This window comes from Strongylocentrotus purpuratus, unplaced genomic scaffold (genome assembly GCF_000002235.5).
Source record: "Strongylocentrotus purpuratus isolate Spur 01 unplaced genomic scaffold, Spur_5.0 spur5_scaffold_21, whole genome shotgun sequence".
NCBI classification, from domain to species: Eukaryota; Metazoa; Echinodermata; class Echinoidea; order Camarodonta; family Strongylocentrotidae; genus Strongylocentrotus; species Strongylocentrotus purpuratus.
In genome coordinates this window covers 17,330,252-17,402,340 of record NW_022145607.1, presented here as the reverse complement: position 1 = coordinate 17,402,340, position 72,089 = coordinate 17,330,252, and the positions used below count along the sequence as shown (strand labels likewise).

At 37.1% G+C, this 72,089-nt stretch overlaps 5 protein-coding genes and 1 long non-coding RNA gene across 7 annotated transcripts; 4 read left to right on the top strand and 2 right to left on the bottom strand.

Annotated features, from left to right (window-relative positions):
- Positions 1-13,161: 13,161 nt before the first annotated feature.
- LOC100888875 (rhamnose-binding lectin) lies at positions 13,162-15,953 on the bottom strand. The gene is made up of 2 exons (XM_003728242.3): positions 15,703-15,953; positions 13,162-15,050 (listed from the first exon to the last, which is right to left on the bottom strand). Exons 1-2 carry the CDS (start codon positions 15,770-15,772, stop codon positions 13,855-13,857), a joined length of 1,266 nt encoding a protein of 421 aa, XP_003728290.2. The 5' UTR covers positions 15,773-15,953; the 3' UTR covers positions 13,162-13,854.
- Positions 15,954-18,718: 2,765 nt separating this feature from the next.
- On the bottom strand, positions 18,719-24,414 carry LOC592596 (c-Myc-binding protein). Of its 2 annotated transcripts, none has more exons than XM_030995193.1 (4): positions 24,255-24,414; positions 21,434-21,585; positions 20,333-20,462; positions 18,719-19,429 (listed from the first exon to the last, which is right to left on the bottom strand). In XM_030995193.1, the coding sequence occupies exons 1-4, from the start codon at positions 24,270-24,272 to the stop codon at positions 19,385-19,387; spliced, it is 345 nt and encodes a 114-aa protein (XP_030851053.1). In that variant the 5' UTR covers positions 24,273-24,414; the 3' UTR covers positions 18,719-19,384. The 2 variants fall into 2 exon arrangements, with proteins under 2 accessions (XP_030851053.1, XP_030851054.1); XM_030995194.1 differs by having other exon boundaries at positions 21,434-21,555; positions 24,258-24,408.
- Positions 24,415-25,606: 1,192 nt separating this feature from the next.
- Positions 25,607-31,634, top strand: LOC115927891 (protein OSCP1-like). The gene is made up of 4 exons (XM_030994200.1): positions 25,607-25,645; positions 28,853-28,974; positions 29,689-29,734; positions 31,521-31,634. Exons 1-4 carry the CDS (start codon positions 25,607-25,609, stop codon positions 31,632-31,634), a joined length of 321 nt encoding a protein of 106 aa, XP_030850060.1.
- A 7,061-nt stretch (positions 31,635-38,695) lies between these two features.
- On the top strand, positions 38,696-41,305 carry LOC115928246. Its single transcript, XR_004065972.1, has 3 exons — positions 38,696-38,745; positions 40,167-40,291; positions 40,806-41,305. It is a non-coding gene; the product is annotated as an uncharacterized LOC115928246 (long non-coding RNA).
- A 1,988-nt stretch (positions 41,306-43,293) lies between these two features.
- Positions 43,294-50,579, top strand: LOC115927890 (RAC family serine/threonine-protein kinase homolog). The gene is made up of 6 exons (XM_030994199.1): positions 43,294-43,364; positions 44,922-45,066; positions 46,823-46,942; positions 47,738-47,913; positions 48,306-48,440; positions 49,902-50,579. Exons 2-6 carry the CDS (start codon positions 44,958-44,960, stop codon positions 50,091-50,093), a joined length of 732 nt encoding a protein of 243 aa, XP_030850059.1. The 5' UTR covers positions 43,294-43,364; positions 44,922-44,957; the 3' UTR covers positions 50,094-50,579.
- Positions 50,580-60,786: 10,207 nt separating this feature from the next.
- Positions 60,787-69,402, top strand: LOC115927889 (extracellular serine proteinase-like). The gene is made up of 9 exons (XM_030994198.1): positions 60,787-60,850; positions 61,803-61,956; positions 62,813-62,950; positions 64,192-64,327; positions 65,259-65,368; positions 65,824-65,974; positions 66,381-66,598; positions 68,526-68,718; positions 69,160-69,402. The coding sequence occupies exons 1-9, from the start codon at positions 60,804-60,806 to the stop codon at positions 69,351-69,353; spliced, it is 1,341 nt and encodes a 446-aa protein (XP_030850058.1). The 5' UTR covers positions 60,787-60,803; the 3' UTR covers positions 69,354-69,402.
- The last annotated feature ends 2,687 nt before the right edge of the window (positions 69,403-72,089 follow it).

Below are 72,089 nucleotides of genomic sequence, written 5' to 3'. Positions count from 1 at the left end.
TAATTACCGTGAGATGAGCAACCAGGGGCCCGCCTTCGAGCCCTTGGTGGGGTCCAGGGGGCAGAGCACCGGAAGCTTAGGGAAAAATCATGCCATTTCAGCAACATTTGTAAATCACTGGTCTCGAATTTGAATTTCATTTTGGGGGAAACTGCCCCAAAGGCCCACCCCCCCCCCCATCAGTACGCAAGTGCGAGGGAGCAATAGTAAATGAGAGGGGTGAAGGGGTGAAGGTGACGGAAGTGACTACCCCCTCACAGTTTTTTGAAGTTTTGTTATATTACAAAATTACAGTCTTTAGCAAAACAACAGTATACTTTTTTTACACTTCACTTTTTTGGTATTTACTTGTACATTTTGAAGGATATTGTGCGAGGTAGCGTACATACCGAGTGAAAAGATTTTTGAATTTTATTTGTCTTAACGCTGCACTCTTGGGCCCTCCAGAGCCCAAAAGTGTGTTACAGTGTTTAATCAATATTTTGGTAAACATTTTTTGGGCACTTCTTCAAATTTTGAGGGGGGGGGGAGACGATCCCCCCTAAACAAAAAATTGAGGGGACGTGTCCCCCCCCCCCCCCCTGCCCTCGCCACCCCTGCCTGCACCTAATTATAAATTACGACTGTACGAGGAAATTGAAAGGATGAAAGAATTTAAATATTTAGGTGTCTTTCTAATATAGTCACCGATATGAAAAGATGGATGTAACAGTCAATACACATTAAAAAGAAAGCTTTAGAGCTCCAATAAAAATGCACCGTAAATCATGCCTTCGATCGGTATCCTTGTCATTGTGTTGTGCATGCATTTATTGAAATTTGTGTACGATTTACCTAAGAAAAGAAGAAAGGGAGTGTGTGAGAACGAAGACATGAGAGCAGGGGAATGGGATGAGATGCGGTACCCAGGTTCGCTCCTGTGATTCTACCCCCAACACAACTACACCCCCATTGTGTCACATTCTTGTCCATACAATTGGCAAACAAATCTCTCCAGTCCCGGGAAGACATCCTCTTCTACTATGAATGAGCTACCTAACTGCAGCTGGATCGTGACTTTGAACTGTGCACTTTCTGCTATCAACTTAAATAGGTTTAGACTTGGGTCAGATTTGGTTTGGACGGGTGTGTGCCGCTGAAACCTCGAACCCCTACCCGTTTTTAAGGGTCATTATGGGCGATTTTTCTCGAAGTAAAGCCCATTTTTAGCAATTTTCGGAAGCTTGCCATCATATAAAAACCAGGCAGGCTCATCATTCCACAATCACAGGTCACCAGACCAGCCAGGAATTACTATCAGTAGTCTTAATTATACTAAGCTTCTTCTTCTTTATTTTAAAACTTGACTGTTCACCTGCAGTGTAAGGGGCAACCGCCCCCCCCCCCCGACTCAAGGGTCGGAATGACCGCCTGCGTGTTGCCAAAATGTCCGGTAAAGGAGTACTTTTCGTGCGACAAAGTCCGGCCCGAGAATTGTAAAAAAAAGGGGTGTATTTGAATTTTCACCAGGAGATTTCTTTAAAAAGGGGGTGTTTTTCCTTTTTATCTCTCATCTCTTTGGACTCCTAAGAAGTTATTCCGAATTTAGGGGGGTACATTGAGCTTTTTTTCCTGATTTTTTCCTGAAAAGCCCGCGAAAGGGGGGTTCGGAAATGTTAGCAGTCCTCAGATAGGGGGTGCTTTCAAAAAGAGGGAACGAGCATATGCGTACCCTAAATAATACTGAGTGGGGGGGGGGGGGGGGGGCGGGAAGGGGCACAGCTCATGCAGTAGGCTCATTATTCACAGGTCAACATCCGTCCCAGCCAGAAATTACCTACACTTTAATATTATTATACTAAGCCTTACATTAAAAGGAATACTCCCTTCATTGAACAATGTCATATAGAAAATAATGATAACAAACAAATATTTTTAAACAAAACTAGAATGGGCGTGCCGTTCACCAACAGTTTAAGGGGCAGGGCCCGGTAGGCTCATCATTCACAGGTCACCATCTCCCAGCCAGTTTTAACCTACACTTCTTATTATACTAAGTCTTACATGTACATTAAACGTAATACTCCCTTCATTGAACAATGTCATATAGAAAATAAGATAACAAATAAATATACAAAAACTTAGACTGGGCGTGCCGTTCACCTACAGTTTAAGGGGCAGGGCCCGGTAGGCTCATCATTCACAGGTAACCATCTCCCAGCTAGTTATTACTTACACATATTATTATACTAAAGCCTTACATTAAACAAAATATAAACCTCAATAAAATGCCATATAAAAAATAATGATAACAAACAAATATTTCAAAAAACTAGACTGGGCGTGCCGTTCACCTAAAGTTTGAGGGGCAGGGCCCGGTAGGCTCATTATTCACAGGTCATCATCTCCCAGCCAGTAATTACCTATACTTATTATTATACTAAAGCCTAATTATGTACATTAAAAGGAATACTCCCTTCATCGAACAATGTCATATAGAAAATAATGATAATGAAAAAATATACAAAAACTAGACTGGGCGTGCCGTTCACCTACAGTATAAGGGGCAGGGCCCGGTAGCCTCATCATTCACATGGCACCATCTCCCAGCCAGTAATTACCTATACTTATTATTATACTAAGCCTTGCATTAAAAGGAATACTCCCTTCATTGAACAATGTCATATAGAGAATAATGATAATAAATAAATATACAAAAACTAGACTGGGCGTGCCGTTCACCTACAGTTTAAGGGGCAGGGCCCGGTAGGCTCATCATTCACAGGTCACCATCTCCCAGCCAGTTTTAACCTACACATATTATTATACTAAAGTCTTACATGTACAATAAAAGGAATACTCCCTTCATTGAACAATACCATATAAAAAAAATTTATAATGAATAAATATAAAAAACTAGACTGGGCGTGCCGTTCACCTAAAGTTTAAGGGGCAGGGCCCGTTAGGCTTTTCATTCACAGGTCACCATCTCCCAGGCGGTAATTACCTACACTTATTATTATACTAAAGCATTATAATAGTGTACATTAAAAAAAATACTCCTTCATTGAAAAAAGTAATATAGTAAATAATGATAATGAATATATTTTTTTTTTTAACTAGACTGGGCATGCCGTTCACCTACAGTTTAAGGGACAGGGCCCGGTAGGCTCACCATTCACAGGTCACCATCTCCCAGCCAGTAATGACCTACACTTATTAATAAACTAAGCCTTACATAATTAAACAAAATATAAACCTCGTTAGAAAATGCCATACAAACAAAAATGATAACAAACAAATATTTAAAAAACTAGAATGGGCGTGCCGTTCACCTACAGTTTAAGGGGCAGGGCCCGGTAGGCTAATCATTCACAAGTCACCATCTCCCAGATAGTTATTACTTACACATATTATTATACTAAAGCCTTACATTAAACAAAATATAAACCTCATTAAAATGCCATATAAAAAATAATGATAACAAACAAATATTTCAAAAAACTAGACTGGGCGTGCCGTTCACCTAAAGTTTGAGGGGCAGGGCCCGGTAGGCTCATCATTCACAGGTCACCATCTCCCAGCCAGTAATTACATATACTTATTATTATACTAAAGCCTAATTATGTACATTAAAAGAAATACTCCCTTCATTGAACAATGCCATTTAAAAATGTGTGATAACAAACAAATATTTTAAAAACTAGAATGGGCGTGCCGTTCACCTACAGTTAAAGGGGCAGGGCCCGGTAGGCTCATCATTCACAGGTCACCATCTCCCATCCAGTAATTACCTACACTTATTATTATACTAAAGTCTTACATGTACATTAAAAGAAATACTCCCTTCTTTGAACAATGCCATATAGAAAATAATGATAATGAATAAATATTTAAAAAAACTAGAGTGGGCGTGCCGTTCACCTACAGTTTAAGGGGCAGGGCCCGGTAGGCTCATCATTCAAAGGTCACGATCTCCCAGCCAGTAATTACTTACACATATTATTATACTAAGCCTTACATTAAAAGGAATACTCCCTTCATTGAACAATGTCATATAGAAAATAATGATAATAAAAAAATATACAAAAACTAGACTGGGCGTGCCGTTCACCTACAGTTTAAGGGGCAGGGCCCGGTAGGCTCACCATTCACAGGTCACCATCTCCCAGCCAGTTTTAACCTACACATATTATTATACTAAAGTCTTGCATTAAAAGGAATACTCCCTTCATTGAACAATGTCATATAGAAAATAATGATAATAAATAAATATACAAAAACTAGACTGGGCGTGCCGTTCAACTACACTGTGAAAAAATTGGGCAATATTATTTCAACAATTTGCCCAACGTTGTGCCATAGTCAACCCAACCATCTATGGGGCAATATTTGCATAATTTTGTCGTATTTTGCCCAACAGCTGGTCAAGATTTTCTCAACAAGTGGGCTACCGTAGTCGGGCAGTTGAAGGGTCATATCTTTGCCCAAATTTTGGTCAAAATACGAAACAATTATGCACGTGTGAAGTCGGGTACTTACGTTTACCAATACCAATGGGCAAAACATTGCACAATAGATGGTTGGGTTGACTATGGCACAACGTTGGGCAAAGTGTTGAAATAATATTGCCCAAATTTTTCACAGTGTACAGTTTAAGGGGCAGGGCCCGGTAGGCTCATCATTCACAGGTCACCATCTCCCAGCCAGTTTTAACCTACACATATTATTATACTAAAGTCTTACATGTACATTAAAAGAAATACTCCCTTCATTGAACAATACCATATAAAAAAAATTATAATGAATAAATATAAAAAACTAGACTGGGCGTGCCGTTCACCTACAGTTTAAGGGGCAGGGCCCGGTAGGCTCATCATTCACAGGTCACCATCTCCAAGCCAGTTTTAACCTACACATATTATTATACTAAAGTCTTACATGTACATTAAAAGAAATACTCCCTTAATTGAACAATACCATATAAAAAAAATTATAATGAATAAATATAAAAAAACTAGACTGGGTGTGCCGTTCACCTACAGTTTAAGGGGCAGGGCCCGGTAGGCTCATCATTCACAGGTCACTATCTCCCAGCCAGTTTTAACCTACACTTCTTATTATACTAAGCCTTACATGTACATTAAACGTAATACTCCCTTCATTGAACAATGCCATATAGAAAATAATGGTAATAAATATATATACAAAAGCTTGAATGGGCTTGCCGTTCACCTACAGTTTAAGGGGCAGGGCCTGGTAGGCTCATCATTCACAGGTCACCATCTCCCAGCCAGTCATTACCTACACTTCTTCTTATACTAAGCCTTACATTAAACAAAATATAAACCTCACTAAAAATTGCCGTATAAAAAATAATGATAACAAACAAATATTTTTTTTTTAAATAGAATGGGCGTGCCGTTCCCCTACAGTTTAAGGGGCAGGGCCCGGTAGGCTCATCATTCACAAGTCACCTTCTCCCAGCCAGTAATTACCTATACTTATTATTATACTAAGTCTTGCATTAAAAGGAATACTTCCTTCATTAAAAATTGCCATATAAAAAATAATGATAACAAACAAATATTTTTTTTAAAAACTAGACTTGGCGTGCCGTTCACCTACAGTTTAAGGGGCAGGGCCCGGTAGGCTCATCATTCACAGCCACAGGTCACCATCTTTCAGCCAGAAATTACCTACACTTATTATTATACTAAGCCTTACATTAAAAGGAATACTCCCTTCATTGAACAATGTCATATAGAAAATAATGATAACAAACAAATTTTTTTTTTTTTAAACTAGACTGGGCGTGCCGTTCACCTACAGTTTAAGGGGCAGGGCCCGGTAGGCTCATAAATCACAGGTCACCATCTCCCAGCCAGTAATTACACTAAGCCTTACATTAAACAAAATATAACCTCATTATAAATTGCCACATAAAAAATAATGATAACAAACAAATATTTAAAAAACTAGACTAGGCGTGCCGTTCACCTACAGTTTAAGGGGCAGGGCCCGGTAGGTTCATCATTCACAGGTCACCATCTCCCAGCCAATAATTACCTACACTTATTATTATACTAAGCCTAACTTTAAACAAAATATAAACCTCATTAAAAATTGCCATATAAAAAATAATGATAACAAACAAATATTTTTAAAAAAAACTAGACTGGGCGTGCCGTTCACCTACAGTTTAAGGGGCAGGGCCCGGTAGGCTCATCATTCACAGGTCACCATCTCCCAGCCAGTAATTACACTTAGCCTTACATTAAACAAAATATAAACCTCATTAAAAATTGCCATATAAAAAATAATGATAACAAACAAATATTTTAAAAAAAACTAGACTGGGCGTGCCGTTCACCTACAGTTTAAGGGGCAGGGCCCGGTAGGCTAATCATTCACAGGTCACCATCTCCCAGCCAGTAATTACACTAAGCCTTACATTAAACAAATTATAAACCTCATTAAAAATTGCCATATAAAAAATAATGATAACAAACAAATATTGTTTAAAAAAAACTAGAATGGGCGTGCCGTTCACCTACAGTTTAAGGGGCAGGGCCCGGTAGGCTCATCATTCACAGGTCACCATCTCCCAGCCAGTAATTACCTACACTTATTATTATACTAAGCCTTACATTAAACAAAATATAAACCTCATTAAAATATGCCATATAAAAAAATAATGATAACAAACAAATATTTCAAAAACACTAGACTGGGCGTGCCGTTCACCTACAGTTTAAGGGGCAGGGCCCGGTAGGCTCATCATTCACAGCCACAGGTCACCATCTTCCAGCCAGAATTTACCTACACTTATTATTATACTAAGCCTTACATTAAAAGGAATACTCCCTTCATTGAACAATTTCATATAGAAAATAATGATAACAACAAATATTGTTAAAAAAAAACTAGAATGGGCGTGCCGTTCACCTACAGTTTAAGGGGCAGGGCCCGGTAGGCTCATCATTCACAGGTCACCATCTCCTAGCCAGTAATTACACTTAGCCTTACATTAAACAAAATATAAACCTCATTAAAAATTGCCATATAAAAAATAATGATAACAACCAAATATTTAAAAAAAAAACTAGACTGGGCGTGCCGTTCACCTACAGTTTAAGGGGCAGGGCCCGGTAGGTTCATCATTCACAGGTCACCATCTCCCAGCCAGTAATTACCTACACTTATTATTATACTAAGCCTAACTTTAAACAAAATATAAACCTCATTAAAAATTGCCATATAAAATATAATGATAACAAACAAATATTTAAAAAACTAGACTGGGCGTGCCGTTCACCTACAGTTAAAGGGGCAGGGCCCGGTAGGCTCATCATTCACAAGTCACCATCTCCCAGCCAGTAATTACCTACACATATTATTATACTAAAGTCTTACATGTACATTAAAAGAAATACTCCCTTCATTGAACAATACCATATAAAAAAAATTATAATGAATAAATATAAAAAACTAGACTGGGCGTGCCGTTCACCTACAGTTTAAGGGGCAGGGCCCGGTAGGCTCATCATTCACAGGTCACCATCTCCCAGCCAGTAATTACACTAAGCCTTACATTAAACAAATTATAAACCTCATTAAAAATTGCCATATAAAAAATAATGATAACAACAAATATTGTTAAAAAAAAACTAGAATGGGCGTGCCGTTCACCTACAGTTTAAGGGGCAGGGCCCGGTAGGTTCATCATTCACAGGTCACCATCTCCCAGCCAGTAATTACCTACACTTATTATTATACTAAGCCTAACTTTAAACAAAATATAAACCTCATTAAAAATTGCCATATAAAATATAATGATAACAAACAAATATTTAAAAAACTAGAATGGGCGTGCCGTTCACCTACAGTTTAAGGGGCAGGGCCCGGTAGGCTCATCATTCACAAGTCACCATCTCCCAGCCAGTAATTACCTACACTTATTATTATACTAAGCCTAACTTTAAACAAAATATAAACCTCATTAAAAATTGCCATATAAAAAATAATGATAACAAACAAATATTTTTTTAAAAACTAGACTGGGCGTGCCGTTCACCTACAGTTTAAGGGGCAGGGCCCGGTAGGCTCATCATTCACAGGTCACCATCTCCCAGCCAGTAATTACACTTAGCCTTACATTAAACAAAATATAAACCTCATTAAAAATTGCCATATAAAAAATAATGATAACAAACAAATATTTTTTAAAAAAACTAGACTGGGCGTGCCGTTCACCTACAGTTTAAGGGGCAGGGCCCGGTAGGCTCATCATTCACAGGTCACCATCTCCCAGCCAGTAATTACACTAAGCCTTACATTAAACAAATTATAAACCTCATTAAAAATTGCCATATAAAAAATAATGATAACAACAAATATTGTTTAAAAAAAACTAGAATGGGCGTGCCGTTCACCTACAGTTTAAGGGGCAGGGCCCGATAGGTTCATCATTCACAGGTCACCATCTCCCAGCCAGTAATTACCTAAACTTATTATTATACTAAGCCTAACTTTAAACAAAATATAAACCTCATTAAAAATTGCCATATAAAATATAATGATAACAAACAAATATTTTTTTAAAAAACTAGAATGGGCGTGCCGTTCACCTACAGTTTAAGGGGCAGGGCCCGGTAGGCTCATCATTCACAAGTCACCATCTCCCAGCCAGTAATTACCTACACTTATTATTATACTAAGCCTTACATTAAACAAAATATGAACCTCATTAAAAATTGCCATATAAAAAATAATGATAACAAACAAATATTTTTTTTTAAAACTAGACTGGGCGTGCCGTTCACCTACAGTTTAAGGGGCAGGGCCCGGTACGCTCATCATTCACAGGTCACCATCTTCCAGCCAGAAATTACCTACACTTATTATTATACTAAGCCTTACATTAAAAGGAATACTCCCTTCATTGAACAATGTCATATAGAAAATAATGATAATGAATGAATATTTAAAACACTAGACTGGGCGTGCCGTTCACCTACAGTTTAAGGGGCAGGGCCCGGTAGGCTCATTATTCACAGGTCACCATCTCCCAGCCAGTAATTACACTAAGCCTTACATTAAACAAAATATAAACCTCATTAAAAATTGCCATATAAAAACAATGATAACAAACAAATATTTAAAAAAAAAACTAGACTGGGCGTGCCGTTTACCTACAGTTTAAGGGGCAGGGCCCGGTAGGCTCATCATTCACAGGTCACCATCTTCCAGCCAGAAATTACCTACACTTATTATTATACTAAGCCTTACATTAAAAGGAATACTCCCTTCATTGAACAATGTCATATAGAAAATAATGATAATGAATAAATATTTAAAACACTAGACTGGGCGTGCCGTTCACCTACAGTTTAAGGGGCAGGGCCCGGTAGGCTCATTATTCACAGGTCACCATCTCCCAGCCAGTAATTACACTAAGCCTTACATTAAACAAAATATAAACCTCATTAAAAATTGCCATATAAAAAACAATGATAACAAACAAATATTTAAAAAAAACTAGAACGGGCGTGCCGTTCACCTACAGTTTAAGGGGCAGGGCCCGGTAGGCTCATCATTCACAGGTCATCATCTCCCAGCCAGTAATTACCTACACTTATTATTATACTAAAGCCTAATATGTACATTAAAAGAAATACTCCCTTCATTGAACAATGCCATTTTCAAATTAATGATAATAAACAAATATTAAAAAACTTGACTAGGCGTGCCGTTCACCTACAGGGCTTTTCGTTGACTGGTCACCGCCTCCAAGCCTGGAACTATTATTTAATTGTATTAAGCCTGCTTTGAGTCAATCACTTTGTTGTTCGATTACAATGAAGAAGAGGGAGATGTAAATGTCAACACGACATTTGACCACAAAAATCAAGCTTTAAAAAGAGAGGCTTTATTTACCAAAATAACTTTTCAATTGGTTACGTGGGAATAGGCATTTTTAATTTGTTTGGTATAAGAAACTATCAAACGCAATCTCTATGGAAGTTTTAAGAAAAAAAAGTGGATATAGATAAATTCAAATGTATCGTGAATATCGATACAAGCTATTCAAAATGAAACAGACTGAATGCCATTGAACTGGATATACAGTGATCGTACTCTGCACAGTGAACATTACCTGCACGTTCCATCTTTGTACGGCTTATAATGCGTAGAATGACGCCACATTTCTGGCGCCGAAATTGTTGAGAACTAAGGAAATAACGACATGTCATTAAACATGACAATATTCCCAGGCTCTGTCAAAGATTATCATCTGTCAATCGTATGAAATGTTAACATCCGTCAATATGACTATGATACAAACAATCATTCATAAACTTTGAAATTGGGCATCCGAACACAAAAAATATACCACTCACATTTACGAGGCTATCTATAGGATAACATTCACTAATATAAACATAACAGAAATCTGCACTCTTACCCAAGATAACATAATTATATCACTGATACGAACCCATGTTATCAAAACAGGCATTGCTGGTAGATATTAGAAATTAAATCCGGTAGGTGAGACAGAGCCGAAGATATACTGTTCATTACACAAAACTGTGAGACCAGGTACCAGGAGGTGTTTCACAAAACATGTCATCAGTGACAAATCACAGTTTTTGTTATAAGCTACTGAAATCCTTGCGTCTGATTCGTTATCAGCAGATTTGTCACCGATGTTTAGTCATTTGTCATTGAAAAAAGGCTTTGTGAAACGGGTCCCTGATCGGTAAAGATGGTTGGTTCAATACCAGCAGGGATACCAGATTATGTCCTTAGACACTTCTATTGAACATGGCCACTGGACTATATAAGAGTCAATTGAAAGAATGTCATCTTAAAAAGCAGCTTAATATCCTCTTCTAATCTAGCTTGTCCATCGCAAGCTCTCTGAAAGACGGTTTTGTCACGTTGGAGGAAGTCATTGTCCTCGTCAGCTCTGACATGGTTGAGGCTCGAATAACCCGAAGCAGTACCAAATAAATCGGAATGAAAAGAAAACATTTTAAAGCAACTATTATGCAAATCTGTTTAATTGTGCGACCATCTTTGTTACTTCTATCACAATGAAAATGTATTGCTAATAACCAAGCAAGACCACTGGCGGAAGACGTAACAATTTCGGGGCAGAAAGCCTCCATCCCCCCCCCCCTCCCCCAACCTCCCGCCAGCGTCATTCCCCCCCCCCCCCCCACGTGAGTTCCGGACCCCAGTATGAGCTCATTTGCATACATCTAATCAGAAGAGTCTAGCTAGCTATCTAAACATGCGCATGTGCACATGGTAACGTTAGGGTTATAGATAGGGTTATAATAATCATGTAAACCCACCGTTCATCAACACCGTCGTTTGCCCAATCGGTAAGAACAGCGTAAAGCAACGTTGGAGTTGTGGGTTCCAATTTCAGTATTAATTTAGTTTTATTTTTTGCCTTTATAAATAGTGAGGCAAAACAAGAAATAATCAAAGTCTAAATGTGCGCGACCTCTTTCCAAGCTGCTAATGACGTAAAACATATCGGCCAGGGTCCGGAACTCTCGTGGGGGGGGGGGGGGGGGGGATGACGCTGGCGGGAGGGTGGGGGAGGTAGAGGCTTTCTGCCTCGAAATTGTTACGGCCAATAATGAAAAGGGGAAAGAAAATAACAGAAGAAAAAGTAGAAAGGGAGAAAGAAAAGAATAATAAAAAAATAAAAGACTTCCTTTTTACCTCATAATATTAATCATCTATTTTTGTATCTATATTGTAGGACATAATAATGGCTTTGTAAAACCAAACGTACAGGGCTCATTTTTCGATCTTGGGCGACAATTCATAGAAGAAAAGATCATGTGCTCTATAAAGGTAGCATTAAAAACAAAAATGTGTTTTATGATTATACAAGATCAATCTCAAGTTTGCAGTCTTCTATCTCTTATGTACATAGTTGCGATTTATATCAATCGCAAATAAGTTGCAAAAACATAATTATTATGTATAAACAGTCACATTATCATTATATTTGACACGTAATCTGAAAGCTGCAGCTGAGTAGGTTGGGAAAGGGATTTTTCTTTAAATCCAATAGTCTAGCTATGAGATTATGACTGTAGTCAAATTTTCAACAGAATGAAAGAAATGGGCCTACAATACTACAACAACATTATGTAAAAGTAAAATGAAAAGAAAAGATAGAAAATTGACTCGAAGCTCTGTCACTGATGCCGTACAACAATTTTTGATTATTCAGGTTTCCGCAGTTGCTTTCTTTTTTAATATTTTCAATTCCAATCATATTCTTGACTCAGGTAAATTTAGGAACATTAATAATAATAATAATAAATTAATTAATTTCTATTTTCAACTTAAATTCATTCACCCCCCCCCCCCTCCCTGGATCCGCCACTGTAAGTGATGTTTCATTCGAAATGAAAAGGATCAATAAAATATGAAATACAAACAAAAGAGGCATTGGGGACTCCCGACTGTCAATTTTATTACACCATTGGATTAACTCATGATCATGATCATGACCATCTATAATTAAGGTCACGATAAAAGTTTGTACAAGAGGAATCACATTAAAATTGGCAATCATTAGGTCAAAGTCGAATATCCCAAAGCAATTTAATATATTGTTCCTTATCCAGAACAAAAGCGTATGGTATTTAATGTCAACAGCATTATCCGATATATCCAGAATTAAAAACAACATGTGAAAACGATGTAAAGACGTTTTGTTTTTAAAATGAAAGGCACTAGCTTACCTAAAATGTCTACAATTTAGTTCTAGTCATATTCTCAACTTTGATTTAGAAATGAAAGGCATGTCATAAAATATCTACAATTAAGCACTAGAGAAATCCTCATCTAAGTTTAGATTGTTTATATTTAATATTTCTCTCTTCATTGGTATCTTATCTGAGAATTCCACAAAAATTCTACAACATTAATCATTAGAAGGATTTATTAATGATTATGAATGCATTCAACAACAATAGATGAGGATTATGCTGCATTATTGTAGAGCGCTTAGAGACTTCTGACAAAGTAAGTGTTAGGCGCTATATAAGCACTGTAATTATTAATAATAACAGTAAGAGCATTTAAATATATTGAGAAAAAAATATATAATATTGGTTAAATGATTTTTAGTGATGCTATTAGATTGTCAACAATGAAGTCAAAATGTTTGTATAGTTTATTGTGTAAATTCAAGACAAGTAATCCAATTGTATTAAGACATTGGGAAGAACATTTTAACCTTCCTATCGATTTGCCTAGAACAAATATATTAAGTTCAAAGTATCAAAAACAGTAAAGTGAAACAATTCAGTTTTAAAGCACATCATCGTATTTTACCATTCAGGTCAAATCTACATAAATGGAAAGTTGTAAGTGACAATTAGTGTGCTCTTTGCAAAGCTACCGTATCGTCTGTTCATGTTTGGCTAGAATGCCAAAAGATAAAACTATTCTGGAAACGAATTGTTGCTTTTATTCGCTGCAACTTCAAACCATCACTGATATCAAGTGAAAAAGCACTTGATTCTTGGTAAAGTTTATAATTTTTCAAATACTAAAAATATTAATATAATCATTACATACGCACAATATGCATAATGTATACGTTAAACTACTTTCAAGGGGAAAAGTACACGTTTATAAAAAAAAAATTAAAAGAACTGCATCGGATAAAATCGCATTACAACATTTCACTCCGTGATTTTAACTGTAGAATTATCGTCTACATAACGATGAGAAATGTTTCCATGTATAGAAATATGAATGATAAACAGTGGTCATAAGCGCGCCCCTCCCCCATTTTTTTTTGTGGTAAGATATCGTTTAAAGTACAGTCTATATTTGCTTACAGTCGTAGAGTACTTCTAGATACTTGAAGGTATATACACAAGGATCTCCAAAGACAACGTTGCTGGCAGTCACTGTGCAGGAGGACAGGCCATTGCACTTGTCCTTCACGATGCGAATAGAGGACGATGCACGGCAATTCTGATTTGAGGTTTGAGGATGAGGGCAGATGTCCGGGCCTGCCATGCGACCATAGAATGCGTCAAGGACCACGATCTTCTGTCCTGGTGGACAACCGATGTGAAGAATATCATGCTCGCAGACACGACCCCTGCGAGCGCAAGTGTACTCCATCTCTAGATACTTGTAGGTACCTACACAGGGATCACTGAAGATCTGGTTGGAGGCAGCCATCGTGCAAACAGACCGGCCTTGGCAGGCTGATCGGGCAGTAGCGAGAGAGTTAGGAGCGGCGCAGTTGGTTGTTTGGATGCTAATATGAGGACAGAAATCCGATCCAGGAACCTGGCGACCATACATGGCTTTGGATATGACAATAACCGGAGTGTGTGAAGGACAGCTTAGGTTGATGGAACCCCCTTCGCAGATTCGTTTCATATTGCTTACGGGTCCGGGCTTGCAGGTATACTTTACTTCAAGATACTTGTATGTGCCGACGCATGGGTCACCAAAGACAGAATTAGTAGCTAGGACGGTACAGCTTGTCTGTTCGTTACAGATGTTGCCGACTATGTTCAAAGAATTTGATGCAAAGCATGCAGTCGTCCGGATGCTGCTATGTGGGCAAGTTTCTGGTCCTGTTGTCCGACCATAGTTAGCGCTGATGATATTGACTACAGATCCAGAAGAGCAAGATAAAGACAGGGAACTCCCCTCACAGGTGCGTTCCGTGTTGCAGTCCGATCTATTTTCGCAGGTGGGTTCCGTTGGAATTATGTCGTTTCTTCTCTGGCATGTGTAGTTGACCTCAAGGTATTTGTAAGTACCAACGCAAGGGTCACCAAAGACACTATTTGTTGCAACCACGGTGCACCTTGTCTGTCCATTACAGAGGTTGCCGACAATATTCATTGAATTTGATGCGTAACAATCAGTTGTCTGGATGCTGCTATGGGGACATGTTTCTGGTCCAGTCGTCCGACCATAGTTGGCGCTGATGATGCTGAGCACAGATCCAGAAGGGCAAGATAGAGAGAGAGGATTTCCCTCACAATTCCTCACAACTGTTTTGAAATGATAATTAAACCAACAAATTATATTAGCACTTGACCTCTGCCTATGGTCCAATTCAATAAGCTTTCGGAATGTTAACTTTTATTCCAAATTTTCAAAAAATTAAGTAAGATTACATTTTGATTTCATTGATAACTTAAAGGTACGTGTGCCCAATGATCGTCTGATACAACATAACTTCTTTTCCAAGGTAGAAATAGTTTAGCTATATTCTTTCCTACATTTTCCCGAAATTAGTGCTCATTGTCTGTCTATAACGATGTCATATTATGAGGAACTCTTGTTTAACAAAATGGTAAAATCTTTCATAAATCAGATAATCACATTTTGCAAATCACTATCATTCAGTTTTGGTCACTAAGATCAGGCGTTTGTTGTACAAAATATCCACAGTAGATCAAAACTTTACCAGAGTCGAAGAATATTGCTAAATAGGACAGTTGCCACGCCGTTTGATAATTGATAATTATAGGTCTCCAGGTAATATGCTTTACCTTAATCAGATTTGACCAAAAAATACTTACGGTAAACTCGGTCTTTCACTGTGTAATAAGCTAATTCAACAATCAAATTTCAGTTATAAGATATAAAAACTAGCATTTTGTTTCACCCACATAATCATGATTGATGAGAATAACTCACCGGTTGCTGTTGTACACCCAAGATATAGGTATACCATGCAGATGACACAAAATAACGTCTTTCCTGCCATATTTACTGTTTAAAAATGAAGAAATGAAACAGTATTATGGGCTAGCAACAGTAGGTCAACAAGACAGTGATCATTTCCTCATTGATTTTTGAGTATAACTCGTGATCAAGCAGCCGGATACCACGTACAGCCAGACTTAAACGTCCTACAACAGACCAAAGTATGATCATATGATTATTATGATAGGTCTATATTTCCATCAAATCATGAATAGCCAAGTACCAGTCGGTGTAGGGGTCGGTGTGGAATCGGTTTGGTGGTCTGACTGAGATAATAGATTATTCGAATGACCTTTGGGCTCGAATGTAAATATTGCCTCCAATGAAAGGCAGTTGTGGATCCAAGGGGCACCTCCCCTAAACAAACAAAAACCAACAATAATAATAATGTAAAAATAATGTTCTTGCTTTGCACAGAATTGTATAATGTGTTCTCACCCCGCTTTTATAGCAGTTCAGTAGAATATGTCGTGATAGCTATGGGTACACGTATATAAGTGTGTCTCATAATTTAAAAAAAAAGACTTATTTAGGGAAGGGGCATTGGAAACGACCGCAGTTCTAGGGGTACAGTTCGTTTTTTAATGAAATTTGGATATTTTGTCCCCCCCCCCATGACCGGCTTCATTGCCTTATACGGTGGTGCATTCTCAATATGGTAGGGCCTACACGTTATACACAAAGCTCCTCCGATTCTCTGAAGTAATATATCGCTCTTAATTTGGATGACTGTAAATTAAAGGGCACATTGGAATCATAGGTTAAAGGGGTACTTATCAAAAAGGGCATTTATAGGAAAGGAAATAGGAAAATTATCAAAAGGTAAAGAGGGGAACTTATCAAATTGAATATGGGCACTTATTACATCGAAAAGGGGCACTTATTAGATTTTAAAGAAAAAAACTAGGGCACTCAGAGAGAAAAGGAGGCCCCTGTCATAGTAAGATGGGACACTTATCATATTCAAAAAAGGGCTTTTAAGGAAGTGAGAAGGCAATTCAAAAGGGACATTTACAAGACAGTTGAAATTGACAATAAATAATTACAAATAAAAGAGGCACTTATCAGAAGTAAAAGGGGCACTTTGGAGGTACTTCAAAAACGTATTAGAGTGTTCTCAAAGTCCAGGAAACAGTTTATATATATTATGTAACCCGGAAACAATTGTCTACTTTCTGATTTAAAAACAAATCTAATAGTTTCTTTGCATTGCACTTATCTGACTATACTGCCTCCTTAACTTCGTGTGTTGACAACGAGAAAGGTAATAACTCCATACATTAGTCAATGAATTAATGCCCTTCTGGCTCTCAACAGACGATAATCATGTTTTCTATAGGGATTTCCTGGTAGATGTATCGATATCAAGGGGTACTTATACAGGGAATAGGGGACGTGACTCCTCCTCCTCCTCCCCCCTCCCCCCCCCCCCCCGAGAAAATGAATTAAATTTCTATTTCTAAATGTATTTCTCTTTTACCCTTTTTATTCCTTTTCTACTCTTTAGTTGTTCATTTTTTCCTTCTTTTTGTCATATTTTTTACTTGTGCTTGTTTGAATATAGCATTTGCTAATTTGGTAAACCATCCGCCCCCTGTCAATAAGGTTACACGCATCCTTCTCAATTTGGAAAAGTGTTTCCTCTATCTCACACACACACTCTTTCTATCTCTCTCCTAGTTTTCTCTGTATGTTTGTATGTCCGTCTCTCTCTCTCTCTCTCTCTCTTTCACTCTCTGCTTTCACTCTCTGCTTATTCTTTATATCCCACTATGTTTTTACCAATGCACATTCATTACGGCCACATGAATTATGAACGACGTTTTTTCCAACATCAGTTCCACTCCTTATGTTGTCAGATATAATTATAACATTGCGGCTGGGGTTATAATTTATAATCATGTTAGGTCCAGGGCCCCCGTTTCATAAAACTTGTTATTAATAAAAAGCAACGATAACTGTTATAAGCTACTGAAATCGTGGCATTGGATTGAAGAACAAATTTGTCATAGAAATTTAGCACTCGTTATTGATAACTAGTTTTATGAAACAGGGCCCAGGGTTAAAGGTAAACATTTGATTAGTGCTGGAAACTGACCACATAGCATATGTTGGACAATCAATTACACACATAGTTCACCATTGTTCACCCACTATCAGAACTATCTTGCATCATACCAGTCTTATCATTTCATCCTTTTCCCCCAGCAAACGCAATCGGACAAACAAAAAATAAGCATTCATTTGCAAATGGTTGCCACCAAATGATATGAGAACACAAAACAATACAAGTATATTAAATGACCAATCAAATCAATGTTAAGGTTTCATACAGGGTTTGTATTTTCCAAAACAAGGCATTTACAAAAATCAAAAGTGCAAAGCTATATCTTCATATCGATATGTCCAACAGCTGTACATGTATTAAGCAATATCACTTCGCTCTATCCCGATACAATAAATACACATTTACATACAAAGTCGACCCGCAAGACACATCAGTAGTAGAACATACCCTCAAAATATACTATCATACTTTTTTTATCTTCTGCCTTTTTGAAAAAAATACAGAATACTTCTTATGATTATTTTTCATGACCTTAAAAAATGTACAATGCACATGGAATGTAAAAATAAACCAAGAAACATACATGTAATACAAACCCTTAACTTTAACTGAAAATTTGAGCAAGAGGTGTAACTTTTGCACTTCTCATAAAATTGTGTGCTATTTTGGAAGAGCAAAATGGGATGAAATTACAAATTTCTTCCCATATTTTTTAAACTGAAATTAAGTTTCCAACTTTCCATACTGTTCAAATTTTCTTCTTTAATTGAAAATGACAGTTGCAATATAGCCTTGAGCAGAAGGATATAAAAAGAGTGTGACATGTAAAAGGCCATCTGCTTCTCTTGTAATTTCAGGGAAACCGATATACTTGTGTTCTATAATCAAGTCATAGGTATTCTGTAATAAATCAGTATCGTGTAATAATTAAGAAATTTTAAATTACCTGTAGTCACAGTACTGTAAGTAAATTTGGTTAAACTGTAAAAAAAAAAGGATTTCAAGAATTCAAGAGTCGCAAATGCAGATTAATGTCTTGCCAAAGGACATTAGTGCCTCGGCAGGACTGGAACTGCGAACCATGTGATCCACAGTCCGGCGACGTTTCTACTAGACAACGACACCTCTACGAAAAAAACATTCTGTATGAATTATGGGTATGATGTGGATATATAGTTAGGCACCATACATATTTCAGGAGAACATTTATCTAAATGGTGATGAACTTACATATCTGCTCTGATATTTGAGAAGGAAAAAAGGACATTTTACTAGTCATATCAATCATGGGTATTAGACTGTAATTAACAGACGATTCTCAATCTTGCTTGTGAAACGGTCAAGGGTTGGTGAATAACATATAAAGGCTGTATACTTGATAAAACACACACATAAAATATCAAAGACTCGATTCTTAAAGGCAACACATGATAACTCTACAACTTTTCCCTATGTACATCCACCCAGCCCCCACCCTTCCTCCATCCTCACCCCACCCAACCCCCTCCCGGGTCTATCACCGCTTCATGTAGGTCCAGTAACAGTTCAGTTCTCTGGATTTGGTTCAACCTCGGGATTTTCCATCTGGACCTGTATTCAATAGGAAGAGGACACAATACATGGAGAATGGTGTGTAATAATCGAATGGTGGAAAATAATAATAAAGAAATAAAAATAATAATCTGCTTTTAAATCACATGAACACTCTCATCGCTATAGGTAACAGTTGGATAAATTTTAAAATGAATTATTCTTTTTCATAAATCAAAGTAAGACCGAGATTTGCACATTTTGACATTGAAGGATGTATTGACTTTTGAGTTACTAAAAATCAAAAGTTTCTGTCTTTTTATCCATCTAGGTAGTATGATTTTATTGAAGAATATATCATACTAATATTTGAGTCAGCTATATCAGCGTATTAAGACCAATGCTTTAGCCACTAATTTCTTGGTTTGTTGCTTACAATGTAAGAAACGTGCTTTAGTTTCTTCATTTCACAATAAGGTTATAAAAAGTTCTTGCATGACTCGCGGGACATTGTTATGATGATCTAATCCTCTTAGTTTATTAAAGAATCAGGAATTATTTCATGCAACACGTTCAGAAGTCCCAGTATTCATCGTTGGCCATTACCATTACCAGAAAATTCCTTTACCAATTCAAAATGTCAGCCACAATAAGAGAAAGAACTTCTGAAGTGACAGTTTGCTTTTGTCCTCAAAACTACCCCACAACAAACGCCCCTTTAAAGCCCCACTGCACTACTTATAGCTACTTGTGACCTCTATATATGTAGCAAACAATGCCTAATTGGTGCCTGTTGGTCCCCCATGGTCCCCTTTTTCTAATGTTAATGGAGGGCTGATTTGATGAGATAACCACCTGTCAGTGACCATGCAGGGAGGTCTAATCCCTCCTAGCCAAACTAGTGCAGACGGGCTTTAAAATGGTCAAGAGCAGCTGATGATCAAGATGCACAGTACTACTCACCTTTGCCTTGAGTTCCCTGTTCTCGTCCTGTAGCCGTTCTACCTTCTGCATGAGTTCACTGACCTGTAGTCTCAAGGATTCTACATCAGCCGTGTCTGGTCCACCCTGTCCCATGTGAGCTTTCAGGAAGCTGTAAGCAATGTCAAGTTAAGGTCTACAAACAAGATGTCGAGGAGTCAGTGACACAAAGACGTAACTCCATTTTGGGCTTTTTTAGAAAAAGTGGTCTATGTGTCACTGAGCACTTGGGCCGTAAGGAGTTACAGTAAGTTTTTGTGTTTCCTCGAAAGCCCACACTGTTTCTGAACATTTAGATATCAAAGACTCATTTTGGCAAGATATGGAGTTATGTCTTTGTGTCACTGAACCCTCGATGTTATATTTGCCCAAACTGAGATGATGGTCATTCACATCATTTTTGTTATGGTACCATATATAACTATATATTGTATATGGTACTATATATTTTTATTTTAAAACATTCAAAGGTACAGCGAGCATTCGATTCAGTTCAATCTCCGCTCAATCTCTTTAAAAAATGCTTCGAAGTGGGTTCAATAAAATTTATTGTGGACCCACTGGCTCCACTAAGATTCAATAAGACTCAAACCCAACATTGAAGTGAGTGGTAAAAAAAATTACACTGTATAATCTGTATTTAATATGAATGATTATTATTTTTCTTACTGATATTGGAGTTCTAAATTTTGCTCAGAGACAAGACAACCCATGAGACTGACAGCCTTCAAGACTGGCAATGTTGGCCTTGTGGGCCATCTGACAACTGTGTTCTGGAACACTGAAGCTACATGTATGATGCAAACTGAATAATTGATTGTTAATGTTAATGTTTACACATACATGTATAAGAGTAGCAAGTCATTACAGTCATTATGTACAAAATGTAATAAGCGCATTTTGAAGGAAACTATTGTGCACATTCAAATCTGCTATAAAAACAACAATAAACAGACAACAACAAAAAAATTCCCACAAAAATTTGCATCTAATTTTGTTTGTCTTTTTTTTCTGGTCAGATGTAATAGCTTAAGTTACTACTAAAGAAAAAATCAAATAAATTGTGTCATTTGTTAAGGATACTCTAGTGCATCATTTGGTTTCTCTGGCTCCTCATACAGGGCTACCAAGATCTTTGTGAGAGCATCTAAGACTCCGGCCTTCTCCAGATACTTGCGGAACTCCTCACGCTTTGAATCTCCAGGCTGTGTATCAAGAAAAAAGGAGAATGTACAGTACATGTAGGAAGGGTGAAACACAGCATTTTACAATCATCACAACAAAATATAGTAACTAGTTAGCCACATGTAACTTGTACATTCTGGATGCTGTTAATAGAACAGAATTCTAATTAATTTTCTTTTACAAAGACTATGGCCTCAAAGTTCAAACCTGATACTTTTTTTCCTTTTTCTTTTGAACAAATGTGTGTTCTTGACAACTTCTTGCATTATTTTCTACATGTGCCTTGCTTAAATCAATTTCCAATCAAGAAAAATCTGATGTTTAGTTTGAGCTTATTTAAAGTCAAGTTTGACCAAGGAGGTTTCACTCAGGACTTGAAATTCCCATTGCTTTGTTTCCTGTGACTTAGTCCCAATGTCCAGTATTAGGTTAGGTCAATGCATTGACATTCAGTGCTTTGTCGCACAATTTTCAAAACGGATTATTCCAGTCAAGTTGGTAAGTGGAACCGATGTATTATAGCCTACATGTAGGCCTAATTTACAATATAAAATAAATTGGATATGCACAAGGTAAAATGAAATTTGGGGGAATTTGGGGGAATTTGGGGGAATTTGGGGGGCATTTCTATCTTTCATCTTCCCTTTCAATTATTCCCTGCTCTGGATACTGCCCCAAATGTCAACGTTAGACAGTTTTGCAATCACAGTGGCAATGTCTCGACTATTTCTGACTTTGTCTTGTTTTTGATCTTTTCATTTAATTTGCAAATCTGAGTTTTGGAAAAATAATCTTCCGATCAGACCAATGGCAATGTCATGCCAATTTTGCAAACATCCTTAAATAGTAACCTTTTTTTTAAATTTATAACTATCATTCATACACAACTTTCACTGGGCTCATCACACAGCCTCTCAGCTCAGGCAACTACAGCAAATAACGGCGCTAGTGTAGTTCCATATCCATTTTTTTTAGCAGTTTCATATCCATTCTTAGCAAAGGAATTTTAGCCCAATTTTTTACTAATTTTAATCATAATCATATAGACTATTATTGCATTTTCAACCTGAATTTGGATCACATCCGACATCGGGAATCCTCCGTTTAGGGCTTCGATGTCGGCGTCGTCGCTCAGTACCGTCTCCGCGCTATAGCTTTGCAACTCAAACTGAAGCGATCAGTCTAAAATTATGCAAGCTTCTCGTATAGTTTATGGTATCGTGCATGTGCGTAAAAAAGGCATAAAGCATACGCTATGTTTGCATAATTTTAGACTGATAGCTTCAGTTTGAGGTGCAGAGCTATAGCGCAGAGACGGTACTGAGCGACGACGTCGACATCGAAGCCCTAAACGGAGGCTTCCCGATGTCGGATGTAATCCAAATTCAGGTGGAAAATGCAATAGACCCTAGGCCTAGATCTAGACCCTAGACTAGATTAGGCCATGTAAAATTGATTTCATGTTGATCGTCCCCGCCCGCTTCCTTTTTTCCGCCCGCCTCCTTATATTTGATATTTGATATTTTTTTTTTTTTTTTTTTTTTTTTTTTAATAAAAAAAATAAAAATAATAATAATCGAGTACAACTTGTTTTAATTCTTTGTCAAAAATAAATATAGAGTTGATATTTGATCTATATATATATATATACGGGTTCTCAGTGTTTTTCTTTTCAGGAAAGAGAGAGCATTGGATTTTGCCCTTAACATTTTGATACAGTCAACAAATCTTGGTAGTGGTTTCTGGCATATACTCCCATTCTGGCACTCCTTTGGTAGGGTATATGCAGCATTGCTGGATTTCGATTTATACATGCATGGGTCATCACCCTTGGTACTTTCAATGTTGGAGTGAGGATTTAATACTTGGCATTCAATATCATGACGTGATGGTAGTATGCATGTCACTTAGTTGGCGTCCTCTGCTTGAGGCAGCTTCCTGTAGTGCAGACTTGGATAGACCAAAGCTAGCCTGTAGGTACGCCTTCAAGGCTTCCAATGAAAATGTTTAATATCATGTCATTCATGTAGATCTACATAAATGTTAAAACAACAATTACAAAATCAAAACAAAAATGACAATATATTTACAAATTACATATTTAAAATAAAGGCAACATTTAATATTTAAAAATAGACAAAAAGAAACCTGTTGAAGAAAGCCAAAATTTATATTTTAGGGCAAATCAAACTCACTACGGCAACGTTGGTTGATGTACATATTCAATTATATACTATTTGTACACGCGGCAGCCATCTTGGGAAAAATATCAAATATCAAATAACATGGTAGGTCTAGGCCTAGATCTACACCCTCCTCCTCTTTTTCAAAAAATCCGGACGATCAACATGTAATCAATTTTACATGGCCTTACTTAGATCTATATGATTATGATTAAAATTAGACCTCTAGTAAAAAGTTGGGCTAAAATTCCTTTGCTAAGAATCGATATTAAACTGTTAAAAAAAACTGCTAAAAAAAATGGATACGGAACTAATCTACACTAGCGCCCAAATAACAACAGACCCGGGATTGTCACGGGCACAAACACAGTCACAAACACAGTCACCCTAGGCCTCTACAGACAGAACAGGCGCAACTCAGCTCAAGCTCAGCACTGCTGCCAACAGCATTGTCACTGCACTGGCTGCCACACAAACAAATTGTGTTCCACCAATTTCTGCTAACAAAATTTAGAAATATAAAACATTTATAACATTACCCTGTACGTCGTCATAATTATATAATCACCGGTGTCCTTTTTCCAACGCAAATGTACTATTAAATGACAGTGTCAGCTGTACAGAAATTTTGAAAGCAGTGTTTCGACCTGGCTCGACGACTAATAAATACGGGTTGCTATATGCACAATACGCATGCGCAGTAACTTTCTTTATGATAAATTTAGGCTATCATTATAAGACTGTGGCAATTATTTTATGCACAAACTGAATTGATAATTATATATCACTTTCTTTCACATATCATTACTCGATAAGATGATTTCAGAATTATTATTGGCAACTAAGAAAGTGAAATCTTGCAATAAGACTAGGGTGCCTTAGTCATCTCGACCATTTTACATTCACACCTGATACCGTTTTGTTTTTATCTTTACTGCCCTTATAAATGTACCCAGTTGCCGACGTTTATTGTCATTGGCCGAGAAATCTGTTGGCCGAGATGAAAGAAATATGAAACCTAGTAGACAAATCTTGACCGAAGAAAGTTAGCACTGCCAATCTAATGAATAATCATTTTTATGTTTATTCATTTATATTACTAGTAAATAAATTGATTTGTATTAACTGGAAACAGGAAAAGCAGTTGATTGGTAAAATACTTCAACAAATTTAAAAGATAATACATAATAAACGCTTAGAATGATATTAAGTGAATTAACCAACACTATAGTTATAGCTTTTCAATAATAGGACCGTTACCATGAATAGGCGTCAATGACCATAAGGCCAAGGCTCATGCGTCGTACGCTGTACCCGCGCGTGACGTGTACAAAGGTTTTAAATGAGATCACAATTCGACGTACTCCTAAATAAAAATAAAAATCTCTGTTGCATCAAAATAAAATTATACGTTCATTGTATGTTATTGACAGAAGTTATATACATCAGACATTATACTTTAGCACAAAAGGGTTATCTATAGAAGAAGGTGGACAACATTATAAGAGAAAGAATAATGATTTCTCGTTTATTTATACAAAAATTAACAGCATAAATACCCCTACAAAAACAGAAGAAATCTTGAAGAGAGAGAGAGACAAGAAAAATATGAAAAGGACCCAACAAATAAAAATAAATAAATAATAGGATTCTAGAGCGGAAGATGATAGGGAAAACGTAATAGTTTGGTAGTATTGGCAAATTTTGACAATAATAGTGTGTAAGTATATTGACAAAGTATATACAAACAAAAACGACACAAAATATTTGAAAGCATTTTAGACCTACCGGTATATAGAATGATTATACGAAAAAAGTTATGTCTGAGGCCTATCTACATCATACGTAAGAGGAATAGTGAACGTGGCCAAAGGTAGAGTTCGTTGTCATGGTTATAAACTCGAACAATAGAAGGGCGGATTATGAGGTAGGTGCTTGCATGACCTTCTGCTCGTAACCGACAAGTCACCGCATTAAAATTGAATTGCAAATAGTTTTCAACAACAAGATGGTGTATGAAACTTTCTAATATTCGAAGATATATGACCTTCAGACCATATTGTTTCATTATTTTTTATTCAATCAATCAACGTCAAAGAATTGATTTATCATCGCTCTTCAATTTATTATTTCACCTTTGTATATGTACTTTCATTCGTATGCATCACGAAAGAACACTGAATTGGATTCTTCAATGTTTGTTTTGATTAATTTCTTCCCCTTTCCTTCTCCCTGTTTAACACTGATACAATTTTCAATTGTTCTTAATCAAGGCAAAATATTATTTTCATATTTTCTTTATGCAAGACAGGGAGAGAGAGAGAGAGAGAGAGAGAATATGTTTAGTGAGAATTATCGAGTACAACCATGAATTGCATCCTTTTCAATATTATTCAATTCGCTGAAAATATTCAGAATATGAATATGATAAATCCACATAATACACCAACGCTGTTCAACGCATCCAACGCTCCAACCATAGCCCATATGCCAATGCACCATATTTATCAAATATGAAAAGATTTTTAAATGAAATGTGAAGAAAAATCAAATTTACAATGCACTAACAGGCATCAGTTGAAATCATGAATTCTCTGTGACTGGCTTAGCACTAGTTTCTGAGGGACCAGTCACTGAAGAGGAGATAGAGGGAAGGAAAATTAAGGAAGAAGTAAAAAAAAAAAAAAAGGGGGCTATCAGTTGCAATTTTCCCGCCAACAAGAGCTAAAAGGGACCAAAAAAGAGGAAGAAGAAAAAAAGGGTGAAAAGAATTTCGATGCGGTGTTCGAGTAGAATTCTGTGAGATGATGATTTGCTTTCTGACTCGTAGCTTGAAGTGTCTATATCCAGATATCTGTTGATAGTATTATAGAATATAGAAGCGTGAAAATGACCTTCTGCTCGTAACCGACAAGTCACCGCATTAAAATTAAATTGCAAATAGTGTTCAACAACAAGATGGTGGATGAAACTTTCTAATATTCGAAGATATATGACCCTCAGACCATATTGTTTCATTATTTTTTATTCAATCAATCAACGTCAAAGAATTGATTTATCATCGCTCTTCAATTTATTATTTCACCTTTGTATGTACTTTCATTCTTATGCATCACGAAATTAGAACACTGAATTGGATTCTTCAATGTTTGTTTTGATTAATTTCTTCCCCTTTCCTTCTCCCTGTTTAATACTGATACAATTTTCAATTTTTCTTAATCAAGGCAAAATATTATTTTCATATGTTCGTCTTCTTTCTCTACTGATTTAATGAAACTTCAAAGCTTCCGCGCTTTGCGCGGACGGGGGGGGGGGTAAATGAATTCAGACGAGGATTATTTTTCAAGAACGGTACAACGAAACGTCCCTGCAACATATTTGCTGATCTTCTTCTCAATATTTATTTATGGGTCGAGTTACATTATTTGTTGTTCTTTTAGAACAACCATATTTCAGAGAATTCTTTTCACAACAAAAAACTTCTTCATGTTTCAGTCCTTGCGCTATCGTCTCCAGCTCCAGCAGATATTGGGCGTCAGCGTGCACATCGGTACTACCGGCGCAGTATAGCCACTGCTGACGGCCGCATTAGCTGCACTGCGAGCTCTCGTTGTTTGTATCGGTAATACATAGAGATGGGAGAGAAAGCGCCATCTAAGTTCCATTTCATTGGTTTAAGGTTTGAAAATAGGAACTCATTTTGTGTTAAAGTTATATAAGAAAAGATAATCTTTATTTTATAATTCCACGGGGGTGACTTTTAATTTTGCAATCGCCCCCGTGGGCAACCTGACGGGGGCGATTATGGAGCTCACGGGGGCGAATTGCCCATCGCCCCGTGTATTTTGGGCGCTGATAATGAGTAATATGTAACAAACAGGAGCAATTGATAATGTTAGTTTATATTTTGCACGATTGGAGAAATAAAGTATCTTGAATCGTAATCTTGAATCTTGTGCAAGAGTATTGATTTATCTTAATAAGATTTCGTTTGCGATGTGAGCAAAATTAACGCAAATTTCTAAACGAATGTCAATCAATGATTTGTTACCTTCCTTCCATTACCCCCACCTAACAAACAAAAAACAAACAAAAACGGATACACATTAGTATACTTGGGGGAGGGAGGAAGAAAAAATAATGAGTGCAGTTTTCACATTTTAATGAGATTTATTGAATGGAAGAGTAAAATCAACCCAAAATTCTAAACGATTATAAACAAATTTTATAATTCATTGCTTTCCTTTCATTATTCATCACCCTCCCCATCTAAATAATGATAGTAATAATATGATGATGATTATTATAATGATAATAATAAGCCGGAGAAACACTAGCGTACGGGGGGAGGGGGGGGGGGACGGGGCAGAATGCGGATAGGGAGCCAGACTGCACCCATAATGGGTGGCCAGTGAAGAAACAAAAGAGAGGGAGAAGAGAGAGAGAAAGAGAAGAGAGGGAGGAAAAGAGATGAACAGGAGCAAAAGGAAATATATTCTTTGGAGAGGGCTTTATACCAAGTTCAAAGAAAAAAAAATATTTAAAACCTTTCGTAAAACGTGTTTTGCCTCTATGAGTTAAATGACAATGGAATAGCATAGTCTCCAAACAGGAATTCATGAATCAACACATTGGCTTTTAAAGGCAATCAGTTGAATGTCTTTTTGTTTTGTTTTATTCCCTTCTGGTTGTATTTTTGTTTAAAATGTACTGCTCTTGTCTTTTCGTGTCCATGAAACATAAGGTCAAAGATCAAAGATAAGTATGCGACATCCAGATACACTGTAGTGATGAATGAATGAAGAATGATTTTTACTACCGGTATACCACAATTTGATCACAATACAGAGCCTATTGTAGAATTTTTATACGATTCAATAGTAATGGGAATCACAATCAGGTAGCAATTAGATCTGAACCAGTTTGAACTCATAACTCATGTTACAGAGGTTTTTATTTGTGCACTCTGCTTTTAAAGTACTTCTGGTTGTTCTTTCTCAGAATTCCCATGTCCAAGGTATAACGGTAAGGATCATCTTCTGCCCCCAAAATGTGTATTAAAAACACAAAATCTAGTTCTTCATCAAGCTGGAGAAATGCATTAACATGCATGTATTTCTTGTTTAATCTCCAGGCATCAGCTAATCCTAATCCCATGGTTAAAGCAGAGCTTAATCTCCTAGCTCATCTGATGGGTGCAGTAGAGAAGAAAACATCAGGTGGTCCTGGTAAAGAAAATGATTTCAGGATCAGCATGTTCAATACGGATGAAGAGGAAGAATGAGTCGGTTTCTTTTCAAAGTCAATAAGCATTTTCATGGAACAGAAATGGATGGATAGTACATGAATCTGTCATTGATGCCAGTTTTCAGACAACAGTCTGAATTCAGACCATAGTTTAGGCTTTTTTGTGTACAAAATAGCTCATTCTAGGTGATTTTCAGGCCCTCTGATCTAACTGGCATCCCTGAATCTGTGCTAAAACCCTTGAAAAACACAAGGTCGGCATGTTTAATATTCAGCATTGATGGCAAGGGAGAGTAAGTTTATGTCACTTAATACTAATCAACATTTCATAGTGATACATGGATTATGAAAAAATCTATTTCCTTTTTTGTTGTTTTTTGTTTGTGGGGGGGGGGTTGAAATGTTAAAAAGGTTCCTTTAATGGACCAATAAATAATATAATTTTAAACAAATATATACAGTTTGAGTACAATAGAAATTATAAAGGTATATGTGCACGTTATTAAATAATCTAGTGCCTTAAACAAGAAATTAGCTACATGTAATAAAGCACTTCTTAGAAATAAAAAACATGAATTTATTTTTGTTTGTCACAATACATTATCCTGTAAATTGGCATTGTTTGCAGAATTTATTCATTTGTTTAATAATTTGCTGTAAAACTTTTGATTGTGACATTGTGTGTGCCCTTCTTTCTGATTTATTTTTTGTTTTGATTTTCAGGAAGTTTGCAGCTACTCGTCCCCCACCAGACATGTACGATGTCAAGGTCATTAACATAGACATCAAAGGTTTGTACGCCTCACCCTCAAATCTCTGATTTTCAAGGGGAAAAGAATAAATCAATTAATTAATCAATCGGTCAACAAGTAGTCTGGGTGAAATAAAAGTCAGTTTGCCACATTGTTGATATTGCTGGAAATGTGTTACATGCAAGGCTCAAAATACACAGGGGCGGTGGGCGATTCGCCCCCGTCAGAGTGCTCACGGGGGCGATTTCAAAATGAAAAATCACCCCGGTGGAATTATAGAATAAAGATTATCTTTTCTGTTGTAACTTTCACACAATATTGAGTTTCAAGTTTCAAACCTTAAACCAATGAAATAGAACTATGGAAGTTATATTTTAATAGCGTGCAGGATTTCTCGCTCGAATTTTTTGGTGTCTAGAGGCTGCCATATTGTAAAGAAATAAACACTTTTTTGCCGCAAGATTGCAATATTTATCTCCCATCTCCACATCTCTATGGGTATTACAGATACAAACAACGGAAGCTCGCAGTGCACTGCGGCCTTCAGCAGTGGCTATACTAGCTGCGCCGGTAGTATAGAGTGCACGCTGCCGCCCCATATCTGCTGGAGCTAGAGGCAATCGCGCGAGGACCGAAATGTGGAGAAGTTTTACGTTGTGAAAATCATGAATCCTCTGAAATCTGGTGATTCCAAAAGACCAGCAGATAATGAACCTTGACTAGTAAATCAACAGAAAGCTAAAATTAGTAAAATGAAAACCCAAGTTGGCAAGGAGGTGAATGTATACGCGGACTTGGACCCGAAATTTTTGTACAGAGGGAGGAAAATCTGACCATTAGCTGCATGTTATAACTTGTAAAGTTGTTAGAGGGAAATAATGCAGACTATTAATGATAATGATGAAATAGCAAAGAATTTAGGAGTATCATGGGTACCAATTCAATGGAAATTTGTATTAAAAAAGAGCCCCCGTCAGTACTAAAAGAGCCCCTGTGGACAAAAAATTAATTTGAGCCCTGGTTACATGCACTTTCAATTTTTCGAGATAGGAAAGAAGGAAAAGTTACAATGTAAGATCACCTATACAATTTTGGCTTTTTGAAAATTTGACTTTTGGGTTATAAACTTATTGTTAAATGATCCATTTAAAGATGAAGTTGAGTTCTGGTCATGCAATTGCATTGTGAAAGAAACGGTGTGAATCTATCAGAAAGGTTGATCATCTAGCATATAAGTATTGGTGTTTACTGCAAGGTTCTGGAATCATCAAAATGATACAACAATTTGGCCCAGTTTTGGTAATGGGAGAACATCTTTATCACCTATTTATTTGCTATTTGAAATACAGGGACAATTGCAAATCTTGTACACACACGGTTACTATGGAAGCTGCTCCCAAAGTGGAGGATTGCTTGCCTTTTTCGCTCTCTCCAGGGGGGTGTTTCACAAAGACTAAGATTGACTTTAAGTTGGACTTTAACTATGGCAGGCCGTTCATGCCACTGTTTTCTCTCACCATTAAGGCATTGGTCTCTCAAGGGACGTACAAATCATGGTCACAAATCTACAGAATTTACATTTTTAGATATTTTATTATTGAAGGAAAAAATATTATTTAAAGATCATAATGGGGATAGCTACCAGTGGCATGAATGGCCTGCCATAGTTAAGTCCAACTTAAAGTCGATCTTAGTCTTCGTGAAAGACCCCCCAGATCTGCTAATGACTTTGCACATACATGTTCATGGACCCTTCATTCACTGCTAAAGATAGTGTTCTTCTTATCATGTCACTTTTTCCAGATTCAGACGAGCGAGGAGCTGAGTAGAATAATGGGAGACATGGCTATACCCGATGCCTCTGGTCCATCCAGTAAGGGTGATGACCTTTTAGAACTGATGGACAGCGCATCATGAGGTCAAAGGTCACAGTAGTTTTAAGATTATATCTTGATGTATACATTCTGTAACGTGCCATGATGATGATCGATACGTGCGCTATATAAGAATCCAATATTATTATTATTATTATCATATCGTTCTATGAGACTGCTTGTGATATTTGTGCTGCTCCAGCTATCGAGAACTTCAGTCATTTTTATTTAAGTCTCAAGATTCAACAACGTATCTATTTATACATTCATCACAAAGGCTCTAAGAAAATCATTGTTCAGTGCCTGTTTGGCAATTTTTGCTAACTTGCCGTTATGTCACTGGATTCGCGAACTACCGTAGATGCATACAGGAGATATATTTGTTCACGAAACCAGCTGATAAAGCTGTACACCATGTTGCTTCTGTATCGAAAGACACTGCCTAATATTTCTGACTGTCCAAGTGCATGTAGGGTAATTTAGATAGTAAATTGGCATTTCATACAAAAGCATCGTGCACATATGGACATATAATTGATGAACGTAGAATGTATATTGTATACATTACTTGGTAGATGACATGAATTTCATTTTGAATTTAGGAGCGATGTCAATTCTGCATACATGTTTATAAAAAAATCTAGGAGTGGTAATTTGTTTTTCCTTTTTTGTGTGTGAGTGTTTGTTTTCAAGTTGCTGTCACTTTAAAAACACAGTACTAGCAGTTTGTTACAGCTATATAAAAGCTAATTACTTAAGAATTTCTACCACTCTTGCAACCTGTGTGAATTATATGCACTTATATGTAGATGATTGTGAAGTAAGAATAATGTCTGAAGTTCAGAATGCAAAATAATCAAAGAGGTTTTTATTTGAGAGTAGTTTTGTTTTGAAGGTAAATACAATGTCAATCAAGGTCATAGGTCATGAGGATTATATTGACTGTTATAGAGCGAGAAGGGTATTAATATACTGTATTAGAGTTAACGCCTTCTGGCTGTGGAAAGGCGTTATGTATGTTTGTTTGTTTTTGATAGTACAACTAGATGTACTTATACTGAAATGGTCAGTTTGGAGACGGAATGGTCTTATACACACTTGACGTACGCCCATCTGGCTCCATAGATGACATATCGTTGAGCGAGTCATTTTCTCCTCGTTGCTGCTCTCCACCCATGTGAACATCAAGGTCATAAATCTCCTTTTTCTGCAAGGAAAATATATTTATTTACACTGACACTTTAAGATATAATTATTGCACATGCTTTTACACAAACCCTGTATGAAAAATCCATCAATATTCAACAAAGAAAATTGAAATTTATGACAGGTTCAGTACAAAGTAAATGGGAGGGATGCTTAAAATGTGCAAAATGTTCACTTTGTAAACATATGATCAACTCTTACTGATCTGTTTCCTTAATGTTATTATTTTTTTGCATTTATTAAGACCAACTTAGTAGATCACTTTTATAAACTTTGGCTATTTTTGTTTTGTTTTGTTTTTTGTGTTTTTTATTTGTCAAATGCGTTATTTTGGGTGCAACATATTTTTCTTTAAAGATAGTGGAGTGTTTTCCAAGTTTCAAAGTTTCATAACTTTCGTGTGATGTTTTAAATAGTAGTTACCCTATAGAACCGTCCGCTGGGGTTTGTGCATTTACAATGTAGTCTTACGTGAAACAGATATTTCTGTTAATGTTTTGTTACTTTTCTGCCTGTATTAATAGACTTTCAACTATTCATTTATAAATATATCTGCTGAAGGGAATGTAAAAGAGACAATATTTATATTTTCCCCAGGTCTAGATTACTTTAAATTGTAACTGTGTGTCCTCTGAAATTGAAGTAGATTTAATTTGCTCATTTATTTTCATTGCATTTCCACTCTGATATGATGATTATATTTCTCAATTAAAAGCGATCCAAAGATAGCAATTTGCACCAAACAGATTTATGTTCTTTCACTTTAGTTGGATTGAGTGATGAACAAAATAATTGCGGGATACATAGTTTAACTTAGTCATGAAACTTTGTTTTAACATCATAATAATCGTATATGCATTTTAAGGTTGTGTTTCCTTTTATGACATTCTAAAAAGTACTGTTTGATAAGAATGCTTACATGTAGCTTCAAATTGCCGTTGCCGTTGTACACCAATATTCACCAATGGACCAAAAATGAATTTCATTTCATGGAACAATATTGTTGAAAATATTATTATGTTTAGCATCATATCAGTTATTCAGGTAATAACTTAAATTATATACCTCACTTAAGAAATCCAGCCATCTGATTGGTCGAATTGCATTCATAAACTTCAACTGTTCCTGTAAAATTCTCGGTAACCATGCTTAAAACATTTCAATATTTTTAATAACCATGGTTATTAAAAATAGTTGGTCAGCCTCCATGGTTACCCCATAGGTTTACATGTTAAAAAATGGTTTGAGCGATGGAGGATGCCGTATGTGTGCGAAGGATTGGTCGGTAATTTCAATACAATTGAATCTCGATCGATCTTACCGACAATTTTATCTTGCATTGTTGACATGAAGACGAAAATAAACTTCCAAAAACAAAAAAACAACATCTGCCGATAGATCTTGATCTAAGTTCGTGCCAATATGCATTGCAAAAGTAAAAGAAGAGTCCGTATATGGAGCTTTTGCGAAGCATTTATCAAACGCGAAGCCGGTTTCAATCCATTTTAATGTATATATTGGAGAAAACTGCCAGGCATGTTAACGGCGGGCCATAGCCGAGTGGTCTAAGCGTTGGTTTTCGGTTCACCTCTTCTTGTACGCAAGAGTTCGAATCCCGTCTTCGACAAAAATTATAAATATTTTTAATTTTTAATTTTTTAGTCTATTTTTTTTCGGCATATAAAAGTATTAATGACTGCTTTAATATTCGAGAAATAGTTGTTTTCATACGCTCTCGGGAAGGTTACAATTGGGCTATTCCCCTCGGCAAGCCTCGGGGAATAGCACAATTCTAACCTTCCCTTGAGCGTAATAAAACAACTATTTCTCTCAAAGCAGTCATTAATACTATACTATATATTTTATACAGGTGTTTGAAGTATATATACATTCAACATTCCAAAATAGTGTATTCCTGCCTCTGTCTCTTGTATCAACGGTTGTTCTACTGAGGCTACTGCTGGCTCCCGATCCCACTCTCTCTCTCTGCCTCTGAGTAATCTCTCTCTCTCTCTTTCTTTCCCCCTTCTCTCCCTCTCCCTCTCTCTCTCCCTTATGGAAAACAGAATTAAATAAACGGTCATTACGCTCCCAGAGAGATTAACCTACGAATTTTACAAAGCGAAGAATTATAATCCATTTAGTATTGACCGGTGAACATGATAACAAATTCTAAAGGAAGAAAAGAAAGCTAATCTCTTAAAAACTTCCTAGATACTTGCTTGAATTGCTTACCAAGTCGATTTCTCGCACTTTGATGTTTGTTTGTTGTATTAAAAGCCTACTTCGTCCAGGTGTACACTTGCATAAATTTATCTTTTATTGTAGGTATCGGCAGTGATCGATCGTAATGATTGATCGTCTGCTCTTCTGGGAAGAGCAGACGATATTCGATATGACCTTCGTCGAGTGAAGACACACCTCGCGCAAGCGGCTCGCCCACAATTCACCCACGTGTATTTTGAACAAGGAACATTTCACCGTAAGAAACTCATGCCAGCCAACCGAGACACCAGAAATATGGCTTCTGGTGGCGGCAAGCGACCCCGCCCTTCAACGACTCCGACTAGCCCCGTCTCTTCTGAGGTTTCAAGCCTTATACCAGTCATCCAGCAAATGAATGACGAGCAAACCAGGAAACTTCAAGAAAAATTTGGAACAAGTTTTGCGGAACTGGAAAGGAATATAATGAATGAAGTGAAACAAATTCGCGAACAGTTTGCAGAGATAGTGAACACCGTTGAATACAACTCTAAAGATATCGCGGACCTGGAAAAAGGAAATGAAGAAAATGAAGGAAGAAATTAATACTACTGAGAAAGAGTATAAGGAAGAACTGGACAGAGTTGAAACGTATGCAGCAAGAGAGAATTTGGTCTTCCTCAACATACCAGAAAAGATACAAAAGGAAGGAGAGAGGGAAAACGTTGAAAAAGTCATGAAAGAATTTATGATTACGAAACTACAATTTACGGAACACGAAGTAGATAAGATTGAGTATCAGCGAATACATCGTGTTCGGAACGGACCCTCATCATTGCCAAAGCCAATAAAAGCCCGTTACCTTCGCTATAAAGACAAGGTAGAGATTCAACGAAGAGCTAAACTATTAATTGAAAGGAACGAAGATATTCATCACGGACGACCTTTCGAAAAGGGTGAGATCGATCCGACGGAGCCAAATTGCAGCGTTAAAGACAGCGAGGAATGCGGGGAAACTCGCTTATTTTTCAAGAACAGAGCCAACAAAGCTTTATATTGACCATGTGTGGATGCCGATGAAAGACCAGCCACGGTTTGTGGACGAATTCGAGAAAAATGAGGTAACACAGGGGACCCGGGACCAATCCACCCCGAAGAAGACTACAGGAGAGATGCACAGGAAAGGAATGCCCGTGGCAGGAGGACCGAAGTCACTAGCGATGGAGACGGATATACAGGGGTCATCAGTAGGAGAGAAGTAGGGCGTCAGTAGGAGAAAATGAGATTGTGATAATTATGTCGTTATGATCATCAGGAGCAGAAGAAACCAATATTCTAAAAGCTACAAGATATAATTTAAAAATGTTTATTATGGCAACATACTCTTTGTGGTTGAGAAACGATGATATTGCACCGACAAGATTTGGATATTATTATAAGGGAAGAGAAGGAGAGGAGAAAGGAGAAATGAAAGCAACTACCAGTATGGGAAGAAAATAAGAAACCATCAGCACAAGTTGTTGGAACGACTAGCTGACCTAAGTACATTGGAAATCTATCCAGATCGCCTTCATTGACAATAAAGACACAACCAATAATGATGTCTACGAAAGTCTACGAAAGCTCTTACTGCTTCGTCGGACTGGCGTGGTGTTGCGTAGTGTTGCGTAGACTTGCATACTTTCTGCGTATAGTTTCTACACCGAAGGTACGCGAACAAAATCAAACGTCTATCTTGCGTGCCCATTTACGTCCCTCCGCGTACTGTTACGTAGGCCGGTGTAGGGTAGCGTACGCTCGGCGTAGTTGGTACGCAACACTATGCAACTTTACGCAACTCTACACGAGAGAAAGAGTAGGGGGATAAGTTATGCAAGAAGTAAAAAATGCGGCATTCTCTGTTCTCTATCATTCTTTCAAAATATTTGAAGGTAGATCTATTGTAGATGAGGAACGCTTCTGTTTGGTTTGTTTTTGTTTAACAGGCCCTTTTATGCCATTTGTCCATTTGCAGGAGCTACGGCTAGATTAGTCTTTAAACTGATTTGTCTGATAGATTAAACTGTTTGTCCACTATAGTCAACTTACGGAACAAACACTGGCTTGCCACATTTGACTTTTCACACATGCAACATGTAAAGGCCATATGCACTCCAAACAACGTAGCAGTCTAGAATTTCATTCAGCAGCGAATAAGGAGTTTATTAAAGTGCAACCATATGCATATATGTGCAGTAGACATTTCTTCTACATATGTGTTTATGTATGCAGGGCCCTAAAGGATAAGTGTTAAAATAATGATAGTAATAATAATAATATTAATTAAAGGTTTTTGTATAGCGCAATATACATAGGCATATAAAGTAGATGTATGAATGAGTAGAAACAATGAAAAATAGAATAAAACTTGTAGATGGAATGTTTTACCAGCATAGTGTCAATATGATTGGATATGACTGATTTATATTTTTTTAGTGAGAAGGGACTACTTCATGACCCTGAGATGTGATTCTTTGAGGAAGTCTTAGGGTGCTTGATAAAGGTGAAAGAGATTGATGTCTTAGAGAGACTTCATGAACTGCAGCAGTTACAACACCCGCTGCCGACGGGGAGAAAGCATGGTAAGTCGACTTTCATGGCCAGAATGCAAATGAGTGGTTCCGTGCAAAATGTCCCTCACGTCACATCTTTTTTCATCCCAAATTGAAAATTCTTTTGATACGACCATTGAATAATGGTACTTTCTCATATCACTACCATTAGTCATAGTATTAATGCACATACAGTCAAACCTGTATAGAAAGACCGCTGAAATGTGTCTGATACAGCATATGACATTAATCCGTATACAGTCAATTTTGTATGCCAAATCAGACACATTACAGCGGTCGTTCTATACAGGCTCGACTGTATATGGATTAATGTCATAATCCGTGTCAGACACATTACAGCCGTCTTTCTAGGCAGGCTCGATTATATATGGATGAATGTCATATGCCGTTTCGGACACATTACAGCGGTCGTTCTATACAGGCTCGACTATATATGGATGAATGTCATATGCCGTATTACATCAGTCTTTCTATACAGGTTTTACTGTATATGGAATAATGTCATATTCAGAGCGCAAGGAGTGTCAAGTCTGACAGACATCAGCGCTTTACAAGAACCCACTATTATAATGTAATCACGTTTATTTTTGCTTTCCCCCTGATTACCTTTTTTGGCATCAGAGTGCTGATGCAAATGCAGAAAGCTACCTCAAAAAGGGACAGCCCTACACTCATCTGACAACAGAGGGCAGGCTTTGCAAGTTAGGACAAAGAGATTCGATCATACACAGTATGTCCTCCGTAGGAGGACTAGAGGGCCAACTAAAATCGTGACCTTTGACATTCCATAGGTTTTGCATTGGATGCATTATGGGGGTTTTGTCCGATTTGAACGACGGTTTTGGAGGGTCAATGAATATTCATGAGCAATGACGTAACAAATACGCCAACTACTGTTTGTTGATTGGCCATCGACAAAATGTTTTATGTATTAGGTCATGCATAAAACATTTTTTGCATTCCCAGAATTCCCTACGATCATGAGCACGAAAATTATTTAATTACGAACAATGAAACATTTTTCTTTTAAGTGAATTTCTATTATAATAGAAGTTTGTCAAGTACATCTCAGTGAAGCAGAAAATCTTCAGGCGAACATTGACATCGAAGTGATACCCTATGATATCAAGAAAAGTAAGTAAAGATCCATTTTGTGTGAAGGTCTCTGAAATGATTGTGATGTGTTCGTCATTGCAGTGAGGGGCTCTCCGCATTGTCACAACGTATTACCCGGTTAACCCCCTACCCCATCCTCTTTTCTTTCTTCTGACCAAAGAATCAACTGATTGAATGAACACTAATATAAGTCATCGACGGTAATATTTTTAGAAACAATCAGGATTTTACCGTAGGTAATTTCATTAGAGCACATCTCATAATTTTAAGTTCAGTTCATAGCTTGATTACCGATAGTAATCGGTCGTAGATGTGGACCTGTTGTAGACTGCGCAAATGGCTCATTGCTAGTCCGAGCCGACGAGATCTCGTCGAGCGGTTTATGATTTTCAATTCGCCGGTGCTAGCCGGCTGTAACACTCCACCAAGAAGCGACTGCGTTTCCTGAGCTGGCGCGGCTATAACTTTACAGTGTGTTACTGTAAAGCCTAGACCTCTAGGCTAGTGACATAGCATAGTCTAGCCCGAATTTTTCTGTCTCTTTCGTTCGTTAGCCTCTGATTTGGGTAGGGTCGGCTCCTCTCTTTAGCCGACCCTACCCAAATCAGAGGCTAACGAACGAAAGAGACAGAAAAATTCGGGCTAAGGCTAAGCAGAGCCTAGGCTAGGCTAGGTCTACCGTCTAGTCTAGATCTAGCACTTAACTAAGTATAATTATAAACAGCATTTAACCCCGCATCTACTAGATCTAGGCCTAGATCTAGGGCTAGATTCTAGGCCTAGACTCTAGGCCTAATGCATTCTAATAAAAAAAAAAGACTAAATAAATGCCTGGTTTAGGTGGGTAAATGTGGAAGTTATGGAGGGGGGGGGGGTGCACAATCATTCTGTGCCCCCTTATTCAGATGTGGCATAGGGACGGGTCTAGATCTAGGTCTAAAGCCCCCTAGTAGGGTCTAAAAATGGGCAATTAGATCTAGATCTATAGCTTGTGTTATGCCATAGCCTAGCAAAAACTTCCATAGCCATGGGTCTAGGCTCGTTTTGCTCCACTACTAGACTAGTCCTGCGCATGTGTCATTATTGTGATCCAGGTCCAGATTCAGCTTAGACTAGTTTGAATGTAGATCTAGGCTAGATCTACCAACAACAACAAAAACAAAACAAAAAAGGTATCTCCTCCCCCCCCCCCCCCCCCCCCCCCACTTCCCCTGATTTCGCTCTTAGTTATGTCATTGTGCCTTGTTTGAAATAATTGGTTTATTTTCAGGATTTTATGCCACCCCTTTTATGTTGGTGAGAATTCTGGATCAAACCCTACATATGACATGGATATTTCTTTCTCTAAAGGACATGAACAAAGTTATAAACTGATAACTAATGCATGCATTTGGTATTAGCAGGAAACTTACTAAGTTTCTGTTTTCTTTTAATTGTAGATCCTATGGAACAAAGAAGCAGATAATGATCACAGAAGTGCAACAAAGAGCACCAGGACCTGATCATCAAATGTTATGGTGTAGATTTCATCAGGAACAAGACACCTAAGTTGAACTCTGGCAAGGTATGTTTGTATGAAGTTCGAAAATATTCAGGCTGTATAATCTAAGCCCATGCGAACACCGCACTCGACTTGGACTATACACAAAGATTTGGGGAACTGTCATCTTGTGTTGCATTATATCTTGTAATTCTCATTTATTTTCTAGCTGTATTATTTAGGTGACAAACTATGGTGTTGCTACAGTTTATTTCTCTCAGCATATTAAAAGACACACTCAAAGGCATTTTTCCTAAATATTACATTATATCTAACAAACTTTTGTTCACAAAAGTCTAGCAAATAATAACTTAAAATAAATTGGAAATTACTTTTAAAATAATTGGAAATACATCTAAACCTTTACTCTTCTCTTTAAAAAAGGCCCTATTACTCAGATAGACATACGTTTATCATTTTTTAGTAAAATTAAAATGCAAGACCTAAAAAAAGTGGGGAGGTACTATTTTTGAAAATCCAATATAATGCAGCAGTTTTAATCTTATTTGATTTCTCTCTTTTTGTTTTGATTATTCAGGTTGTCCAGAAGGTTTGATACCCAGGCTTCTTTTGTACAAGTCCCTAGTCCACCCTCATCTTGAGAACTGTTCCGGTGTCTGGGATCCCTACAACATCTCAGATGTCCAGGACGCTTCTTCACAATGGGGACCACAAGAGAAGCAACAGTTTGACTGAGATGATCAGCACCTTTTAGTTGCCTACTATATCTACAACTACAAGGCACTCTGCAAGAAGACTGGGAATGGTGCGCAAGATAGTCAATGGTCTCTCCGCTCTTCCTTGAAAATTTTCCCACTGCACTACTTATAGCTATTTGCGCCCTCTATATAGCAAACAATGCCTAATCTGTGCCTGTTGGTCCCCCATGATCCTCTTTTTCTTATATTAATTGAGAGCTGATTTGATGAGATAACCACCTGTCAGTGACCTTGCAGGGTGGTCTTATCCCCCTGGCCAAACTAGTACAGACGGGCTTTAACAAATCACGAGCAGGAAGTACCATGACATGACCCTCCAGTTGCACCAAGCCAGAAGCGACATAGGTAGACAAGTTTGCATTTGCCCAACACTCTATCCCAAAGTTAATGGAACTGACTTCCAGCAAATATAGTGCATGCTGACAGTCCAGAGAACTGCCAGGGACTACTTCTGAGGCATCTACTCTCCTTATCCCACTTAGAAACCATCTGTCTTCCTCACACCACTTGTAATCTTTAGTATTAGTTCATCCTCGTGATAGGCTACAACGCCTTTTGAAGATTACCAGAAGAAGAAGAAGAAGATATATCGAGGATCATGAAAGTAATCATTTGTTCTTTTAAATGCGTGTACATGTAACATTTTTTTTTGATATTTAATCTTAAGTCAAGTTCTGACAACAATATGAGGGATATGCTGAACTGGATAGTAAATTGAAGGGGGGGGGGGATAAAGTGATGTAGTTCAATAGTAAGACTGTATTAATATAATTAATATTAATAATAATAACAATATTAAAAATAGTAACAAAAATGACAATGATCATGATAATAGCAGTAATAATAATGATAATACAGGTAGTAGTAAAAACAATAATAATGTCCAATGTTAGATAAAGTACTCATAAAACTCAGTATATACCTGTGCTTTACATAATAAAATAGCATGTTGGTATTATTGAATATTTTTTTCTTCAAAATCTACAGTAAATTTTTACAACTGAAAGATTTGAATTCAAGAGACAGCATCCCCCCATCCATTTTTCATCCTTTTGTTAATGTCATGTTGGATTTAAAAAGACTTTGTAGAAACAAAATATGTTGATAAATGAGTTCATAAATGTTAATAAATCAGTTAATACTGCTGAATTCTGTTCTTTTCATTTTCTTATTTTGTGAAATATATGTGATGATGCTGGTGATTATGATGATGTAGGCACTCTGTAATGATAATGCTGTATGACTGAGGTGAGATGGGGGCTGATGCAGTCTTGTGTAGAATTGAGTATGGTGTTCGACCTTTTAATTTTGTTTGTTTTTATCTTGAATCAGCGAGATAGATTTAACCATCTTTCCTAATGAGAGAGAAAGCGGAAATGTAACAAGAGAGTGGGCAAGACTAATGAATAAATGCAGTATAAAAAATGGTTTACAATAAAGATGAGGGGGGGGGGGGGTTAAATAAAGAATAAGTCGATGCCGAAATGATGAAAGCATAGGTAATTGGGGTAATAGAGCCTATGGAAATGTCACTATTAGAAGGGGTCCCTGTATTGAAAATGTTACTGTTGGGGGGGGGGGGATTTAAAAAAAAAATCAGTGGCGACGAATGCAAGAATGAAAAGAACGAGACAAAATTGAAATTTCATTGGGGATGGGGCACAATATGAAGATCATTGAAGTCGAGGTGAGAATAATTCGTGAATTGGACACTAAAAATATGAAAATATCACTTGTTAAGTGGGCTAAATGATCAGTGCAATTTGTCTGATTTAAAAAATATTTAAGTTAATAAACGAACAAAAAAAAGAGGTAAAAAATGAATTGAGTGAAATGGGGTCATTATTTTTGCCTTTTAACTGAACTGAATTTTTTTAAATGTACTTTCCATCCTGGTGACAGTGAAGTTTGTGGCCCCAACTAAGTCAACCATTTAAAAGTCTCCCCCCCTCCCCCCCCCCCCCTCCCCCCCCCCCCCTCCCCACACACCTCCCCATCTCTGACCTTTGTTCTACATTTATCCGGCCCAATTATGATTCTGTCGATATAGTAACGCATGCGCATTGTCTTTTTTTCATTGCGATAATATGCTAATAAGTGGAAAAGAGCTCATGAATATTCAAAATTTTAATTTAAATATTTTGCGCGCTGCGCGCAGTCCAAAATCCCCATTTCGCTGGTGCACTAAAAATTTGTCGTCTTCATAGGCTAATACACGATAAATGGAAGCAGTGTGCACTTTTGACCCTCCAAAATCTCCCCATGGCTAGACGGATGCAGAAGCGGAGTTGCACCCCCCTGAGTTAGGACACTTCTCGCCCATCCGTTGTAAAGCCGGACAACATAAAGTAGCACCGATCAGTGTCATCATCAAAAAGGTAACTTCTATACTTGTTCCTTTGGATATGATAGGCATAGGGATGTTATATTTGCCAACTAAAAAAATTGCGTAGGTCACTTCCCTTCCCCTTCCATTCAACTTTCTAACGGACAATTTGTACTACATGTAGGCCCTATATATTTCTTTTTAAAATTTTGTTGAAATTTGTTTAAAACATGACAATTTTTTAAATATTTTGTTAGTTACTTTGTTTGCAGAATTTTCTTGATGCTTATCGGTAAATTGATGAGGTGTGAGGACCTGTATTTATAGTGCTCTGATATGTGCCCCAGCAACAATTGCTTTATTTCATCAAAAGGCGAAAGAGGGTCATGTTTGCAAGTAGATTTTGGGTTAGGTTTAGAGTTGGAATTAGATTTAAGTACCGTGCTAGGCTTGGTCCTGGGTTGAAGTTATGAACTTATTTTGCGGTAGTGCTGTAAGTCAGGCGCCATGTTTAGGTTCTGTTCGGCAGAGTTAGGCAATGTTTTACACAAACTTGGTTCGGTCCGGGGTTCGGTAATATAATAGTAAGCAGTGTTATAGCTATGGTGCGATAGTCGGCACTGGGTAGCCAGGCCGGGCGGGCCGGCCAGCACGGAGCTCATTCTGCCCACCACTCCTGGTGAAAAACAATGCTTCTGATCAGCACGAATTTCACATAAATAAACTGCTTTAAAGGGAAAGTCCACCCCCAAAATAAGTTTGTTTCGATAGAGGCAGAATAATAAGAAAATCAGGTGAGTGAAAGTTTGAGCAAATTCTGAATGAAAATAAGAAAGTTATGAATTATTGAAGTTGTGATCAATCAAATACAAATTGGCAACTCTGTGACTTATTATACGAGCTCTCCATTTGCTTTGTGCATAATATTCCATAAAATCATGTTTTCTTCGTTATTGATGACGGAATATATATTTGTTCCTTGCAGGGGGAGTATAGAAACATATTTGCAATTATTATATTTAGGGTGCATGTATGGTTGAAATTTTTCTTGAGGGAAAATGAAAATTTTAGATTTTTTTAGTACTGAGCAAATGGAAGTTGAGCTCGCATGATACGTCATAGAGTTGCCAATTTGTGTTTGATTGATCACAACTTCAAAAATCCTAACTTCCTTATTTTTGATCGGAATTTGCTCAAACTTTCACTGACTTGTTTCTCTCATTTTTCTACTCCTATTAAAACTAACTTAATTTCAGGGTGGACTTCCCCTTTAAAGAAAAGTAGTACTTACATTCATATTTCCGTCTTTAGTTAAGTTTTATTTGCAATTTTACAAGATTCATTTTTTCAATTTGAAAATAAATGATATTTATAAAATGTTTGCCGGGATGGTTGTTGTCTAATGTTACAATTCATGGAAGCTGCCATAGGCCCAGGCTCGTTCGTTTTCTGTTCTTTGAAATGTTTATTTTTTAATAAGGTAAATAACAAAGTTCCTAATTTTCCTGGATAAATAAATAAAAATCTAGTTTGTGGAGGATATGTATGTAGACCGCGGAGCATGTGTCGTACAAGCGTTTTCCTTTTCTTACTCATCTATGCTTCTTAGGTCCGGTGCTATCCCAGTCTCACCGCTACTCTCCAGATGCTTCATTCTAAGAGTCAACCGTTCCTCGAAGGCATCATCTCAAGCTGTCTTTGGTACAGGCAGATCAAAGAAGAAAAGCTACTTGTCTGTTCTACATACCTCTCAGGTACTGCCCACTCTCCACTTCTTAATTCTTCTTCTGGTGATCTTCAAAGGGCTATTCAGCCTATCACAATATTTTAAAACTAAAGATTGCATGAGGTATGAGGAAGAAAAAAGTAGTTTAATGGGATCAGGGCATTAGATGCCTCAGGAGTAGTCCTTGGAAGTTCTCTGGACTGTCAGGGTGCGCTAAATTTACTGGTAGGCAGTCCCATTGATTGGTCTGTTGCCAGATTTCAGACCCTGTCACCCCTCTGTTTCAGGCCTTTGCAGGTTTTTATTGTACAGAATATATGGGGATACTTTATTTCTGGGTCACTTTCCAAGCTGTAGGGGTGAAACCAACTAGTATCGCTGCCTTTGGCTAGTTTTTAGCTCATCCGGCCCGAAGGGCCCAATAAGCTTATGCCATGGCGTGTTGTCCATCCGTCCACAGTTTTCAAAATGCTTTTTCTTCGTTATTTTTCAACCGATTTTGATTCTGATTGTTTCATATGATAGGGCTAGGAGGGGGATTTATAACTTCTACACAGAATCGTGAAATTTTATTATCTATGCTAATTTATGCAAATTTATTCGAAATCACAAAAAATGCTTCTTCTCCTTCATTTCTTGACCGATTTTGATTTGGTTTGCTGTATCTGGTAGAGCTAAGTTTGGTACACTAAACTTCTACACAGAATTTTGAAATTGTTCTCCATTAATTAATTATGGTAATTTATGCAAATTTATTCCAAAAGTAACAAAAATTGCTTCTCCCTCATTTCTTGATTGGTTTTGATTTTGTTTGCCTTATCTGGTAGAGCTAAATTTGGAACACTAAACTTCTACACAGAATTTTGAGATTTTGCTCCATTGATTAATTATGGTAATATATGCAAATTTATTCCAAAAATAGTTTAAAAATCACAAAAAATGCTTCTTCTCCTTCATATTTCCACCGATTTTGATTTGGTTTGCTTTATCTAGTAGAGCTAAATTTGGTTTACCAAAATTCTACACAGAATTTTGAGATTTTGCTCCATTGATTAATTATGGTAATATATGCAAATTTATTCCAAAAATAGTTTAAAAATCACAAAAAATGCTTCTTCTCCTTCATATTTCCACCGATTTTGATTTGGTTTGCTTAATCTGGTAGAGCTAAATTTGGTTTACTAAAATTCTACACAGAAATTTGAGATTTTGCTCCATTGATTAATTATGGTAATATATGCAAATTTATTCCAAAAATAGTTTAAAAATCACAAAAAATGCTTCTTCTCCTTCATATTTCCACCGATTTTGATTTGGTTTGCTTTATCTGGTAGAGCTAAATTTGGTTTACTAAAATTCTACACAGAATTTTGAGATTTTGCTCCATTGATTAATTATGGTAATTTATTCAAATTTATTCCAAGAAATAACAAAAAATGCTTCTTCACCTTCATTTCATTTTTAAAGTTTTGTGCAAAATATTAAGATGATAAAAAGAGGAGAAAAGAGAGGTTAAAAATTAAATGTTCAGAACGCATTTTGTTTTCAGCAAAGTTCAAAAGTGTACCACATAAAATTTTACGATATTTGTTGTTGCGAGATGCGGATGAGCGCTACGACGTTCTGGTTCATAAAGAAATCCAGGTTTGTCTGTATAATCCACTGATTTATGGAATGCAAAATGCTAGATTTAGGTGTCATGACTCACCACTGCACTCTGATGAATTATTTATTCATGTTTAATTAATTAAATCTCATCTCATCGGTTCTTCTAATTCTTCCAGAAAAGAGTCTGTCGTCCTTATTGGACTATAGACGAGACACTCTTGAGAAGTACTGGATTGAAGCATGCGAAGCTGCAGTTACGCTTCATGAGTCTGGAATACTCTACCTCAATTGGAAAGGTAATTCATCTGCTTCATTTGGGACTTAACTCCGTTTCGTTGACAATCAGCCATGCATCAAGTCTTTCATCTACTTTGTGCATCTGATGGCTGATCATTACTGAAACGGAGTTCAGTCTTTTGTCAACTCTTGTTTGTTGATACGGCAGGCAGCCAGTGAAAATGAATTTGTTTAATCAAATTATGGAAATGCAAGCATTACTTTATACCAACAGCACTTTGTTATTCCTAGCTCATTTTTCCTGATTGAGGTGTCATAATTATGAAAGGGCAGAAAATGAGCTTTCTAGAAATGTGATTTTCTCTTTGAAATTCCGATACCGCCCGCCAAATGACTTTTTGATACCCTCTCTTCAAATTGTTTTTAATCACTCATGTATGAAATTTGCATCATTTGAGTTGCATCATCTAAGCCTTACAAATATGTGTCATTTATTAATTATAATTGTGATTATGTTATGATAAACATTGATAATTCTCGGTATTGTTTTTTCTGGGACCCACTGTTTTGGGGAAATTTCCAATTTGGTTGCCCAAAAGCATAGCAATTTTGTTGCGGCATATGGTACCCGATTGTTAAGATGGTAAAACTGTATGAATACAACATTACACAAAATATGTGTAATACTCTAGTAAGTTTATAACGTCATGAGAATATGTTGGGGGCTGTAAAAATATCCCATATTATAATTAATATTGTTATCATTATTATATGTATATTTTTAATTGTTATTATTATTATTGATATTATTAGTAGTATTGATGTTATAATTACTATTATGTTTTTTCTCATAGTGGATCATTTAGTGGTGACTGATCAAGATCGTGTGAAGCTGTGCAACTTTGACTACGCCGTCGATATCCGTTCCTCCCGTCGGGGGCTGAGAGGATCATGCTCTGAGGAGTGGAGAGGAACGGAGGTTCCGGATCACGTGAAAACTGGGCTGGATCCAAGGATAGCTCCCCCAGAGGTAAGAGCAGGGTTGACTTTCACTGACTCAATGGCTACTGAATTCTATCTTTCCTGCAGATTTGATACAGGGATCACTTGTTTCCAGTAGGCAAAGTGAAGTTTAGCTGGATAGATACAATCACAAGTTATCATTCGTAACAGAATGTGGCTTACATGACTGTATTATCATGTAGAAGTCATTGTTTATAAGTTATTACTCCATTTTGTAGAGGTTAGATGAAAGAGGACTGTTGCCCAAGTCAGATACAAATGTGTATGTACCTAGGGCATTGGATGCATATTACATGTACTGTACAATGATGGATGACTTTGATTCTCAAGTGATACGTGGAAATGACTTTAAAGACGCATAGTTAATTGATCAATTCCTCCTTTTCTTGCTTGATGTAGGTGCTAAATGGGGATGGACTGATGCCGGAGTCAGATACCTGGGGTCTTGGATGCCTATTGTATCAGCTTTACAATGGTGGATGCCTCCCATATCCTGATCTCAGGCACTTGATTGATGATGCAATTAGGGAGAAAGTAAGATTTAGTCTGTCATTATTATTTTATTTCTGAACACCTTTACCTGAATTCACAAAAAGAAGGTTTGATTTTACCCCTGGTCTGAAACATGATTATAGTTTTTATTCATCGATCATAGATAGGAACCTTGAACTGCCATATTGTTTGGAGTATATGTTATATTATTATATATTGTAAAGGTGTCATGGTCCTGTGGATATGCCCTTGGACTATGAATCACTCGGTTCATGGTTCAAGGCCCTCCGCGACACTAATGTCCTTTGGCAAGATATAAGTCCATACTTGCCATTCTCCACCCAGATGCTAAACAGGTACTATATAAACTATATTAATTAACCGTATCAGACATCTGAGCAGGGCAATTTTTAAATGTTATTGCCCTCAAGGTTTGATGGATAAGCCAACAAAACTACAGGCGAAAAAAATATTATTGACCGCTCAGAAAAGTCAATTGGATTTTGTGTGTAATTTGCCGGTCAATACGGTTATACAGTAAACCAATGAACAAATATTGTTGCCCGATCTGAAAAGTCAACGGGATTTTGTGTGTAATTTGCCGGTCAATACGGTTATACAGTAAACCAATGAACAAATATTATTGCTTGATCTGAAAAGTCAATGGCAAAATTCGTGTTAAACTAGTGAGCAATAATATAGAGCCAGTCGTAATTTACATAGCTCATCAGCTACTGTAATTTACATCGCGCATCGCGTATAAGAAAATGCGCACTTTGCGGCGCGAACTCTATTGTGATGTAACAATCACACCCTAGGCACACTGTTTGCAGTGTATCGAAAATTTGTCAAACTCTGGATGCACAGTGCTGGTTTGACGATGTTTTTGCAACTTCTAATGTTAGGAAACCCTGTGCAGTGTAGGCTACATAATTTAAGAGTATAAGATAGTATGAGTTTCTAGTTTGCTCTAGATGTCTGATGTGGTTAATAGTAGTAATATTGACTGCCTACCGGTAATTCAGGGCAGTATGTCGTATTGCCCAGAAGGCAGTCAATATTACTTCAATATATACTGATGTGTGTTCCACTGGTCAATCAGAGCCAGTAAAGAGTTAAACCTCTAATCTGGACTAAAATAATGTAAGTAAGCGTGTATAAAACACTTGGCAAGATACCAAGCCCTCTGCCAAGAATCAATGTATATGTAAGCATCTCATTTCCAGCCCCTTAGACATGAAGACACACATGTGTTACGCTTATGGGGGTTTAAGCCATGTGTTGACTGAAATACAACTTTTTGTTGAATTCAGGCCATACAGTGTCAATTATTTTCCTCAAATTTGTTTACATTTATGTATGAAGAATTACATTTTGCTGAATCCATTCCTATTCCTGTTTCTATTCCTGTATCGATCCTATCCCTATTCCTATTCCCATTCTGACTTAAGTTTAAACTGAGACTCTCCTTTAAAAACAATTTTTTTTTGTTTCCCCACCTAGAGGTTGACTGAAAAACATTCCAAGCTTGTCCCTGCTTCACCAAAGATCCAGTTGCTGTCTGAGATGTGCTGGAAGAAAGATCAGATGGAGAGGAAGTCACCAGCAGAGTTGGTAACATCGTTAAATGTGTACAAGAAGAAAATGGCAGAAACGAGGTACAGATCACATAAAACTGCTCAGCAGGAACAGTGATTTTTGATGTGTTTATGGAGATGGAAAAGAAACTTGAAAACAGTTCAGTTTCGCTGTCATAAAACTTGATATCAATGAGAAGTTACATTGGCTATTATGCACTGAAGTCGTTGTATTTGATTGGCTGTGAGCAAGTTTTGAAACAAAATAAAAATGGGCACTTGTTATTGATAAGAAAGTTTGATTAAATAGAGCCTTGGAGTGTGGGGAATACTTCTGCTTGCTGGAAGATATTCTTGATAAAAGTCTTGAAGTTACTTCAGTGACTAATGGAAGGCCAGGGACCAGTTTCACACAGCCTTTTTTCAATGACAAATGACAAAAATCAGTGACAAACCTGCTGATAACCAATCAGAAGCAAGGATTTCATTTGTGACTGATGACAAGTTTTGTGAAATGGGGCCCTGAAGTTATGTATAAATTACTGTAATTATGTGAGTTAAGTTTTGATATTAGTGATGTCTTTGGTGCCCATATTATTTCACAGTGACATTTTGCTACTGTTTGGTAAATTTTACCTGAATCCATTTTTATATAGATATCATAAGTGATTCATCTCTCAAAGTCTTGCTTTTTGTATAGGCTTTTGTAGATATAAGAAATATCATCTTACATCTCAGTAATAATTATATAATGATTACTGCCAAATTTAGCAGTATTACACATTCTGTATATTTTCTTAGCATGAAATAGTCTCCATTTCTTTTGTAATATTGTAAAGACAGTTAAATACTTGCCCTGAAACTATACATTTTTTATAAAATAAAAAAAACAAAACAAGACCTGCTTACATGTTTTTCAGTCGATTTTGATCTGGTACAATAAAACGTGTTAAGGTTTATATGCAGAAATGTATTTTTGCTGTCATATAGACTACAATATGTACATTACCTGGTGTTCCTAATTGGACGTTCTCCAATGAATTATTGCATTGAAAATCATTCGATGCCAGATGGCACTTGTGCATATAGGGTGAAATGATAGCATAGTGTTTTTGTGACATGAAATTTAGAAGAAAAATTCTAGAAGATATATTCCTTCTACAACATCATTTTTAATATACTGGAAATATATAAATGATATTTGTATCATAGAATAAGTTTGATGGGTGTGAATACGACATGCATTCCTATTTATTCAATGCACAATTTAATGTAAGATATGTAATGTACATGTAGATACTATTTTGATACAAAGTGAGATAAAACTGTACCAATTAATTCATCATTGGATGGTTTACTTTGCAATTACACAGAAATGTACATCTTAGGGATGTATATGATTTCTCATAGAATGGAATACAGATATTACAGGTGTACAAATGCACATTTTTCTGGTGCCTAACAGAAGGGTGTGTTTGTTAAATGTCTATATATAAAATAACCTACTTTTAGTTTTGATTGCTGAGTCATATATTACTGTAAATGATTTTGACGATCTATGGGCTAAAATAATGTTTGTAATTGTAGTGGTTGGATGTTTAAAACTTTGGAATTCTTCTTGTTAAAATGTAGGCCTACTAAAATAATGTTGTGTGTAATTGTAGTCATAGGATGGTTGGAAAAACGGTGTAATTCTTCTTGAAATGTACAAGATCATTTTGTTGTGGCTCCATTTGTCATATTATTCCAGTATTTTTGTGTGGAATTTGTTAGTAATGTGTTAAGCTAATTATGTATAAATGATGTGAATGAAATGTAAATAACATTGTCATGTTAAATAATCTATATTGAATTCAGCAAATAACTGGTCTGCTGTGGTAGTAGTTTAAGTAATCATTTAGATAATTGGAGTTTTATTCATGTACATGTTGCTGCAATTGCTGCATTTAAATGTACGTGTAAGTTAAATTTTATATGTATGTAACAGATGTTTTATTTGGTTCAAAGAGCACTTGTATTATTGTTTAAAAAGGATATTAATTATCAGACATTTTGTACAGGACGCTAATTTCACGAAAAATGGAAAATCATTTCCATAGGAATAATAAGTCCATAAATCAGTTTAGAGTAAAGCAATTCAAATTGAATATATACATTTAATTTACATATCCACATTTTTGTTTGTGTTAAAAAATATTATATAGATATTTGATTTTGGTTTAGAAAACTTAACAAGTTTCTTGCCAGACTTTATAAACACCATCTCTGGGTATCAATGTAGTCAAAGGAATTTATTCAACTTTAATTTAGAATATATAATTTCCAGCAATAACTATTTAATAGTGTCCCATCCTTGCAATCCTACCTATACTTTGGCAAGACATTAATCTGAATTTGCTACTCTCCACCCAGATGTTAAATGGGTACCGGTAGGAAGGAATTCCTTGAATGATGTGAGCAATGAAAGTCGGTAAGAGCCAGGGTAATATTAGAGCGTTTGGAGCACCTTTCATGGTGCGTATATGTGCACTATAAAAGTGAAAAATATTGTTATTATTATAATTATTCACTTAATATGAATTTATCTTTGTTATTTTGATTATGATTTTCATTTCTGAAATGGATATGTATCATCATTGCTGATAATAACATCCACAACTATTCTCTGTTATGATTCATTTAAGAAGGTTATTAGTATTCTCTTTAATATTTGTAATTCAATAAGTACTACTACCAGTGTATCATAGGATGACTGCAAGGAGGCAGGAATATTTATTGTCAATGGCACTTACCACCTTCTTACAGGGATCCTATGGTATAATTTTAAACAGTTTTCTTGTAATTATCCTACTTGTATTCAGTACTACGTGCTAGCCTTGATTCAACCAATCATATTTTTGTCTGTTCGGAGCCAGAAGGGCATTAACTCTGTGTTGAAATATATGAGTTAACGACCTCATGGTTACAAACAGCTTTTGTATTATAAATGTAATAACAATGACTTTTTAATGACCCCTCATGAATAAATTAGGGTTTTTTGCTGAATGGATGACAGTGACAAGATCTGGGTAAAAAATGGTGTTGGCAGTTTGAAATTTGCAATTTTTTAGACCATTTTTACTTTAGTCTGCATATTTCATACCAAGATTTTGTTGTTGCTTGCAACAATGTTTTGGAGTGGTTACTTTTCTGTCAGTAAGTTTAATCCATCACTTCCATTCTACATTATCCTGCTTTACATAATAATGTTAATCTTACTTTGGAATATGATAAAATATGTAGTAACTTTGTCCGATCTCAATGAAATTCATGACATTTACAATTATCATCCCAGTCACTGGTTTGATTTGAAGCATACAGTGTCTGTCCAATCTCCCACTTCCTGTTTTCTATCGTAGAATATATATTTTACCATAGTTCAGTACTTTTCAGGACATGTACATGTAGAGGTGTCGTAGTCCAGTTGTCTACACACTCGACTGCAGATGCAAAGGTCCTGGGTTTCAAACTTTCATATTCATAAAAGAAAAATGTGATATTGTGGATCAAAATTTGCATATCGAGATTATCTAGTTTATATACATATCGTATTGGTTTCATGAGCTTTGAGGATACATATACCACATAGGTTTTCAGTGTATGATTTGTAGATAGCTGAAATATATATTTTTTAGGTTATTATAGAGCAATATTAATTGCATTGGTACTTGTCACTCATTAAAAGTATATACAACTCAAATATAGATTATATTTTTATCTCATTTAAATCGTTGAACAGTTTGTTACTTCTTGTTTTTTCAGGGAGGCAGTATAGGACATTTTTGTGGCCTTTTTAGCCGTAGTTACAATTCATGAGATACTTTTGATTATTTATTTTTTTTAAATTGACCCTGAAAATGATAATATTTCATTGATCAATAAAGCACTCTGATTCAATGTAGTACTCTATGATTGCCTTAAATGAAACTTTTATCTATAACATTATTCATATGGCTTGGAAATTCCTCTGAAGTGCTTGTATTCTTATCTTGGCTAGTGTTTTCCTAATATTTTAGCACAAAACAATTCATTGCACTATAATATTGTAATTAACAGTGCCAATGATAGTTTTGTATGCTTGTACTGAAATCATGATGATGTAAATAACAATTGAATGTAATTATGTAGTACATCACAGTGGCGGATCCAGGGGGGGGGCCCGGGGGGCCCGGGCCCCCCCCCCTTGAGAAAAAAATCATGTAAAATCACGTGATTTTTACGATTTTTGGGGGTTGGGCCCCCCCCCCTGGCGCTCAAGGGGGGGTGCAAATTGAAATTTTTTTGAGGATCAAAAAAAAAAAAAGGGCTCACTACCCCCCCCCCCCCCCCCCCCCCCCCCCCCCCCCCCCACTGAGCGATTTTTTGGCCGGCGCGTTTTTCAATTTTTCGGGAGCAAAAAAAAAAAAAAAAAAAAATTGTGCTCTGTACCCCCCCACTGAGCGACTTTTCGGCCGGCGCGATTTTCAAATTTTCGGGAGCCAAAAAAAAAAAAGTTGGGCCCCCTCCCCTAAGAAATCCTGGATCCGCGCCTGGTACATCATTAAAATCATGTGCTCCTTTCGTCATGATTTTGGCGTAATAATCAACTCATATTATTTTCATGTCGTATGTGTACATTTTACTTAAGGAGAGGAGAATATCAAGATTGAATGTAAATTTCTGTCGTAGTGTTTATGTAATCATTATACTTTTACTTTCCAAATGCTGTTATCATATATGTTCTATATATTTTATATTTTCATTTATCAATATGTGAAATTTTGAACTTACTTTTTATTTTTTAGAAGAAAACTTGAGGATATTCTTTTGTTGGATTGTCATTTCGTCGAACTATTTTTTGATGTACAGCGTTGTTGTGGAATTTGATTGGAAATTGTTTGTCTTTTGAGATAAGATTTATTAAATAGGCCTTATTTGGCACCAAAAATATTGTATACAATTGAACATTTTGTTTTGCAAGTGCCCCCAAAACACGATCACAACTAATTTCGAAAAATCTACTCAAGGGCAATTTTGATACCCAATCAATCCCACAGAAATCATCATGTTCGGACTATTAATACGTCATTGTCACGTTTGCACATTTCCAATGGGTGACGCTAATTAAAGGCTATTGAAATTGTCTAAGGTTGATTTTCGAAGGCAGTTGCGATCGTTTTCCCATATTTCTTTCTTCAAATCTATGTATGTACATGTATGTTGTTGAGTTGGGCCAAATGGGCATTCTGATTGATATGTTGTCTTAGATCGCGTGCAAAATGATCGCTTTGAAACCTGAAAGAGAACTTGAAAATGCAAGATCTTTCTTGATTTTGAAGTACAAAGAGCCATATCTATTTTTGTTTAAATTCATGAAATGGTTATAGGTCATGCGTAATGTATACGTTATAGCTGCAATAGTTGGTGAACATAGTGGTGAGGGTGAAGACGATGGAAGAGAGAGAGCGAGAGAGAGGGAGGGAGAGAGAGAGAGAGAGAGAGAGAGAGAGAGAGAAAGAGAGATGAGACGGAAGAGAGTGAGATGTCCATGTATGACAATCGGATCATTTTCAAGTCTGGTGACAAGATCGTCAAGTATCAGGTTATAAGTCGGGGTTTTCATGTTGATATCGAAGCAAGAAGACCTACATCATGAAAAAGATTCCCTTAATCAAGAGATGACGAAAGAAGCTTCTCTAGGCCTACCTATATTGTTCGATATTCCCTAATAATTATTTCTTCACCCGATCTTAACTTTCTCCTCAAACAAGTAGTTGTATTTGTCTCCCAAAAACATTTGTTTTAAATATATGAGAAAACTTTTAGTATATTTGATTGGATAGGAAGTCAGAATTCCTGTGACGCCACTAACGTCCTTTGGCAAGACATTAATCTACATTTGCCCCCGGTAAAAGAGACGGAAAAGGGAAAAAAGAAGTCGAGGAGTGAGTCAGTGAGGGCCTTTATACAAATAATTAATTCACACTCTTAAAAAAAGTTCAATCCAGGAGCGCCATGTCGGTCCACCGCGGTTCTGCTCGGTGATAGATTTCGTGATCGTGAGAAGAAGGTCCGCTAGCATTTACATGACAGAATATTTCCTGGATCTTTCGTCTGTTGAGAGCCAGAAGAGCATTAAATGAAACCTGACACCAAGAAATAACTTTAATTATTTTGAGAGATTTATTATAGTCTTGCCCTTTCAGATTCCCTACCAATAAAGCAAGAATAATGAACAGTTTCTCAGCACGACATGTGCTTTGCCATTTTTCTTGGACGTAGTATGTGAAGGCGTTTTATCAAGTAAATGTCTTCGTATTTATGTATGCTTCCTTCCAAGGTGTGTGTAGCCTATAATCTAGGCGGAGTGCCGAGCTTTTTTCTTTGCTGCTAGACTAACCCTAAGCAGAACGTCTGATACGGCGAGACTACGAACCGTGAGTCGCGCTCACGGTTCGTAGTCTCGCCGTATCAGACGTTCTGCTTAAGGTTAGTCTAGCAGCAAAGAAACACTCTCGGCACTCTGCCTAGATTATAGGCTAAGGTGTGTGTGGTGATGAAGCATTTCATTTACCTGCTTTTATCCTTTCTACTACGATTGCCAGAACGTAAATTGCATATAGAAGTTGGTGCTCTTCTGAGGTGAAGGCTTATCATAAACACAAGATTTTTCAACTGCTATATTTTAGTATTTTAAAATGAATTAGTTACAGTTATTCCCTTGTTATATATTTTCCACCAAATATAATTTCTACTTCTCAGCTGTGATTTTTTCTCATTGAAAAGTAAAGGTTTTGTTATTGATTCAGAATTTCTTTGTGCATGATCTGTACAACTTCAACTGGTACGTCGCATTTTCAAGAAAATGGCTGCGCCCATGTCATGCTAAAAGGCATCATATCATGCCAAAGATATCTTTGTTTATATGACTCTTGTACACTTTCGTAAAGAATATTGTACATCAAATGGCAGGAATACATTTCATTAATCAGAATACCTACACTAATTTTTCTTTGGGATGAGGTTTCATTTAACACTTTGTTAAAGCATAGATCGTTAATACCATTCCGATTCCAAATATACGCTTTGTTGTTTTTGTTTTTGTTAGATTGTATGTTGCCTTGTCATCACTATTATCACCGATATCACAGAAGTATTAATATTCAACAAGTTAAGTATTCTCGCACCCCAACCCCCTCCCTCTCTCTCCACCGTACCTCTCTCTCTTTCTCTCTCTGGCATACACAAACACGCGCGCACACGCACACACACATTCGCTCTCTCCCTCTTTTTTCTCTTTCCCTCCACCTATCTCCATTCTCTGTTTTAACTCTATAACTTTCTCCAATCTCTTCCATCCTCTAGAGACAAGAGCCTTACTAAGACCCCCCCCCCCCCAGTTTTGGCCCATTAGTTAGGCCATGGACTACAAATCCTGGCTTAGACTATGGTTAGTAGGAGAAAAGGATTGTCGGCCCGCAGAGCCCCCTTCCCGAACAGACCCCAAGTTGGATAAAATATGTTACCCTCAGTTTAGCCCATGCAACAAACTTAGTCCAAAACAAAAAAAAAGCACTATCACTGTACACGTTTAACGGTCAGACGCCCCTAAAATTGAGTTTATTTTTTTTGCATTGATAGAGCATTGACCAAATTTTGTCCGAAGGAAGAGTTATGTCTATGGTATATTACAAAACTAACAAACAGCTCCCATGGTTATTGAGAGAGTGTCAGAACCCAAGTAAGATGGCCAAGCGTTTTATTATATTGTATGAAATAAATGAATATGTGTTACCTAGAGACAGTTTTAAACAGCACTAAATAATTACACTACGCGAATTTGAGATATAAAGTGAATAAAGCACTTCTGAGTTGTTGAGAAAAGCATTAAATACTTTTTCTTTACTTTCAGAACAGATAAGGGGAACGTTTTGGTAAGGGGGACTTCGATATTTTTCCGTTTCCAAGATCTAAAAAAAACGTTGTGGAATGTACTAGTACTTGTGGAGTGATTGTACCACCGTAACAATGTTTGTGTTTGTAATACACGTTGAAACTTTATTTCGACAACATCTGGTGCATACAATTTAATTCAGGACAGAATCATAAGACAAATCGTGAGTCTATAAATGTGAGTTTAAATCATAAATCCTTTATTTTGATATATATTTTTTTTGTCTTCAAGCACGATAATCGTACGTCAATTTGAAAAACACAATATAGGCATCGTGTAACAATCATAAATGTAAATCACATGTCACTTATCAGTGTCATGATTGCGCCCTTACATAGTTACTGCTAGTGCTCTTTTAAATTCAACTCAATCTTAAGTGATATTTCATATATCCAGAAAATGAATCAAACCACATCACTACAAAGGACCTACACAAGGAAGAATGAGAACCTAAAACAGTATTCAAATGACAAGGGTTCCTCTGATCTATATCTTTATAATACGAGTAATTTGACTTGATATAAAACCATTTGACAGAGCAGTCAAACGAAATGTTATGGATCACATAATATTGTTTACACATACAAAGTTATTAAAAACACACATCATTTTGAAAACCGAGAATTCAGAGTCTTCACAAATACCATACATGAAAACAGTATACTCCAAAATAATTGTATGCAATTTGATTTTGATAGAGACGTGACAGTAATAACAGTATAACATGTATACATTTGATTATTTATTTATAACAGTTATACATGTATTGTTTTTTTTGAACGATATTTGAGCGCAAGGGGACACTCCGTCATGTGCACTTTAGTCAAGTAAGTCAAGAATATTAATATTTTAGTTTTTAATTGGCTTAATTAAAGGGCCCAATGTCCCGAGGAATATACAATCTTATGAAATACATAAAAATGAAAAATATAAATTGTAATATAAAGATACTTAAAATCGAAAATATGAAGAAAGATTATAATATTTTCAACGGCTAAACAAAAGATAGACAAGCAGGCGACTAAATTTACAGAGACTAACAGCTGTAACACAATGGCCATGACTATTTGGTGCATGCATATTGCATGCACTCCAATGCATGGACATTAATGTTTCAGCTGTACGAGCAAATTCATCAACTGCCGAACAGTCCTAATACTTCTCTTATATTATATACCGTAGCAAATATAAGCTTTAAAAAGTATGGTTAGTTGTTTTTGATATTTCAAAGAAGAATAATCCACTTTACGAGTGTCCGTATACATTCGACTTTTACTTCTGAATTAAATCAACTCTTATACTTTATTAAAGATAGTTTTATAATGGTGTGGTTGCTGAAAGCCCAGCCTCGTAGACAAATATTCGATCTTTTTGTTCTTTAACAGGTCTGTGGCAGTGTTATCAATAGCATGAATATTCACAAGTATCTTATCTACGTAATCATAATATAGGCCTACAACCGAAAACAAGAGGTGATTCCCCATTAGTATGTCCCTGTAGCTCACCACTCACGTAAGTGTCTGTATCATGAGTTCATATCCAAAGTTCATATCCAGAGTTCAATTATTTGTTTACTTAAATGACAAAACGCGATAATTTTAACGCCATGAATATTGCTTTAACGATTTCTCTGCAAGGGTGATGAGCCCCTGAATGTTTCAAGCAGATATAATTCTGATTTCATTTTATTTCAAGAAAAAAAAAATGCGCTGACGGTCTTATCGCAACTTTCTCTAAAGGCATTTATACGCGATAGTCTTTTCCGCATCGCTTCTGCCTGTACACTGACACACGAGAACCAGAAACCGTGTCCGATTTATTTTCATTTTTATTTTTTTAAAGATGATTTGTTTAATAGAAACGTTTAATTAATTGTTAAATTGATACGCCTGGAGGAAGGAAGAAGGGACCGGGGGGCTGTAAGAGTGGATGGGAGAGAAAGAGAAGGAAAGAACGAAATAAAGAAATATAGGGGTCTAGGAGAAGATAGAGAAAAAGAGGGGAGGAAATACAGAGAAGGCGATAAGAAAGAGAGTGAGAGAAAGAGAGAGAGGGAGAGAGAGGAGAGAGAGGAGATAGAGAGGAGAGAGAGAGAGAGAGGGGATAAGAGGTGAGAAAGAGGAGAGAGAGAGAGAGAGAGGGGAGAAAGAGGAGTGAGAAAAAAAGAAATACAGACAGACAGACGTGAGACGAAAGAGCGTCCTAGAAGTCCTGAATAAACGAAAGCATATCTGTTATCATGACGTATTCCAAGCCCCTCGTTTCACGATACACCGTAAGCTGGACCTTAATCGTAAATAAACTAAACCGACGTATCAAATTATGCGTGGTCTATTTTACCAATTCGGTTTTCTTTTATAAGTGAGGAGAAAGCATCCTTTTGTTCTTCGCACGTTTTAAACTATTTCACATCATCATTTATTTACTGGATATTATTTACATGAAGCTGTGTACAGATATTTATTCGTTATGAAAAAAGTGGACTAAATAACGTCAATATAGTCAAAATAATAAAGATTTAAAACAAGATGTAGATATCTATTCCATATATTCTTCAGGTAACTGATACTGGGTCACACGCTAACGGCGCTTCTACAGTATTTGTATTTACACGAATCTGTGTAAAGATATTATCCATTCAAAAGGAACAATAGACTACAAAAACGTCAAAAGAATAAATATGTAAAACAACAACAACAACAAACAAACAACAGATTTCTATTCCATATTTCGAGATGTAACCGATATTCTGCCATGGCGCCAGAAAAAGCCTATAAATTGAGATAGGTTTTAGGCAGAACTCATCCTGCTAAGGAAACCACTCCCGAGAACACAGAAGATCCACAAACCTCCACCATGAAGACCAACGTTTGGATCCTGATAGCTGTTTTGGCCCTCGCCTGGTATCGTATATTCTTAATTCCATTCTTTATTCAGTTGCTACACACATCTATGCAATATGCACACAGCGCTATATACATATGTTGGACTATTCCAACAAAGAGTGACTTAAAACTAGGAAAACATTGATTTATTTAAAAAACTACATTCCATGTTTTAGTTTTAACGAATATAATCATAGACCCTAATGTTATCTTTTCTGTAGGTCCCAATAAAGAGTTGCATTTCTGTATAGATATTTTTCAATCTCATCAGGAAACAGAAAATAGAATCGGCAAAAAAAAATGATAGCATTGGACATTACATAAGCCTTCTTCCAGAAAGAGAGAAAAGGAAAAGAAAAGACGTACAATGACAAAGCTAGCACTAATATTTAGAGGTGTTGTGGTCCAGTGGATAAGTCTGCAGACTGTGAATCACAAGGTATGGCTTTTGAATCCCTGCGCACCAATAACGTCCTTTGGGCAAGACGTAAATCTATATCCACTACACTCGTCGTAGGTGTAGTAGGTGGGTTCCTTGTAGGATTCATTCCTTGAGTGTACTGAGCGCTACACACAGTTGCCGGGTCTAAAGCAGGGCTCCGTCAGAAGAGCATGGAGACGCAATATCATGTGGAATGCACTTTACAAGACCGGGAACTTGTCATTATTTTAACACTGCTGCCCATGAAGTTGGAATACATTTTCTTACCTCTGTTCATGAAATGATTGTGACAATATTGTTGTATTCTTGATCTATAAAGAAAGGTTATACCCTCTCAGAATGTTCTTGATGAATCTATTGGGAAACAGTGTGTATATTGTGTGTTTATATTATTATTATCCTCATCATAATTATTATTGTTATTTATCATTACTATTATTAGTTATTATTACTATTAGTGTTATTATTGGTATAACTATTACAATTACGATGACTAGTACTACTATGTGTTTTCGAATACCTTGCCAGGGCTAACATGGTAGTAAGCTACTCTTCGGAGTCCGATGATGATGACAACGAACTCACCGATGAAGACCTGTGCGACGAGGGACCACCCATGGACGTCGAAACACACAAGAGCCTGAAATGTTCATGCACAACCAGCTATATAGTCACTTCCCCAGTAAGTTCATAAAACAATATTACAATCAAATTATTTAGAGTTCTAACGGGTAAATTACAGTTTAGCAATTCGATTGCTCTAGTCGTCTCTGTGCACGGTCGTCCGTTTGCAACACCTGCAATTTTGCACAAAACAATTGGCACCGATTGACGGAGAGGGTTGATGTGTGCAACTCACTGGTTTGGTAAAATGACCACTTTTCAGTCCATTCTTGACAACCCTGTTTAACACCGGTATATAATCTATAAATCTTGCACCGGAAGCAGTTCGATGGTCTTGAAGCCGTCCCATGATAAATACAATGTCGTACAGCGAGATTACAATCATGTATTTGTATGGCATATACAGAGTTAGGGACATGACTGACGTTGAGTTCTGGTTATTCAATTACATTGTGACAGAGACAGTCTCAAAGCGAGGTTGGTGATGTAGTACTTAAAATTTTCGAATATGTCGGAGCTTAGAATCATCAAAATGTTTAGAAATTGAAATTATCTCGCTGAAAAGCACATGTTCTACTCACAAAACAATTTAGTTACATGATTCTTTTGTCATATTCCGATGCAGAATGGGCCTATGTGAGATTTGATGTGAAATCAAACGTCAATTGCTTTTCTCACTCTCATCATTTTGAAATTTGGTCGACATAATTATTGATGATTTTTATCATGTAAATGCAAGCGGAATATTGCAGCGGTCAGAGCACTTGTCGAAAGGCTGTTTCCAGGCCTTGAATATCCACAAAATTAATGATATTGATGATATTCAGCTTTTATATATATATATATATATTGTCCTTTGACATGGCGCCTCGTTTTTTTATTTGCTCTTCTCCTTTTGTTTCCCCTTTCCGCAGGACCAGCACAGTTATAACAGGCTCTTCAAAAAGATCGACAAATTGAAAGCATGCCGTGACTGCTCCACAATAAAACGAGCATTCACCGATGTTCTCCTCATTGTCTCCGTTGAAACCACAGAAAAGTGTGCTATAAAGGTAACAGCCAAATGTAATCATGATACTCAATACATGCATTCGTTAAGACTTATTTTGGAATAAATCTGACAGAATTAAAGTTGGTGTAAAAATGAACAAGAATAACTCTGTACCCCTGTGTAGAACTCACATACAGTCCAAAATGTCATTACATTTTCAAACATGTACTCACTGTGGCTCTCTTTAACCATCTTTTCCTGTTTTAAAGAATTCTCCTCTTTAACAGTTCGCAGAGATTCATTCAGTTAACAAACATCGCTTTCTCTTTCTAGCCTTGTCAATGATTTTAATAAACCTTTTATAAAGTGGGATGGAGGGAGGGAAGGGGGAGGACAAGATATTTGTAACAAATTATAACGTGTAAAACCTTAAAGGCATCGTTTAACAATGTTAAATCTGAGATGCATGGCCCTACGTGTTACCACGTGTCTGTGATATGGTGTAATATTAAAGCCCTAAAAATCGCGCTTCATAATGATCAAGAAATGCCTCAAAAAAGTAAAAATCTTTGAGTGACCGGTTTTACCGTACTCGTTTTCCGCAATAGACTGTAGTGTTATGAAAACCGTTCGGCTAACGCAAAATTTGGTTTTGATTTCCAATCATAAATATCTTGATAATCAGACAGACGATCAACTTGTAAAATTCATGGGGTTCCTGACTGACATAAAGGTTTATATTTATCATTGCAGCATGAGATAAATCCAGGATTTTTTTCTAAAATCTGAGACAAAGTTATCGGATCCCTTTAACAAAAATGTTCATCATACTTTCTTATTTCTCGCTGATGGCAACGAGTGGTCGTCAATTTACAAACTCATCTACAGACGAGCAAAAAGGTCATAAATTTCCCCCTTATGCCGCAGCTCTGGATATGCCTACTCTCTAAACAAAAATCGAGTGATCACGGACGTCACTCCTCTGGAGAGTGAAAATGTAGTGAAAATAGAATGAACATTCACTTTTTTCTTCTTAGAGAGCACTCTAAAATCAATCGATTTTCACTCCTAAACAAGTGATCACGGACGTCACTCCCAAGAAAGTGAAAATAGAATGAAAATTCACTCTTTTTTTTAAGAGAGTACAGAATTGTTAAGGGGCGGGGATGTCATATCCCCTGCACCCTTTAGCCGTTAATCGTCACCTCGTCGATGAAAGACACGAGAGACATCGACAGTATTATAACGTTAGAGCCTTTTTTTACATTGAACCGACCGTTTCTGATCTGTTTTCTCCCACAGTTAGCTAAGAAAGGTTATCTTGTGGAAGAGAACTCGGTACAAGAAGTCGGCGCTGCTCTGCCTACCCTGCCCGTCAAGCTACTGGACCGAATCGATCAGGTAGATCTTCCCCGTGATGGAGCTTCTTATGACAGAAGTGAGTCAATAACAATAGTTATTATAATGATAATAATAATGATATTAATATCAATTATTATTATAATGTTAATAATAATTATAATAATAATAACAACAATGATATAAAAAAATATTATGAGAGACTTTTAAGGCACCGAATCCTGATCACATCGAATCAAACTCTCAAAGCGCATAGGTGCATGTGATAAAATCCCATGAAAGTGCTTGCATTGTACACAATGGACAACAGAAAGATAGAACATATCAACATGTAAGAAAACGATTTATTGTTTGCTAATTCAATCACAATTTCCCTAGAAACTGTTGGGGTTATAAGGCCATTAAAAAAAAATATACATGTTAGCGTCGCCGCTCGCTTCCTTTTTGGGAGCCGCCTCCTATTTTTTTTAGTTTTTTTGGTTGAAATTTTTTTATTTTTTTATTTTTTTAAAGAAAAAAACATGAAAAACATAGCTAAAATGGATCTATTTCTGATTAAAAAAATTTTAAAAAAATAAATGTCGGCGGCCATTTTGAAAAATATCCCGACTGTCAGGGAAAATGTACCGAGCGGCCATTTTGAGCGACCGTTTTGAAAGAAAAAAAAAGGGGGGGCCTCCTCCTTCCTATTTTTCGAAAAAACAGGACGCTAAACATGTTTTTTTTTTTTTTTTTTGGCCTAAAGGCTGCAAGGCCCGCAGGAAGAGTCGTTCTAACACTGATAAAAGACCACATTTGTATTTATTATTTCACTCTACTACAGGTAGGTCTTTATGGCGCCATATATTATTTCAGGAGGCTAGTGAAACATTATCTATGACGGTTTCGTCGGTTCATAAAACCGCCGACGAAGTATTGTTTCACTGGGCTTACGTAGCCCTTTAAATATAGGGTTCGGCTTTACCCGACTTCAAGCTTTGTAACGTCCATGTTTTTATTTTCTTTCTCAGATGATGCGACAGACGTGACTATCTTCATTCTTGATACTGGAGTCCTGTTTACTCACGATGAGTTTACCAACGGCCGCGTCAGCTTTTATAACGATACCGTTACACCAAACGTGAGTATCATTCTTACTTCACGACTCTTTAGCATTTTACGTGAATCAAATTAAGCCGCCCTCTAGCTATGCATATCATGCGTATTGCGAAGGAAATATTAGTACTCTAGGCCTAACGTTAAAACAAGGGGGTTAAGGAATGTTATCCTTGGAATATAGACCTAACAAAGTTATGCCCCCTCCCTTAAAACAAAATCTAATTACTAACCATGCAAAAAGTCGTGTTTGTCAGAAACCTGGAAAATATGGCGTATGGGGGGGGGGGGGGGGTAGACAGTCCATTGCGGATGCCTAAAGGCTGGTCCAGATGTGACGCGGTGAATCACCCCCCCCCCCCCGAATATATTTGTAATAAATCAAATAAAAACAGCCGCTGTTTACCGCTAGATATCTGAACGAGGCATTACATTATTAAGTTTTCATTTCTCTCATAAATCCTGATTCTTGTTTTGTAGTCGCCCATTATGGTGGACGTCAATGGACATGGGACCCGCTGTGCGAGCGTAGCCGCCGGAGCCAACATAGGAGTCGCTCAGGGCGCGACCGTAGAGAGCATTCGGGTAGCTGGATCCGATGGCTTAGCCGCCGCTGATGACGTCCTCGCAGGTATGTACTTTGTAATTTTGAAATTGTGAGCTTTTTCATTCTGTTTATGTTAGTGTAGAAGGATGGTTCTTCAGATGCCCTCATATTCATAATATGACAAATACTCGCTGAATGTTATTTGGACCACATTATCATGCCACAAGCACGGTCCAAAGTGTTTTCAGCACTTTGGACAAAAACAAAAATCGAGTTTCTTTTTAAATAACAATAATATTTGAATTATTATAGGCCTACCTTACCCTAACACCTATCCTTAGCCATAACACCCAAACCTAGCCTACAATCCACTGAACGCAACCTTTCCACTACTCTATTACCAATCACGAAATAAATCAAGCAGCAATAATATGGCAGGACCACTTGTAATGTAACCTACATTTTTGTTTCTTACGTCCCATTAATACAGGGCTTGACGACGTTCAACGGTGGTGGAACAACAACCCAGGTTCTAAGTGTGTCGTCTCCTACTCACTGATTTCCACGTCCTTTAGTACGACACTCAACTATGCTTTCGGGAACCTCAGCGCGAACACCGATTGCGTGGTCGTCGTGGCAGCTGGAAACCAAGGTTCGGACATCAGCATGGCTAATGCCTGTAACTACTCTCCGTCTGGATCACCTGATGTAAATATTAGGGTCTTTTAGTTTTGCACGTTGAAATAGTGGGCTGCTACGTGTGACGTCCTTTTAAGGCGGTGGCAGTGCTTCAAAAGGACGTCCCAGTGCCTGAAAAGGACGTCACATGTAGCAGTCTACTATGTCGACGTGCAAAGTCCCAATTCACCGAATCCGAGAGCTCAACATGGAAGGGCGCACGAGCGGTTAATCGTGCAGCGAGAAGGCGACTTGCTTGAATTGAAGAAAAAAATGCGCCTTATTTAAGTCGAGAAGACGATAAAGTGGTTGAATATGTCATCTTCTCACCTTCTCTTTATTAACAAGACGTCTTGGCGAGTATTAACAAGTCACCTTCTCGCCTTCTTGACTTAAACAAGGAGTCCTGTCGAGTTCAGTTACCTTCTCTCCTTCGATCTCGGCTGAAACGAGGCGCCGGCCAAGTTTTGACAAGTCGCTCTCTCGGGGTAGGGGGAGAGGGGTAGGGGAGAGGGGGAGGGCGAGAGGGGGAGGGGGAGGGCGAGAGGGGGAGGGGGAGGGCGAGAGGGGGAGGGGGAGAGGGGGACGGGAGGGGTGGGAGGGGTGGGAAGGGAAGTCGAGAAGACGATAAAGTGGTTGAATATGTCATCTTCTCACCTTCTCTTTATTAACAAGACGTCTTGGCGAGTATTAACAAGTCACCTTCTCGCCTTCTTGACTTAAACAAGGAGTCCTGTCGAGTTCAGTTACCTTCTCTCCTTCGATCTCGGCTGAAACGAGGCGCCGGCCAAGTTTTGACAAGTCGCTCTCTCGGGGTAGGGGGAGAGGGGTAGGGGAGAGGGGGAGGGCGAGAGGGGGAGGGGGAGGGCGAGAGGGGGAGGGGGAGAGGGGGACGGGAGGGGTGGGAGGGGTGGGAAGGGAAGGGGCGGAAAGGGGGGTGCATCGAGTTCGCTCAATAAAAGTTTGACCTATCATGATAAAAAACATTTTCCTGCTTTAGTTCCCTGACTAAAGGAATAATCTGTTGTTATGCTCTTGGATGGCTCCCATCTAGCTCTGGTGGCAAAGAACTACAATGCTCCCCAAAACCATGGAAAGAGAATCGGTCCATACAAGTCTTGTAGTCTATCGATATTTTTCGTTTTTTTCATTTTACATTTAGGATGCTATTTTTCTTTAACAATCAGTGTCCTTCCCCTGCAGAGAAGTGCCCCCACTTCGTCTCTCATAGGTAGCTATTCAAAAATGAGAAGTGCCCCTTTTACTACTGATGAGTCCCTCTGCAGTTTTCCTTTCTAATGAGTGCCCCTTTCCGGTTCTGAGAAGTGCACTCTTTTACTACTGTAAAGTTCCCCTTTTCCTTTATAATGAGTGTTTCTCCTTTAAATCAATTGAATTGGGCTTAGTGTCCCTTTTCACATGTGATAAGATCCTTTTGACAAATCTGGTAAACGTTAAGAAAAATTCAGAACAAATCAGTCATATTGCAAAGAGGCATTATTACGACAGGGACTATGACAAGAATTTTCCTCCCTAATTTAACCAAGTGAGAGCACTATTTTGTGAAATTACCTCAAAGCTGTTTTGCTACACTCGCCCGCATTTATTTATTCCATGCAATTATGTTATTAATCTTGAATTTCCAGTTCATTGTTATGATTCGCTCGCTCGCAAAAGAATTATTAAGTTCATTGCAAACAACGGCAACTTAAAAAGGAAATAAAAAGGAAAACGGCGAAAGGAGAAAAGCAATACAATATTGGCGATCCTTAGAACTATTAACTAAATTTAGGGATACACATGTTTACGCAATTATATTTCCGCATAGCGGTTACACTTTGTAGGTACCCCATCTTCCCTGAAGACTTTCTACTACCCCCCCCCCCCCTTCCCTTTGAAAGACGTCTCGTCACCCCTGTGCACTATTTATCTTTTGTACATTGCTTCTTGCTCTTAGGTTATCACGGTCGGAGGGTCGAGAAACCGTATGAATGGCGCGAGCGATGATCGTATCGGAATCTCCAATTACGGTCCTTGTGTCGACATCTACGCCCCAGCAAGAAATATCGACCTTGCTGCCCCTTCCGGAAGCAGTAATTCCAACTACCTAAGATCATCCGGCACCTCCTTTGCAACCCCTGCGGTGGCAGGTATGAAAATCAATAATAAATAATTAAGACAATCATAATTATAATCATAATTATGATCATAATAATCATATTAAAAGTAATAATAATAATTAATGAAAATAATGAGGCAAAGGTTGCAGTCGGGTTTTAGGTAAGAGGTATGATTAAACCTAACTAAAAACTTCAAATGTTTGGTCCAGGGTTGAAGTTATGAATTCGGTTAGTATGGTAAAGGTAAAGGAATGTCCTCGGATTAGTACAGCAACAAAATGATTTTTGTCGCAGAATGTAACTAATGTTGATGCGTGGTTAACATGTGCGCTATAAAATATCTATTAGGCCTCCAATTTAAACTAGTATTATAATTCATATCATTATTATTATTATTATTATTATTATTATTATTATTATCGTTATTATTACTCCTATTATTATCATATCTTTAACGGTTGGTGTACCTAGGTGCTGCCGCCATGATTCTGTCCACCACTAGCTTGACACCTACTGGGAGTGAGACAATGACCGATCTCGTCCTGGACATCCTTATTGCGACAAGTGCCAAGGACAAGCTGACGAGTCTTCCAGCTAGCAACGCCGCGGTTTTACCCTCCTTTAACCGCCTTCTAAACGTTGTCAGCAATACTTACTACGCATAAACCCCCGGTGGGTGTAGTTGGTGATGACAATGTACCATGGTGATTGACATTGTCAATAGCATCGTCTTTGTCAGTGACGTCGTCATTGGAACCCTGGTAGAAGACAACCTATAGTTTAAATTGATTTATAGCTGATTGAAAAAATGATGAAGTAATATAAGTGACGGTATCAAACGTTTCTATCTTTTATTTAAATGAAAATTTCGTTTGATGTTCTCGATATTATTGGTGGTTAGTTTTCGTTTCTTGCTAGAACTGTTTTAACCTAATCTTTCTTCTCATGTCCACCTCATGTCATTAAGTTTATCATGATATCACAAATACTTATTTGAAAAAAAATCTACTGCAGCATAACCATTTCTTTGTTCGGGGGGGGGGGGGGTCGGTGAGGCTTGGGCAATTCTGTTATTCACAGGATCATTTACAAGTATCTTCATTTCTAGATTAGAGTATGTAGTTTTTAGTAATCCATATCTGTAACAACCACAATATAAACATTCACTGGCAATTCGATTTTGGACCTTTGGCGTATTTTCTTTAAGTGCTGTGCGCGTCTCGAAAATATACCACTTAGGGAATATAAGCTCTTTATATTCCCCACCCCAGGACTATGTATATCATGTTCACTGTTAGATAACAATGTATTTTGTCCTATCTCCAGTGGCATAGATTTTGCTCTACATTCTGTCCCCTTTTCTTTACCATGTATTCTAAATATTGAAAATTAAGCTATGAAATGATGATAATAAACGAATGATATTGTTAGTAAGCATATATTTCTTGTTTTTCTAGTTTCTTGTTTTTCTAAGTTAATCGAAGTGCAACCCATCAAGAACCTTTAAAGGTACTATGTCCCTTTTGCAGCCAACCTCAAATTCTGTAGAACTTTGCAGGAATTATGAATATGTCACGTATGTCCTATCTGTGAAATTTGAACGTTAGCAGTGTCCTAATATTCAAATTATGCAAGGAAACCCGTGTACTTGCTAGACTTCACTGTCAGACACTATTGAGTGACTGACTAGCTTTTTTCTTCTTTGGTAATAACATAAATAAAATGAGCTGTAAAGGGTACATGAGCATTTGTCTACACCAATAACCCACTTCTTGTGATGGCCAAAATTAAACTGATTGAATCTTTGCGCAGCATAAAACGTATGACCATTCGGTACAATGGTCCAAAAATCAAGACTATTACTTATTGGCTCTGTAGCTCCTAAGTCGATTTGACAACTAATAGTCGTTATTTTCCCACTTGAAGACATTTTCAAGCCCCACCTTTTTTAGGGAAGTTCTAAATTAGTATTATCTTTCAAATGCCGTTGGAATTTAACCTTTTCATTTTTTTTGGCCTGCAAATGGGACATAGTACCTTTAAAGGATTTAATAAAAAAATATTCCTGATGTTTGCGAATGCCAAAAGGATTATAATGAGAGGGAGAGATAGATATATAGAAAGAGGAAGAGAGGGGAGAAAGAGAAAGAGAAAGAGAAAGAGAGAGAGAGAGCTAGAGAGAGGGGGAGGGGAGACAAAAGAAGAGAGAGGGGAGGGGAGAGAGAGAGAGACATTGCATTGTCTATTTTCGCACCCCTACCCTCTCTCTCTCACACACACATACACACACATTGTATTTGTATGTCTCTTTGTCTCTCTCTCTCTCTCTCTCTCTCCAACACACACACACGCGCGCGCTCTCTCTTTCTCTCTCTCTCTTGTTCTTTCTCTTTTCCTCCTCCTCTCTCTCTTCTCTTTTTAGCTCTCTATAATTTTCTCCAATCTCTTCCATCCTCCCCCCCCCCCCACACACACACACACGCGTCAAGAGCCTACCTTACCCCTTTTGACCCATTACTTAGGCCATGGACGACAAGTCCCCCGCTTATATGGTTAGTGGGAGAAAATGGTTGTCGGTCCACAGAGCCCCCCCCCCCCCCCCCGAACAGACCCAGATTCGGATTTCACCCTAAGTTTAGCCCATGCAACAAACTTTGTCAAAAGAAAGCACTATCACTGTATACAATTAACGGTCAGACGCCCCTAAAATTGGGTTTATATTTTTTGGCATTGATTTAGCATGGACCAACTATGTCCGAAGAAAGAAGTCTATGATATATTAAAAAAGCTAACAAAGAGTTTCCATGGTTATTGAGAGAGTGTCAGAAACCAAGTAAGCTCCTCTATTTTGTTCTTTAATAGGTAAAGATGTTCAAACTTTTTGTTACATTGTATGAAAGAAATGATCATGTGACACCGAGAAATTTAAAACAGCACTCAATAATTACACTACGCGAATTTGAGTAATAAGATAAATAAAGCACTTTTGATTTATCAAGACTGGAAAGCCTTCAAGAACGTTTTGGTAAGGGGAACTTTGATATTTCCTTTTCCCAGATCTAAAAAAAACTGAAAATCGTTTAGTGATTGTACCACCGTAACAATTTTGTTGTTTGTAATACATAGTGAAACTTTATTTTGACAACATGTTGTGCATAAAATTTAATTCAGGACAGAATCATAAGACAATTCGTGAGTCTATAAATGTGAGTTTAAATCATGAATCCTTTATTTTGATATATGTATATTTGTCTTTAAGCACGATAATCATACGTCAATTTGAAAAACACAATATACGCATCGTGTAACAATCATAAATGTTAAATCATAGTCACTTAGCAGTGTCATGATTGTGCCTTTACATAGTTACTGCCAGTGCTCTTTTACATTTAACTCACATT

Excerpts from the sequence above, each read along its gene's own strand:
- LOC100888875 (XM_003728242.3), bottom strand. The coding sequence starts at position 15,772 with ATGGCAGGAAAGACGTTATTTTGTGTCATCTGCATGGTATACCTATAT. Across the intron at positions 15,051-15,702 it reads TGGGTGTACAACAGCAACCG|TTGTGAGGAATTGTGAGGGA; the intron begins GTGAGTTATTCT and ends ATTTCAAAACAG.
- LOC592596 (XM_030995193.1), bottom strand. Across the intron at positions 20,463-21,433 it reads AAACCAAATGATGCACTAGA|CTTCCTGAAAGCTCACATGG; the intron begins GTATCCTTAACA and ends CATTGCTTACAG. Across the intron at positions 19,430-20,332 it reads ACAGGGAACTCAAGGCAAAG|GTCCAGATGGAAAATCCCGA; the intron begins GTGAGTAGTACT and ends TATTGAATACAG.
- LOC115927891 (XM_030994200.1), top strand. The coding sequence starts at position 25,607 with ATGGTTATAAACTCGAACAATAGAAGGGCGGATTATGAG. Across the intron at positions 25,646-28,852 it reads ATAGAAGGGCGGATTATGAG|GCATCAGCTAATCCTAATCC; the intron begins GTAGGTGCTTGC and ends TTTAATCTCCAG. Across the intron at positions 29,735-31,520 it reads CAGACATGTACGATGTCAAG|ATTCAGACGAGCGAGGAGCT; the intron begins GTCATTAACATA and ends CACTTTTTCCAG.
- LOC115927890 (XM_030994199.1), top strand. The coding sequence starts at position 44,958 with ATGCTTCATTCTAAGAGTCAACCGTTCCTCGAAGGCATCATCTCAAGC. Across the intron at positions 46,943-47,737 it reads ACTCTACCTCAATTGGAAAG|TGGATCATTTAGTGGTGACT; the intron begins GTAATTCATCTG and ends TTTTTCTCATAG. Across the intron at positions 48,441-49,901 it reads ATGATGCAATTAGGGAGAAA|AGGTTGACTGAAAAACATTC; the intron begins GTAAGATTTAGT and ends TTCCCCACCTAG.
- LOC115927889 (XM_030994198.1), top strand. The coding sequence starts at position 60,804 with ATGAAGACCAACGTTTGGATCCTGATAGCTGTTTTGGCCCTCGCCTG. Across the intron at positions 61,957-62,812 it reads GCTATATAGTCACTTCCCCA|GACCAGCACAGTTATAACAG; the intron begins GTAAGTTCATAA and ends CCCTTTCCGCAG. Across the intron at positions 64,328-65,258 it reads TGGAGCTTCTTATGACAGAA|ATGATGCGACAGACGTGACT; the intron begins GTGAGTCAATAA and ends TTTCTTTCTCAG.